Source organism: Triticum urartu, chromosome 1 (assembly GCF_003073215.2).
Source record: "Triticum urartu cultivar G1812 chromosome 1, Tu2.1, whole genome shotgun sequence".
NCBI classification, from domain to species: Eukaryota; Viridiplantae; Streptophyta; class Magnoliopsida; order Poales; family Poaceae; genus Triticum; species Triticum urartu.
The window spans coordinates 156,254,012-156,326,100 of NC_053022.1; the positions used below are offsets into that span (position 1 = coordinate 156,254,012).

Below are 72,089 nucleotides of genomic sequence, written 5' to 3' on the forward strand. Positions count from 1 at the left end.
GGTGCGACAGTCGCTCGCGTCGGGCCTGCGGCCAAAGCCTTCTGCCGCGGGCCCCTTCTTTTTCCTCTTTTAGCCCGGTGACGAGAACGGCGGGGCCCTGCTGACCCGGCCATGACAGCATGCCTTCCCTCGATGGACGGGCTGGCGGCACCGCCGCCGTTGTCGCCGGCCTGGGCCAGGAGGTCGCCGTGTTCGTCCTGTCGGCCCGCCCCGAGCGGCCACAGGCGTGCCAGGCAAACACGTCCATGGCCATGCCATCGGCCCGGCCGCCCGGAGTTGTGTTAGTAAGCCTGCGCTTCCGGCCGCGGCGTCGCGCCCATCCAGGTCCGGAGCCCTGGCCTTGGCCATGCCCATTGCTGGCGCCACCTCAGTCGGGGTCGTCATTGGCCTGGACACCGGGAGGGGGCACCCTGAGCGGGGAATCACGTACGAGCGCGATGGAGATGGGGTACGTGAGCGTCCTGACCTCCGGCGCCTCCGAGGGTAAATGAGCCGGTAGCAGTTCGACGATCTCCAGAATGGCGGCGGCGGATGTCGTCGGGGTCATGCATGCGGTCGGACAGGCGGAAGACGGCCGGGTCCTCATGAGAGCGCGTGCGAGGATGTAGCCTCTCGATCCAGCAACTCTCCTCGAGGATGTGCTCAGCGGTGAAGAGATGCCAGGCTTGGGCGGGGATGCCGCGGAGCTCGATTTCGACGTGGTGTTCGAACCCGACGGTGCCACCATGTGCAAGCTTGCACCATGGCCGCAGCGACAACGCGAAACGTGGCGAGCTGATGAAGTGCTCGGCATTGAGACGATGCATGGTGTCCAGGGAGGAGAAGAGGATGAGGAAGTCCTTGGGGTGGTGCTCGTGGACGGTGAGGTCGCCTGCGGAGAGCTCGAGGGAGCGGTAGAGCAGCTCGGCCACCTCGGCCGTGGCCACCTTCGGCCTGTTGCCGGAGATGGAGGCCACCATAGCGCGACCAAGGACCTGCTCAGCCTCCTTCATCTCCATGGACTGCGCCATGACGACCCTCATGGGCAAGTCAGAGCGCAGCAGGGGAGGAGGGGCCAGCGGGGGGAGCGCACCGGTGGGGTGTCAGCGCGATGACGCGCAGGGGGGGCCGGGGGCGGGCTGTCTCTGCCAGGGGCGTCACGGTGAGGCCGCACGCCGTCGTTGCGCCGGTAGTCGCAGTCGCGGGACTCGTGGCCCGAGGCGAGGCGGTGCCTGCATCGGACGTCATTGGTGCAGTCACGCACCCGATGGTAGTGGTCGAGGCAGCGAAAGCACACCTTGGCAATCTCCTCCGGTGACGGGTTGCGGCGGCATGGTGTCCTGGCTCGGGCGACAGTGGCGGTTCCTGCGCCGCAGTTGCTAGAACCCATCAGCGTCGAGCACAGCTCCGCCAGAGACATGGTGGACTTCCGAGTGGGGGCCCAGGCATTGCCTGGCGGGCACGCGGGCAGCCGGCGAGGTGCGGCCAGGGGCCCTAGCTGCCGGCGACGCAACAATGGCCGGCAGGGTGAGGGCAACGTCCCTGTATGAGCGCATCGAGGACTCGCTCTCTGAGCTGAGCCAACGGTCACCAGAGGACACACGCTCCCCGGAGAGGGTCGCCCGGTGGTCGACAGAGTCGGCACCAGGGGCTTCCATGACGGAGGGGCACATTTTAGGTTATTCATCCTAAATTCTACTTGCAGCTGATGTCAGGATTATCGGTCAATCTAGTCGTTGAAGGATAGATCTCAGCCAGATGCTTTCAGATGCGTAAGATATTTCGTGTTTCACGATTCAATAAAGTAGTGTATATCTTTTAGTGAATAGTATATAACTTATTGTGTATTTCCATTAGGTTGTTGGTCGAGTATGTGACCGGTGGATTGAACGCTGTGAAGCGGTATTGACTTCTATACATCTACAACTATACCGATGTTTCAACTCGCATAAGATGAGTGGTGGAAAGTGGAAAAGCATTGTGAAGTGCATTAGTAAAAAACATTCGTGTCATTATCTCTTTATTTATTTAGTATTTGTATTATATGTTTCTCCAGTTTTGGACGGAGACACGATACCATGAGCACCCCTGCTATAACATTGCCAGACGACCCCTGGAACAGGTTAGTATCCTTTGTATTCCTGAATATCCTTTTTTTTGCTGCAACACTTACACTGCCAAGATATGATAGTGGTTCCTCCTAGTTGAAATTAGAAATATGGCAACTATTTTGATCCATGGACTACCGATATTGAATAATACAATTTACTGTTGGGGCTTGCCCTGCAGTTTTCAGTTCACCAAGAAAATGGACTACCTCTATTGCCTTGTGAGACATTCCATGACAACCCCAAAAATGTCTACCCCGCTACAAATCTGATGTCAGATTTTCTAACATGACAAATCGAATGTTTTTTATGGAAAATTACGTGTCGCAAGCTTGTCAATTCCCTTAAGCAAACATGGCCAACCCTGGCATGTTCAGTTTTTTGTGCCAAGATTTCCATGCTCGCGACACGTAATTTGCCATAAAAAACATTCAATTTGCCATGTGTAAAAAATTGACGTCAGATTTTTAGCATTTCTGAAATGTCTTGTGCTAATTTTGTAATTTCTGTCCTGATAACATTTTTACAAGATAGCAATGATGTGGAACTAGTCACTAATATGGCAATATGTAGCTGAAATACGGATAGCTATGTTATCCATGCTGAATAGTAAGTCCCAATGACTTCTTTTTCAGGAGCAAAAGAAACCACATTGAGAAGTTCCTTCCCCACAAATCTTTTAAGGGCACTTGTCAAAAGGACACTTATCATCGCTGAAGCTGAGAAGGGGAGCCTTGGCACATCGGTATAGTTGTTGCTTGGAAACAACCTCTTGCAGAAATGTAAGGAAAAGCTGTGTACTGAAGAGTGAAGACCCAAAGTAGCCAGACCCATCCCTGGACCCTGCACAAGTGGGAGCTACGTGCACCGGGCTGCCCTTTTTATCACCGTTGAAGCTGAATGAGCTAGCTCAAATTAATAAGCTCCTTGAAGAAAAGGCTAGATAATTTGTTATAATGCCCAAGATGTGGCTATATCTCCCATATGTCGAGGCACGACTTAGAGGCGTAACCGCATTTTGGTTTTGTCGCAAGAAGGGTCATCTTCACACAATCCCATGTACAAGAACAATGATAAATAGTTGGCTTACAATTGCCACGTCACACAATGATCAAATAAATCATACAACATTCAGAGTACACACATAGTCCGACTACAGACGAAACCAAATGAAAATAAGACAACCCCAAATGTTAAATCCCGATCGTCTCAACTGGGCACCACTACTGATCATTCAGAAAAGACACGTAGTAACGACCAAGGCCCTCGTCGAACTCCCACTTGAGTTCAGTGGCATCACCGGCACTGGTATCATCGGCACCTGCAACTGTTTTGGTAGTATCTGTGAGTCATGAGGACTCAGCAACTTTAAAATCCACGAGATCAAGACTATTTAAACTTATGGGTAGGATGTGGTTATGAGATGGAGTTGCAGCAAGCACTAAGCAAATATGGTGGCTAACATACGAGTAAAAGAGTAAGATGAGAAACTACGGAACGGTCGTAAGCTAGAAGCGATCAAGAAATGATCCTGATCTACTTACGTTCATACATAACCCAACCGTGTTCACTTCCCGGACTCCGCCGAAAAGAGACCATCACGGTGTTGGGGAACGTGGTAATTTCAAAAAAATTCCTACGCACACACAAGATCTATCTAGGTGTTGCATAGCAACGAGAGGGGAGAGTGTAGTCCACGTACCCTCGTAAACCATAAGCGGAAGCATTATGATAACGTGGTTGATGTAGTTGTACGTCTTCACGATCCGATCAATCCTAGTATGTACAGCACCTCCACGATCTGCACATGTTCGGCTCGGTGATGTCCCATGAACTCTCGATCTAGCTGAGTGTCGAGGGAGAGCTTCGTCAGCACGACGACGTGATGACGGTGATGATGAAGTTACCGGCGTAGGGCTTCGCCTAAGCACTACGACGATATGACCGAGGTGGATTATGGTGAAGGGGGCACCGCACACGGCTAAACAATGTCAACTTGTGTGTTCTAGGGTGTCCCCTTCCCCCGTATATAAAGGAGCAAGGGGGAGGACGGTCGGCCCTAGGGCGCGCCAAGGAGGGGAGGAATCCTCCTCCTAGTAGGAGTAGGATTCCTCCTTTCCTAGTCCTACTAGGAGGGGGAAAGAAGGAGTGGGAGAGGGAAAGGAAAGGGGCGCACCACCCCCTCCTAGTCCAATTCGGACTCAAGGGGGAGGGGGCGCACGGCCTGCCCTGGCAGCCCCTCTCTTTCTCCACTAAGGCCCATCTAGGCCTACTAGTTCCCCGGGGGGTTCTGGTAACCCTCCGGCACTCCGGTTTTCTCCGAAATCACCTGGAACACTTCTAGTGTCCGAATATAGCCGTCCAATATATCAATCTTTATGTCTCGACCATTTCGAGACTCCTTGTCATTTACATGATCACATTCGAGACTCCGAACTACCGTCGGTACATCAAAACACATAAACTCATAATACCGATCGTCACCGAACGTTAAGCATGCGGACCCTACGGGTTCGAGAACTATGTAGACATAATCGAGACTCATCTCTGATCAATAACCAATAGCGGAACCTGGATGCTCATATTGGTTCCTACGTATTCTACGAAGATCTTTATCGGTCAAACCGCATAACAACATACGTTGTTCCCTTTGTCATCGATATGTTACTTGCCCGAGATTCGATCATCGGTATCATCATACCTAGTTCAATCTTGTTACCGGCAAGTCTCTTTACTCGTTCCGTAATGCAACATCCCGTAACTAACTCATTAGTCACATTGCTTGCAAGGCTTATAGTGATGTGCATTACCAAGAGGGCCCAGAGATACCTCTCCGATACACAGAGTGATCTATGCCAACTCAACAAACACCATCGGAGACACCTGTAGAGCATATTTATAGTCACCTAGTTATGTTGTGACGTTTGATAGCACAATAAGTGTTCCTCCGGTATTCGGGAGTCGCATAATCTCATAGTCATGGGAACATGTATAAGTTATGGAGAAAGCAATAGCAACAAACTAAACGATCATTGTGCTAAGATAATGGATGGGTCAAGTCAATCACATCATTCTCTAATGATGTGATCACGTTTATCAATTGACAACTCTTTATCCATGGCTAGGAAACTTAACCATCTTTGATCAACGAGCTAGTCAAGTAGAGGCATACTAGTGACACTCCGTTTGTCTATGTATTCACACATGTACTAAGTTTCCAGTTAATACAATTCTAGCATGAATAATAAACATTTATCATGATATAAGTAAATATAAATAACAACTTTATTATTGCCTCTATGGCATATTTCCTTCAGCCTCCCACTTGCACTAGAGTCAATAATCTAGATTACATTGTGATGATTCTAACACCCATGGAGTCTTGGTGCTGATCATGTTTTGCTCGTGAGAGAGGCTTAGTCAACGGGTCTGCAACATTCAGATCCGTATGTATCTTGCAAATATCTATGTCTCCCTCCTTGACTTGATCGCGGATGGAATTAGAGCGTCTCTTGATGTGCTTGGTTCTCTTGTGAAATCTGGATTCCTTTGCCAAGGCAATTGCACCAGTATTGTCACAAAAGATTTTCATTGGACCTGATGCACTAGGTATGACACCTAGATCGGATATGAACTCCTTCATCCATACTCCTTCATTTGCTGCTTCCAAAGCAGCTATGTACTCCACTTCACACGTAGATCCCGCCACGACGCTCTACTTGGAACTGCACCAACTGACAGCTCCACCATTCAATAAAAATACGTATCCGATTTGTGACTTAGAGTCATCCGGACCAGTGTCAAAGCTTGCATCGACGTAACCGTTTACGATGAGCTCTTTGTCACCTCCATAAACGAGAAACATATCCTTAGTCCTTTTCAGGTATTTCAGGATGTTCTTGACCGCTGTCCAGTGATCCACTCCTGCATTAATTTGGTACCTCCCTGCTAAACTAATAGCAAGGCACACATCAGGTCTGGTACACAACATTGCATACATGATAGAACCTATGGCTGAAGCATAGGGAATGACTTTCATTTTCTCTCTATCTTCTGCAGTGGTCGGGCATTGAGTCTTACCCAACTTCACACCTTGTAACGCAGGCAAGAACCCTTTCTTTGCTTGATCCATTTTGAACTTCTTCAAAACTTTATCAAGGTATGTGCTTTGTGAAAGTCCAATTAAGCGTCTTGATCTATCTCTATAGATCTTGATGCCCAATATATAAGCAGCTTCACCGAGGTCTTTTATTGAAAAATTCTTATTCAAGTATCCTTTTATGCTATTTAGAAATTCAGTATCATTTTCGATCAACAATATGCCATCCACATATAATATCAGAAATGCTACAGAGCCCCCACTCACTTTCTTGTAAATACAGGCTTCTCCAAAAGTCTGTATAAAACCATATGCTTTGATCACACTATCAAAGCGTATATTCCAACTCCGAGAGGCTTGCACCAGTCCATAAATGGATCGCTGGAGTTTGCACCTTTTGGATCGACAAAACCTTCTGGTTGCATCATATACAACTCTTCTTTAAGATATCCATTAAGAAATGCAGTTTTGACATCCATTTGCCAAATTTCATATTCATAAAATGTGGCAATTGGTAACATGATTCGGACGGACTTAAGCATCGCTACGGGTGAGAAGGTCTCATCGTAGTCAACTCCTTGAACTTGTCGAAAACCTTTTGCAACAAGTCAAGATTTGTAGACAGTAACATTACCGTTAGCGTCAGTCTTCTTCTTGAAGATCCATTTATTCTCTATGGCCTGCCGATGATCGGGCAAGTCAACCAAAGTCCATACTTTGTTCTCATACATGGATCCCATCTCAGATTTCATGGCCCCAAGCCATTTTGCGGAATCTGGGCTCATCATTGCTTCCTCATAGTTCGTAGGTTCGTCATGGTCAAGTAACATGACCTCCAGAACAGGATTACCGTACCACTCTGGTGCAGATCTTACTCTGGTTGACCTACGAGGTTCGGTAGTAACTTGATCAGAAGTTTCATGATCATCATCATTAGTTTCCTCACTTACTGGTGTAGGAATCACTGGAATTGATTTCTGTGATGAACTACTTTCCAATAAGGGAGTAGGTACAATTACCTCGTCAAGTTCTACTTTCCTCCCACTCACTTCTTTCGAGAGAAACTCCTTCTCTAGGAAGGATCCATTCTTAGAAACGAATATCTTGCCTTAGGATCTATGATAGAAGGTGTACCCAACAGTTTACTTTGGGTATCCTATGAACACACATTTCTCCGATTTGGATTCGAGCTTATCAGGTTGAAGCTTTTTCACATAAGCATCGCATCCCCAAACTTTAAGAAACGACAATTTGGGTTTCTTGCCAAACCACAGTTCATAAGGTGTCGTCTCAATGGATTTTGATGGTGCCCTATTTAACGTGAATGCAGCCGTCTCTAAAGCATAACCCCAAAACGATGGAGGTAAATCAGTGAGAGACATCATAGATCGCACCATATCTAATAAAGTGCGCTTACGACGTTCGAACACACCATATACGTTGTGGTGTTCCAGGTGGCGTGAGTTGCGAAACTATTTCACATTGTTTCAAATGAAGACCAAACTCATAACTCAAATATTGACCTCCACGATCAGATCTAGAAACTTAATTTTCTTGTTACGAAATTTTTCCACTTCACTCTCAAATTCTTTGAACTTTTCAAATGTTTTAGACTTATTTTTCATCAAGGAGATATACCCATATCTTCTCAAATCATCTGTGAAGGTAAGAAAATAACGATACCCGCCGTGAGCATCAACACTCATCGGACCGCATACATTAGTATGTATTATTTCCAGCAAGTCTGTTGCTCGCTCCATTGTTCCTGAGAACGGAGTCTTAGTCATCTTGTCCATGAGGCATGGTTCGCAAGCATCAAGTGATTCATAATCAAGTGATTCCAAAAGTCCATCAACATGGAGTTTCTTCATGCGCTTTACACCAATATGACCTAAACGGCAGTGCCACAAATAAGTTGCACTATCATTATTAAACTTATATCTTTTGGCTTTAATACTATGAACATGTGTATCACTACTATCAAGATTTAGTAAAAACAGTCCACTCATCAAGGGTGCATGACCATAAAAGATATTATTCATATAAATAGAACAACCATTATTCTCTGATTTAAATGAATAGCCGTCTCGCGTCAAACAAGATCCAGATATAATGTTCATGCTCAACGCTGGCACCAAATAACAATTATTTAGGTCTAAAACTAATCCCAAAGGTAGATGTAGAGGTAGCATGCCGACGGCGATCACATCGACTTTGGAACCATTTCCCACATGCATCGCCACCTCGTCCTTAGCCAATCTTCGCTTAATCCGTAGCCCCTGTTTCGAGTTGCAAATATTAGCAACAGAACCAGTATCAAATACCCAGGAGCTACTGCGAGCATTAGTAAGGTACACATCAATAACATGTATATCAAATATACCTTTCACTTTGCCATCCTTCTTCTTCGTCAAATACTTGGGGCAGTTCCGCTTACAGTGACCAGTCCCTTTGCAGTAGAAGCACTCAGTCTCAGACTTAGGTCCAGACTTGGGCTTCTTCACTTGAGCAGCAACTTGCTTGCCGTTCTTCTTGAAGTTGCCCTTCTTCCCTTTACCCTTTTTCTTGAAACTGGTGGTCTTGTTGACCATCAACAATTGATGCTCCTTCTTGATTTCTACCTCCGCAGCCTTTAGCATTGCGAAGATCTCGGGAATCGTCTTATCCATCCCTTGCATATTATAGTTCATCACAAAGCTCTTGTAGCTTGGTTGCAGTGATTGAAGAACTTTGTCAATGACACTATCATCAGGAAGATTAACTCCCAATTGATTCAAGTGGTTGTGGTACCCAGACATTCTGAGTATATGTTCACCGACAGAACTATTCTCCTCCATTTTGCAGCTGTAGAACTTATTGGAGACTTCATATATCTCAATCTGGGCATTTGCTTGAAATATTAACTTGAACTCCTGGAACATCTCATATGCTCCATGGCGTTCAAAATGTCGTTGAAGTCCCGGTTCTAAGCCGTAAAGTATGGCACACTGAACTATCGAGTAGTCATCAGCTTTGCTCTGCCAGGTGTTCACAACATCTGGCGTTGCTCCTGCAGCGGGTTTGTCACCTAGCGGTGCTTTCAGGACATAATTCTTCTGTGTAGCAATGAGGATAATCCCCAAGTTACGGACCCAGTCCATGTAGTTGCTACCATCATCTTTGAACTTAGCTTTCTCTAGGAACGCATTAAAATTCAACGGAACAACAACACGGGCCATCTATCTACAACAACATAGACATGCAAAATACTATTAGGTACTAAGTTCATGATAAATTAAAGTTCAATTAATCAAATTACTTAAGAACTCCCACTTAGATAGACATCCCTCTAATAATCTAAGTGATCACGTGATCCATATCAACTAAACCATGTCTGATCATCACGTGAGATGGAGTAGTTTTCAATGGTGAACATCACTATGCTGATCATATCTACTATATGGTTCACGCTCGACCTTTCGGTCTCAGTGTTCCGAGGCCAATATGCATATGTTAGGCTCGTCAAGTTTAACTCGAGTATTCTGCGTGTGCAAAACTGGCTTGCACCCCGTTGTATGTGAACGCAGAGCTTATCACACCTGATCATCACGTGGTGTCTCGGCACGACAAACTGTAGCAACGGTGCATACTCAGGGAGAACACTTATACCTTGAAATTTAGTGAGAGATCATCTTATAATGCTACTGCTGAACTAAGCAAAATAAGATGCATAAAGGATAAACATCATATGCAATCAATATAAGTGATATGATATGGCCATCATCATCTTGTGCCTTTGATCTCCATATCCAAAACACCGTCATGATCACCTCGTCACCGGCTTGACACCTTGATCTCCATCGAAGCATCGTTGTCGTCTCGCCAACTATTTCTTCTACGACTATCGCTACTGCTTAGTGATAAAGTAAAGCAATTACATGGAGATTTCATTTCATACAATAAAGCGACAACCATATGGCTCCTGCGAGTTGCTGATAACTCTGTTACAAAACATGATCATATCATATAATAAAATTTAGCATCATGTCTTGACCATATCACATCACAATATGCCCTGCAAAAACAAGTTATACGTCCTCTACTTTGTTGTTGCAAGTTTGACGTGGCTGCTATGGGCTGAGTAAGAACCGTTCTTACCTACGCATCAAAAACCACAACACGGTACAGTGATTGCTTTTTGATCTGCAGAAAGAACCCTGTTCATTGAATCCAATTCAACTAAAGTTGGAGAAACTGACACCCACTAGCCACCTATGTGCAAAGCACGTCGGTCGAACCAGTCTCGCGTAAGCGTACGCGTAATGTTGGTCTGAGCCGCTTCATCCAACAATACCGCTGGATCAAGAATCAACTAGTGACGGCAAGCAATATGTATATACCCACGCCCACAACTCCTTTGTGTTCTACTCGTGCATATAACATCTACGCATAGACCTGGCCCGGATGCCACTGTTGGGGAACGCAGTAATTTCAAAAAAATTCCTATGCACACGCAAGATCTATCTAGGTGATGCATAGCAACGAGACAGGAGAGTGTAGTCCACGTACCCTCGTAGATCGTAAGCAGAAGCATTATGACAACGCGGTTGATGTAGTCATACGTCTTCACGATTCGACCGATCCTAGTACCAAAAGTATGGCACCTCCGCGATCTGCACACGTTCGGCTCGGTGACGTCCCATGAACTCTCGATCCAGCTGAGTGTCGAGGGAGAGCTTCGTCAGCACGACGGCGTGATGACGGTGATGATGAAGTTTCCGGCGCAGGGCTTCGCCTAAGCACCATGACGATATGACCGAGGTGGATTATGGTGGAGGGGGGCACCACACACGGTTAAACAATGTCAACTTGTGTGTTCTAGGGTGCCCCCTGCCCCCGTATATAAAGGAGCAAGGGGGAGGCCGGCTGGCCCTAGGGCGTGCCAAGGAGGGGAGGATTCGTCCTCCTAGTAGGAGTAGGATTCCTCCTTTCCTAGTCCTACTAGGAGGGGGAAGGAAGGAGTGGGAGAGGGAAAGGAAGGGGGGGGGTGCCACCCCCTCCTAGTCCAATTCAGACTCAAGGGGGAGGGGCGCGCGGCCTGCCCTGGAAGCCCCTCTCTTTCTCCACTAAGGCCCATCTAGGCCCACTAGTTCCCTTGGGGGGGGGTCCGGTAACCCTGCGGCACTCCGGTTTTCTCCGAAATCATCCGGAACACTTCCGGTGTTCGAATATAGCCGTCCAATATATCAATCTTTATGTCTCGACCATTTTGAGACTCCTCTTCATGTCCGTGATCACATCCGGGACTCCCAACTACCTTTGGTACATCAAAACACATAAACTCATAATACCGATCGTCACCGAACGTTAAGCGTGCGGACCCTACGGGTTCGAGAACTATGTAGACATGATCGAGACTCATCTCTGGTCAATAACCAATAGCGGAACCTGGATGCTCATATTGGTTCCTACATATTCTATGAAGATCTTTATCGGTCAAACCGCATAACAACATACGTTGTTCCCTTTGTCATTGGTATGTTACTTGCCCGAGATTCGATCGTCGGTATCATCATACCTAGTTCAATCTTGCTACCGGCAAGTCTCTTTTCTTGTTCCGTAATGCAACATCCCGTAACTAACTCATTAGTCACATTGCTTGCAAGGCTTATAATGATGTGCATTACCGAGAGGGCCAAGAGATACCTCAACGATACACGGAGTGACAAATCCTAATCTCGATCTATGCCAACTCAACAAACACCATCGGAGACACCTTTAGAGCATCTTTATAGTTACCCAGTTACTTGTGACGTTTGATAGCACACTAAGTGTTCCTCCGGTATTCGGGAGTTGCATAATCTCATAGTCATAGGAACATGTATAAGTTATGGAGAAAGCAATAGAAACAAACTAAACTATCATTGTGCTAAGCTAATGGATGGGTCAAGTCAACCACATCATTCTCTAATGATGTGATCCCATTTATCAGATGACAACTCTTTGTCCATGGCTAGGAAACTTAACCATCTTTGATCAACGAGCTAGTCAAGTAGAGGCATACTAGTGACACTCTGTTTGTCTATGTATTCACACATGTACTAAGTTTCCAGTTAATACAATTCTAGCATGAATAATAAACATTTATCATGATATAAGGAAATATAAATAACAACTTTATTATTGCCTCTAGGGCATATTTCCTTCACACGGTTACACACGCGGTTGATGCATTTTAATTAAGTCAAGTGTCAAGTTCTGGTACAACCGGATATTAACAAATTCCCATCTGCCACATAACCGCGGGCACGGCTCTCGAGAGTTTATACCCTGCAGGGGTGTCCCAACTTAGCCAATCACAAGCTCCCACGATCAACAAAGGATATTCCTTCTCCCGGAACAACCGATCAGACTCGGAATCTTGGTTACAAGACATTCCGACATTGGTAAAACAAGACCAGCAAGACTTCCCGAATGTGCCGACAAATCCCGATAGGAGCTGCACATATCTCATTCTCAGGGCACACCGGATGAGACATCCTACGAGTAAAATGAACCCTCAAGTTTCCTCGTGGTGGCCCCGCAGTCTACTCGGTTCAGACCAACACTCAAAGGAGTACTGGCCGGGGGGGGGGGTTGAATTAAGATGATCCTCGGGTTAATTACTCCCTAGGCAAAATTTTAGTTGTTATAAGGCAAATGTTAAAACCAAGGTTGGGCCTTACTGGAGGAGTTTTATTCAAAGCGAACTGTCAAGGGGGTCCCATAACCCCAACCGCGTAAGGAACGCAAAATCAAGGAACATAACACTGGTATGACGGAAACTAGGGCGGCAAGAGTGGAACAAAGCACCGAGGAAAAGGCCAAGCCTTCAACCCTTTGCCAAGTATATAGATGCATTAATTTAAATAAGAGATATTATGATATTCCAACATATCCATGTTCCCAACATGGAACAAACTGCAAGGCACCTGCAACTAGCAACGCTATAAGAGGGGCTGAGCAAAAGCGGTAACATAGCCATGTAGCGGTTTTCTAGGAAGGTGGGTTAGAGGCTTGACATGGAAAAATGGGAGGCATGATAAACAAGTGGTAGGTAGCGCGACATAGCGATAGAACGAACAACTAGCAAGCAAAGATAGAAGTGATATCGAGGGTAATGATCATCTTGCCTGCAAAGTTCTCAGGGTTGTCGAAAGCTTGCTCCTCGTAAACGTATTCAACAGGTTCCTCGTTCACGAACTCGTCTCCTGATTCTACCCAAAGTAAGAACACAAGCAACGGAACAACAATCAATCACGGTGTAATGCACAAGCAACATGATGCAAGACATGGCATGGAATGCAAGATATGATGTGCAATGCATATGGGTACTCCGGAAGGGAAGAGATGATCAACGCATCAACTTGGCAAACCAAGCATGCCACTGGAAAGATTGAGTGATTTCAGTCAAAATCGATATAAGGATCACCGGAAACGGATGCACGGTTTGCAAATGGCGAGCAAAACAAGAACGATGCAAAATTGCGCTTAACAACATCATAGCACTTAAGATGCATCATGAAATTATGCTACAACACTCCGACAAAGCAACAAAGCACATGGCAGTGAAGTACAAGTGAAGCTCTACAAATCATGAACACTGAGCTCCTGCTAGAACTCACTAGAACAAGCCTAAAACAGCATGACAAAAATGCAAATGACAACCAGGTTACAGACTTGGTGAAAATACTAAACATGGCATAAACAACATCAGGTAGAAAACCATGGCATGACAGAAACAAATTCATGGTAGAAACTTTGCAAGCTCATGCCACTCACCACAAAGCATTTCATGGCATCATAAGGTAACCAACAGTAAGAAGACACATTTATGAAGCTAAACAGGCAAGAGCAAGTTCATAGGGTGCATGTATCACTAGCAAAACACATGGCAAAAATGAACTTCATGTTAACAATCTGCCAGTAACAATATTTAGCAAAAGTAGAGCATAGTAAAGACAAGCTGCACTACTCCATAATTACAACCAGAGGCATGAATGGATAGATCATAACCATATATTCAAAACACTCTTACTGAACTTCATCAAAATATGCATGGATCTATTTGTGGCAACAAGACAACATAGCAACATAATGTAACAGGAAAAGACCTAGCAAAAATACTAAGTGTCTGAAATCAGCAACATCATGTGGCCTACTTTGCATGCTTGTGCTAGTCACCACAGAGCTCATAAAAATACAAGGCTTGCACCACTGTAAAGATGGCATGGAGATGCTCCTAAAACATGTAGACATGATGCTCAAAGGATGCATACACAAAATGCAATGAGAATGACAAATCAGCAAGTTATGATGAATTCCAGCAGACAACATCATATATCACTTTTTCAACGAAGATTAGGGCATCAATATGGAAAATAACATGCATGCAAATGACACTAACATGAAGAGCATCACGAGACGAACATTTAGATATATTATATGCGCAAATCGGAGCTATGTGCATGGAGATATGACATGTCAAAGAGGTGCACATGATATGAAAATCCTGGGACTGAAAAATATACCCCTCCGGATCTAGGGTTTGACCCAGTGCGGATTGCGATGCGGCGGCGGATCGGCGATGAGGACGGCGCGCCAGCGACGAGGTGGGGCGTCGGGGACGGCGCAGCACGGGCGGCGGCGCTCGGCGGAGACGGCGGGCGGCGAGGCATGCGGTGGCGGCGGAGCAGCGAGGAGCTCCGGCGCGGGTCGTCGATGGCGGACGGTGGCCGGGGGAGGCGATTCGCGGTGGAGGCGGCGGCGGAGGCGCGGGCGAGGCGACGGGAGGCGACACACGGTGGACGGGCCGGGCGGGCCTGCTGTGGGCCACGGCGGGCCGGCGGCGCGCGATGGTGGCGGCGACACGTGGCGAGTCGTGATTCGTTCGGGCGCGGTGGTGGACGCGTCCGGCACCATTCGGACGTGTCCAACGCGGAGGAGGAGGGTGGATCTAGGGTTTGGATCGAGAATTTTGGGGGAAGAGGCATATTTATAGGTAGGGGATGTTAGGAGAATTCAAATGAGGTACGGTTTTGGTCTACACTATCGTGATCCAATGACGGAGAGTATGGAGGGGGTTTAGATGGGCTAGTGGGCTGTTATGGAGGGGTGTCGGGCTGCAATGAGAGAGGGTTTTTTGCGGTTACCCGGTTAACTGTTGGGGCATCAAATGACCTCCAAATGGAACGAAATTTGACAGACGGCCTGCCAGTGACGTACCAAGGCCACTCAACAAATCTTGGCCCATTCCGAGAATGTTTTCCTCCCGCTCACGAAACGAGATCTGAGAGGTGCAACGCGTGCATGTGTGAGTGTCGGATTCCGAAACGGATAACGAGGAAAATGTCCGGATGCATGAGACGAACACGAATGCAAATGAGATGCACATGATGACATGAGATGAAATGCATGACATGAACAAAATGCAAAAACGAAGACAAAACCCAACCACAGAGGAAATAACATATCACATAGCCGGAAATGGCAAGAGTTGAAGAATTATGGAATGTTACATCCGGGACGTTACATTTCTCTTTAGTTTTTTAATTTTCACAGCCTCCAACAGGTCATAGATATTTTTCTTCCTTCAAGTTAAGGAGGGAACTCCTGGGATTCACATTCTAATGTTATCTTTTGCCATTTTGCCCCTTCCTTATTTTGCATATCTAGGCCCTGTTTGGGAACCCACCCACTCCAGGAATCTCGGGAGCGAGGAAAGTGCAACTCCATGATTTTCAACTACAGCTCCGCCCGCTCCGGGGGCTGAGTTGAGGAGCGGAGCGTTTCCGAACACTGCCCTAGAATGTAATCCCAGCAGACGCCTTTTGAGTTCATACAGCTTTGACTAAGCTAAAAGAGAGATTCCCATTATTCTGGAGTATATGCAGATAAGGGTGCAAAATTTGGATTCAGGCATGATAATTGTCTTTCTTGACCTAATTCTGTTATTCAATTCTCCATCCATTGAGTAGGACGAGAAAAAAAATGTTGTTTTAACCTTTACATGGTCTGTCTCATACCCAACTGTAAATAGGGGATGACGGGGCACCACCAGCATGAGTTAGTGTGAGCCCAAACACTTAGGCCAACTATCTCCCGTATATCTCCCTCTTCTTTTCCACTTCCTATTTTTTACTTGAAACAAGTTCTGTCTGAATTCGGATTCTATACCGATCAATATGTGCGCACATTCATTTTGCTGTTCTGACTACTGTACTCAAATCTCTGGGATACGGCGCACGTGCGTGCCTTGCCCTTTGGCCTTGGCAGTGTAGTAATATACCAGTTGTGCATCTTATACGAGAGTGAATTGGTTCTCTAGCTAGCTTTATGTACTTAGTACCTTCATATAGGAAATAAACACTTTGGTTCTCTAGCTAGAAATAAACACTTTGGCCTTGTTCCCTTGGTTCTCTAGCTAGCTTTAGGCAAAGAAGCAAATAGTTTATTTCTAGCTTGAAGACTATTTGCTTCTTTTCCTAGCGTACCTTAAGAGGACACTTGATTTGAGCAAGTGAACAAAAGCACAAAAAAGAACAGATAAGTAGAGGTGCATCTCCTTGTAAACTAACATTCAAAGCTAACCTTCTATCATGTGTTAATGTTATCATCTAAGAGACATTTGTGTGTAACAAAATAATGGTTAGCTAATCGATTGCACTGAACAAGTTACCCACTACGCAATTCCCCTGTTTCAGATGTACTCCCTCCATTCCAAATTACTTGTCGTGGTTTTAGTTCAAATTTGTTCCAAATTACTTGTCGTGGTTTTAGTTCAAATTTGAACAAATTTGAACTAAAACCACGACAAGTAATTTGGAACGGAGGGAGTACTTCAGTATATCCTGTTTTTGTGAAAGCCGAGCTTTGGTTGTTGATTATGAAGCTGTTCCATGCATCTTATTGCAGGAAATTTGATTAGTAGCTGTGAATTCCAGAACCGTGGGGCCAGATATTGTGTAGATATAGCACATAGCTTTCCTGTTACATGCGCTGTCCATTGGTATTACAAGAAAAGAATAGAAGCATCATTCTCCATTCCAGAAACATAAAATTAACCACTTAGACAAACAAATGATTATGGGGACTGAGTGCAGAAGTATAGCATTGCTGAGGGTTGTCAATGTTACAACTAGATGGAACCCTGCACATTGGTGCAAAAATTGTAGTCGCTATCTGTTGTACACCTCTGAAAATGGGTGCATAAAAGAGAGACAAACATAATAAAATATGTGCTAGTTATGCATGTAACACGTAAGTTAGTTATTTTTCTAATGAATACAAAGAATTGGCTACAAAAAACTTGTCAGTAAGTAAGGGGAAAGGAATAGAAGCAGTACAACAGGATCTGATCGTGAGGATGTACATGTGGCGTCTAATCAGGGTTGTCAATGATGTGGCTGAATGAGATTGTAGGAAAAAATAGGTCGGGAGGTAGCTATTAGTTTTAGAGGGTAGAAGTGTATAGATGTTATAATTAACTTTCTGGTGTTCCAGCCTTTCGGTCCTCTGGAATCTTTTATATCTAATTACGTAGCCTCCACTATCTATTTCTCTCAACATGCAAGCATGTCACCTCATCATTCAACATGCATGAAAGAAAGACTCACCTCAACATGCAACCATGCATAAAAAAAACCACCTCAACATGTAACATGCACGAAGATTTCCGTTCTTTTATAATATTTATATTTAAATAAATATTTTGCAATCATGCCTAATCATTGTGTTAGGAAAATGAGGCAAGTTAATCTAGGGTATTTGTTTGGTTGAACTTGTTGTTCTGTTGATGTCTATAGGTATTGTAGCTTATATGCAAATAAACTATCTGACTGCAGTATCGCGTTTGAAATTAAGTTGCATGGTTTGGCACTGACATTGCACCTTTTGCTGGCCGTTTATTCATCTCATATCTGTGCAGGTCTTTGGAATTGGAAGAAAGTCAGAGCCCTTAGAAGATACTGTGGTGATCTAATCCCTTCTTGACAGCTACATCGTTCATGTTGGCTGAACTTTAGGGCAATAAATTGGTTAGGTACTCTCCAACATTGACCATTGACTTTTACTCTTTTTTCATCATTCTCTGCCTTGGATTTGTATGTGCCACAAAATATAGAAGATGGAGTTTGCAGTATACCATTGGTGTCAATTTGACTCCTGAATTGTCTTTTTATTGCAATTTTGAGAAGTTTATCAACAACAGCCAATAATTTAGAACAATTTCCTTCTTGTTTTCAGTGACCTACAATTAATGGTGTTCATAAAAGCGCTATTATTAACAGATAATAACGATTTCTAAATACTTGTATGCTAAAACACAATGCATTATTGACGGTGCAACAAAATTTTGAGAATATCCTTGCACTAAATTTGTATATGGTGCAGTCAAAAGATGATTTCAGATCTGCAAGTCAAGCTTCAGAAAAATGTGAAGCTGTAGCTGATCTCAAGAAATTTATTAATGCAAGGCACTCATGGATGAACAAGATACCATGGTGGATTACTGAGACAAGTGGCTACCAATCAAAGCCCAAAGATACAGGTCGAAGTTTCGTGGATTGTTTGCGAGATAGAGTTGAGCACGAGCTCTCTTTTATTCATAAACAGGTGTATATTCTCGATTGAATACTACTCCCTCCGATCCAAAATAATGTCACAGTTTTGAACTAAGGTTGAACTAACCTTGGTTCAAAGCCGCGATACTTAATTTAGATTGGAGGGAGTAACTTCTAAATACAATTTGTGTAATTGTGCTTAACTCTCTGCTATTGTAGGATCAGCAGAAGTCTATAGGATTTAGTCAAAAATATGTTGTAGGATCAGCAGATCTGGCGTTAAGTGATGTAGCTTGCACTTGTTCAGTTCTGCTCACTCTAATCCTGCTGTCTTGATCTGTATATGGCCTAATGTAAAACAGTCTGCTGTATTTTCTTAGCATTCCTTTTTTTTTCTGCTTATGCATCACATGTGATGGCAAACGACCTCTTCATCTTTGTTCTTGACACCATTGTTGCTGATTTGTTTATCTTGCTGCTCCAACTGTGTTTTGCCATTTTGATGTTCACATAGTTTCAGAGCATTCTAAAACAAAATTTGGTTTTCATTAACGTTAGAGAATTCGAAACCTATACCTTGTTTGTGTGCCCTATCACCCTTACCCCCTCCATGGAAAATACACAGGAGCTCCTGAGTGCTCCACCCCCTATATGAATATTAAGTTCAAAAAATATCAGGAAAAATTTAAAAACCTGAAATCTCGGGATATAAAATTTGGGTGCCTAATCTACTCCCGTTTGAAGTTTCGTGAAAAAATATCAAGAAATGTATTCGTGACGAAGAAAATACAATCCGGCCTCCTATCCATCAAAACATTTTTTTTCTATACATTGGAAATTTTTGACTTTTTGGTTTGATATTCACAAATCGTAGTTTTTTCTTAATTTAATGTTCACATTCCCTCCCTCTGTTCACTATTATACGATGACTTTTTTCTGAATTGGATGTATATAGATGCATTTTATCGAAAAGACTTTTTTATATACTATAAAGCAATGATCAACCACAACCCAAGTACAAACGCACCCACCACAACACACACACACACCCGAGTCAGGATACATAGGCGCTGAGCGCAGCGACACCACCCCTAGCACTACAAGAGTAATTGGGGTCCTCCATTGTGAACACGCCACCACAAAGAGATGAAGCCGCGTATGACGAACCATGTACTCCAAGGCGGCGCCTTCAAAAAAGTTATGACACCAACGTGCCGCCATTGCCCGACCCGACGATCAGAGTTTCCCATGGAGTGACACGATAGCCGATGAGAGCCGCGACAATGCCTTCAAGAAGGAAATGAGCTACATTGCCGCCGGTCCATCCGAGGATAGAGCAGGTTTTCACCCCGACCAACACTCACCGTCACCCACACGGCCATGGCCACTGAGCAGCACTAAGCACCGTGGAGCGAACCACCAGAGCCCCCGCCCCGGCCACCAGGACCTTGATACCACCTCACCCGAGACCCGTCGCTACCCCAACAAAAGAAACGAGCGGAAAGGACACGCCTTTCGCACCCCTGGGTGGCCCCCAGCAGTGAGACCCAATAGGACGGCCAAAACTGGCCTCCATCGACTCGTCCAACGACACCAAACGTGAGACGAGGTCGGTCCTGCTGTCGGACGCAAGACGGAGTCGGTCTTGCTGCCGGGCGCGAGACGAGCCTCGTCCTGCCGCCGAGCGCGAGAGGAGGGATGGATTGCAGCTGGGGGAGGGCCTGCCCTTCGACGAAGGCAACGACCGGACGATGAGGAAGAGGGATCGAAGGTCGAAACAGACCGCCTACAAATGAGTCGACGCTGGAAAACCAGCCGGCCCGCCGAGCTGCCATGACGTCGACGCAACGAATGGAGGCCGCCATATCTAGAGGGCAGATCCACCTCGCTGTCGCCGCCCACAGCCGGAGCAGCAGCCATGCCGGGCTGGTGCCTCAACCCGTGCCTCCCACCGGAAACAAAGCGTCAAATTCGGTTTGCATCTAGATTATCTGTTGAAGAATGGATTTTGGGCCTCGAAGATGCAAAAATTAGTTCATTTTGCATCTACATCTTCTAGTGGAGAATCTCTTAAGGAGAATATTCCACTAGGAATATCAAGTGGAGAAGAAGAGTTCATATAAGCATCAAGCCCTCCACATCCTTGGGGATGAACTGCCCTTGCATCTTTATTTCCCCTTTTGTAAAAAAAACTACCCTAGTCTCGTTATTTTCCTTGTCGTTTGTGGATCTTGATGCACCTTTTGTATTGCTTGTGATTCGAGGGATGCTTGGTGCGGATTTTGTCCAATAGAGTGATTCTTATGGATTTCGTCCGGTGTTCATCCTGCAAAGCCACCTCCAATTCATGAAGATCGGGTACCATTCTTTGCTTTGTTTTATGCATGTGTAGGTTCGAAGTGCATGGTGAGCGTCAAGTAACAAAACATCATTTGATAATAGTATTACATATCTTGGGTACTTGTTTTCTCATCGTATGGTTGATGGTTGTGGGGGAATATAGTGGTCTGCTTTCTTTATTTACCAAAATGCCTGTTTCGTTCTCCATGATAATGAAGAGTGCCTCTTGATGTGGATGTGATTTTTGCAATTGGAGCTCTATGGTCATATATCCATTTGCAGCGAGTACGCTTCATGCTAGAAAGACATCTACTCCCTTCGTTCCATAATATAAAAGCGTTTTGTACATTAGTGTAGTGTCAAAAATGCTCTTATTATATTAATGGGACAGAGGGAGTAATAACCACCTGCACGATTGATTAGCAATGTCAAAAACAATAAACACCAGTACTACTAAATCACTCAAGAGTTACCTCGAAAAAAAAAGCACTCAATTTTTTTGAGAGAAAAAAAATCACTCAAGAGTTAATGAATATCGTTGAGAAAAACAAACTGAAAACTCCGCAAGTGGTTTAGGGCCTCGAAGGGCTTTCAGGTGGACCGGCCCAGCAGATTTTGACAAATCCCGCCTCTGTCCTTCACGCAACCAACAGAAAAAAAAAACCCAACCAACAGAAGAATTGGTGCACGAGCTCCCGCTCCGGCGTGCGCTCTCCGGCTTTCACCCAACACAAACACAATCCTCCGTCGCCCAATTCCACCTCCGCTCTCAGGCTACTTGTAGGCGCGCTCTCCCGCATTCACCCAACAACCAAATCCTCCACCTCCACCTCCGCCCCGCCCGCTTCCTCAATTCGACCATCCATCCCCCTCCGCCGTCTCCGGCGCCCTCGCCCATCCCCATGGCCTCTCCGCCTCTTCTGCCGCCCTCGCCCCTCCCCATGGACCCGCCTCCGGTATGGGGTCTCCCTCGGGAGCTCAGCATGGAGATCGCGCAGTACGTCCGCTGCAGCGGCGACCTCGCCGCCATGGTGGAGGCATTGGGGGTGAACTTCCTCCCGCCCAGGCGTCGTCGAGCCACGCAGCCCCCCCTCCTCGTACTCCCCGACAGGTCCGTGCCAGATGCTGCTCCGAGTGCTCCCCGCGATCCCACTTTCGTCTGCTTCTGCTGCGGAGGGCGCCAAGGGCGCGAGCACCATCCCCGCGTGAGGGCCGATGCCTCCCACGGCCGCATGTTCGGCGCGTACGGGGGCTGGATGATGATGGCCTGCGGGCAGGCGTCGGGGCACGCCATCGTCAACCTCTACACGAGGACGCGTCTCCTCCTCCCTGATTCCCTCGTCCTCGACTCCGACGCCAGCACCAGCAGGGAGCCTCACCACATCGTCATGCTTGCGGCGACGCTGTCAGCGGGACCTCTCTCTGCTGATGTGGACTGCTTCGCTGCGGCGATCGTTCACGTGGACGGATGCGGCTCCCTCGGCTCCGGGAACACGGCTGTGTTCGCTCTCTGGGTGCTGGACGAGGCAGCGCGCCACCAGCGCCCCGTGGCCCAAGGTTTCCGGGTCAATCTCCCCGCAATGGAGGGCGGAGTCGTTCTAGAAGATGTCAGCTACACCAATGGAGCATTCCATTTCCTCACCAGCAACGAGGATGTGCTGGTGGTGCGGGTTGAGAAGGATGGACAGCTGCTGCTACCTCGTCAGGAACTAATCCAGCACACCAGGAAACAGGAGGCTCAAGTTCTGAAACAGCTTCACTGGGATGATGATGAGGAGGAGGAGGTGTCGCGGTACCTGCTGGTATCCCGCGGGGGGCTGCTGATGGTGCTCCGCCGCCGTGTTGTGCACGCTCGCGGCCGTTCTTTTCAGTTCAGCCTCTACTGTGAAGTGGAGGAAGTTGGCCCCGATGCACATGATCCTGCTAGGAGGTGGCTTGAGATACCTGATGAGATTCTGCCTGAGAGGGTCGTGTACCTTGCCAGAGGTTGCTCCAAGGTGGTGGAGATCAAGGACCTCCCTTCCGGCCTCAACCTCAAGGCAGCAATGTACTACATCGACGACAGTGACGCAGGTAACCCCGGTATCATCACTGCCGAGGCTGATGCCCGACGGTACCGTTGCCATGACAATGGCAAGGTCAGGCCAGGAGGATATATGCCACTATGCATGGACCTTGCGCCGTCCAACAGCTCGCCACCGATGTGTTTCTTTCCGTGAAGCGAGTGCTTGTCTCAGAACTTGTTACTGAAGCTGCTCAGATCATTCCAGTCTGTACACCGCAAGACATGCTACTCTCCAAGGTGAATTGATGACTTCTCCTCGTACAGCTGCTGCTCAAGGATGAATCAATGACTCCAGTTCTTCCACAAAGGCTCCTCCTACAAGGAGTTCCTCACCCCCTGCATTAGTTCTCTTTTATTGCTATTCTGTCTGTAGTACCAAGTCTCGTGCTACTGGTAGCTTTGGTAACTTGAGTCTTCGATTGGTTCAGCTGGTCTGGTTTCGACCATGTTGCTGTTTCAGGCCTTAGGCAGCCCGCTGTGGAGGGAGGGTGGATAGCCCTTCCTTTCCCAGTAGGAGCAAACAATTTTTGTAGCATCCTCAATTTCCTCATAAGAAACAGTTTCTCATGCCTAGCTGAAGACCTTGGGAGGTTGTTCACTTTCTTATTTTTCCTCTTCATATGTCTGTTGCTCAAGTGTGCTATCCTGCCAGCCATCGTCAATTCATCAGACATGGGCATGCTGTGCAACATGTTGGAGTCTGCTTGGGCCTTAAATGTGACTTTCATCTCAAATCTGAATTGACCAAATAGTTTCTTTAAATTCGAGCAGAAGTGCTATTCTGTCCAATCAGTTGTGACCCCTTCGCAGCCTCGTCCGGCCAGGAACTTGGTCTGTAGGCTGACCAACTACTGTCGCCGGGTAGATCTATGCACATCTCACCAATCGCGTGGAGCATCTCCTTCGCAAACTTAGTAATTTGAGAGATAACCATTGTCAATCTCGGAATTTCATTGTATTATCTCTTGTTTGGCTGATGGTTTATGGCTATTGGGCGGTCACGTTGCTTGTAGAACTATCATCTGCACAAAGATAAAAAACCTATGAGATGTTTAGAACACATGGACAGGCACAACCCATGATTAGTGACAAAGAGTAACAACCTTCGCCCGCAGACATGTCAAGTCTAACACCTGTGATTTTAGGGCCTGCTGGTGCCTTCTATATATCTGCAACGTAATTAGATTCCCATGGGTCAGAACATTTTGCCATGATTATGAATTGATGGTATAGATCACAGGGGTCTGTGCTTGTCGTACCAATGAAGTAGTTGCTTGCTCTGGCTGGACAATCAGCATACCCAGCTCGATGATTGGAGCACGCCCAGCTGCCAATACTGTCAACACTGTCGTCCAGACTTGGCTATTAGAACGAGCTCACAGAAAAATGTCTACAGATCCATCAAAGACAGGTTTACTTTGGAGCCTCCCTTGCCGAGGAAAGTCACCAGCATCAGGGAGTGTCGGCACAGCAGGACCAGATGCCACCTATGGCAGGGAACGGCAGCGGCAAGGCGAGGATTTGGCTCGCCAAGATTGGGGCCAAGGTGTCGGCCAGCTTTCTCACCTCGGTACGAGTACCTGGGCCGATCGAACCAAGACCAAACAGTCAACACGGGAAGGAGATTAGAGCAACTCCAAGAGACGGGGGACCAATCTTTAGTTGATTGTTAGAGCATATCCACTCGCGCCCCTAAGAGCAACTCCAACGTGAGGTCTGATCCGAGTAGACCATGGCAAGGACTAAACCTGATCGTGGATGAACAAGCACGTGAGGTCTTCAACGGCTTTGTTAATATATTAAGGTAGGAGAGGGATCTAAAGTTCTCTTTTGGAGAGATCGCTGGATCAACGGCGTGACGGTCGCTGACATAGCTCCATTAATCTACGCGATGGTCAGTACAAGAAACAGGAACAGAAGAACGGTGAGAGATGCGCTCAACGACAATGCCTGAATGGTTGATGTGCAAGGGGAGCTATCTTTTTTGGGCCACATGCAAGTTTACTCTCTGTGCCAGGCCATCAGTGCGGTGGAGAGAAATCTCGATGAGCAGGACCACTTCCTTTGGCCTTGCCATGCGTCTGGCAAATACAATGCTAGTTCCACTTATAGATGGCTTTGCATGGGGCGAATCAAAACCCCCATCGTAGGCTGCATCTGGCGAAATTGGGCGCTGTTAAAGTGCAAAATCTTCATGTGGCTCGCCAGCCAACGCCGCCTATGGACTTCTGACCGGCGAGCTCGTCATGGCCTCCAAGATACGACGTCCACCTGTTACACTTGCTTGCAAGATGAGGACAACCCCGATCACATCCTCGCTCATTGTGGTTATGCTAAAGAAGTGTGGCACTCCCGTTTCAGCGAATGGAGACTCAACGTGCAAATCCCATCCACCGATGCAACCTTCTTACAATAGTGGCTCGACCAAAGGAGACAATTCAATGGCAAGCTCAGAAGAGGATTCGATTCCATCACCATCCTAATTGCATGGGCCCTCTGTAAGCAACGCAATGCGCGTGTGTTCAACAATGTCTCGAGACAAAGATCGGCTGCACAACTCAAAACAGAGATCCTAGATGAGATTGATGATTGGAGGAAGGCCGAGTTAGGCGGAGCGGGTGCTTTAGACCCTTTCGCGAGAGAATAGTCATAGGTTTTAGGAAGTTGGCGTCGAGTGGGTTCCCCCTACGAGCTGTTCGCACCTCGTTAGGGTTCTTGTATATAATCTTCTGCCTTCTATAAAAATATGGTATGCCATTGGCATACTCTAAAAAAAAGAGCAACTCCAATGGGTCGATCCAAACGAACGACATATTTGTCCGCTTTTTGTTCATTTGGGTCGGCCGCCCGCCCGGCGTCCGCCCAGTTTTGTATTTGAGGCGGCAGTATGCCCAACACGTCGACCTATTGTTGGCGCCCTTCCCGCTCATTATTTGGGGAGAGGCCCAGGGCCTCTATAAATAGAGCTAGCCACCACAGAGTAGAGGGGACACACACCCAGGGAGCCGGACATCCAGGCAGAGATCGATCGATCCACCGGTAGAGAGAGAGGCGACTGAACTCACCCTAGCAGTTCATCGCGCCAACTCAAGAACACCTCTCGCGAGGCTGTTCTCCCTTTGTACTGTTCATCATTAGCCCCTGAGGCAATCCACCACACCACACACTGGAGTAGGGTATTACACCACAATGGTGGCCCGAACCAGTATAAATCTCGCGTCCCTTGTGTTGTTCGTTGTTTCCAGCTTAGATCACGCGAGGAGATTGGACGTAGATCGGTAGGGGAGAGATCTCCGCGCGCACCCCAGTGTTCGAACCTCAAGGGTCTGCCGGAACCCGAAATCCGACATTTGGCGCGCCAGGTAGGGGTGTGCCGAAATCTTTCTTCCGCTGTTCGCGTGTGATCTTCCATCGTGTCCATGGCTGACGCTCGTTGGGCTCGCGCCGAGCGCCGGGCTGCTCTCGCCACCCGCGTCGCCCAGACGGCGCCCGTCGGCGGTCGCCCTCGTCGTTCCCCGTCGCCTGCCGCCAACGCCGCCACCGGTCCGGCGGGGAACGAGCAGCAGGCCTTGTCCCAGCATCCATCGGTGCGGCGGGAGGGCCGCATCGCCACACCGTCGCTAACTCCAGCCGCTTCGTCGTCCCACGCCCGTCGTGCCCCCGCGGACGCGCACGCCGCGCTGCTCCTGGCAAGAGAGCTCCTCCACTACCGCCCCATCGACGACCTCTACGAGGACTGGCTCGCCCGCATCACCGAGCTCGTCAGTGCAGCAGGGGGCTCCCCCTTGCCGTCCTTCTCACTGCCTCGCCCTCCATTCCGCGTGGGAGGCGAAGACCAGGAGGTGCCTCCGCCACCTCCTCCCCAAGAAGGCGCCCTGGCTCCAAGGCGCGCAGCCCCAGGGCGAGACCCTCCGCGTCCGGCGCCTGCGCAGCAAGAAAGAAGCTGCCAAGAGATCCCTCATCCCCGAGAAGGTGCTCGCGCGCTCCCAGCACCGGCGCGCCAAGATCGCGTCCCTGCACCTCCACGCCAAGACCCCGCCCTGCTTCAAGCGGCGGCGCACGACAATCCCCAAGAGCAAGCTCAGTACCAGCAAAGGGCACCAGTGGCCACAGCCGGCTGCTGCGCCCTCACCCCCGAGCTACGCGGCGTCGCATGGCCAGGAAAGTTCAAGCCTGACCTGCCCCCTCGCTACGATGGCACGGCGGACCCCGCGGAGTTCCTGCAGCTCTACGAGCTGTGCATCGAAGCCGCCAACGGAGATGAAAGGGTCATGGCGAACTGGTTTCCCATGGCGCTGAAAGCACAAGTGCTCCCTAGGTGGTTTTGGTAATTAATGACAACATATCTCTTGTTGGACTAACGTTTCTATCTAGTATGTTTCAGATAAGTTCAACAATGGAGTGGCATGGACTAAAGGTTGTGGGAAATTCTCCAAGATGCTAAGGACAAAGGATTGGCTAAAGCTTAAAGCTCAAGACTCTTCATTTTACATTTTAGTGATCCAAGATCACATTGAGTCCATAGGAAAAGCCAATACTATCAAGGAGGGATGAGGTGTTGCTTAATGAGCCTCTTGCTTCAAGTGCTTAATGATATGCTCCAAAATCCTCAGCTACTTTCCCACTTCCAGATATGACCTAAACCTAAGCCAAACTCGGACCTACCGATTATTTCTATCCGGCGCCACCGAGTTTCACTTGTCATAGCCATTGCCAAACCCTAGCAAATCGGTTCTACCGATAGGGATCTCGGTCTCACCGAGATGGGATTGTAAGCTCACTGTGTATGTCCATTGCCAAAATCGGTCTCACTGATCTTGTGCAATCGGTACTACCGAGGTTACAATGCAAACTCACTGTGTATGCTCATTACCAAAATTGGTCTCACCGAGTTTGTGTAATCGGTCCCACCGAGTTTGCCTGACCAACCCTCTGGTTAGCTTATTACCAAATCGGTCTCACCGAGTTTGTGTAATCGGTCTCACCGAGATTACGTTATGCCCTAACCCTAACCATATCGGTCCTACCGAGTTGCATGTCAGTCCCACCGAAAATCTCTAACGGTCACTAAGTTTACTATTTCGGTCCGACCGAGTTTGTTGATTCGGTCCCACCGAGATTGGTAAATTGTGTGTAACGGTTGGATTTTGTGTGGAGGCTATATATACCCCTCCACCTCCTCTTCACTCGTAGAGAGAGCCATCAGAACACATCTACACTTCCAACTCATATGTTCTGAGAGAGAACCACCTACTCATGTGTTGAGGCCAAGATATTCCATTCCTACCACATGAATCTTGATCTCTAGCCTTCCCCAAGTTGCTTTCCACTCAAATCTTCTTTCCACCAAATCCAAATCCTGTGAGAGAGAGTTGAGTGTTGGGGAGACTATCATTTGAAGCACAAGAGCAAGGAGTTCATCATCAACACACCATTTGTTACTTTTTGGAGAGTGGTGTCTCCTAGATTGGCTAGGTGTCACTTGGGAGCCTCCGACAAGATTGTGGAGTTGAACCAAGGAGTTTGTAAGGGCAAGGAGATCGCCTACTTCGTGAAGATCTACCGCTAGTGAGGCAAGTCCTTCATGGGCGATGGCCATGGTGGGATAGACAAGGTTGCTTCTTCGTGGACCCTTCGTGGGTGGAGCCCTCCGTGGACTCGCGCAACCGTTACCCTTCGTGGGTTGAAGTCTCCATCAACGTGGATGTAGGATAGCACCACCTATCCGAACCACGGGAAAAACATCCGTGTCTCCAATTGCGTTTGAATTCTCCAAACCCTTCCCTTTACATTCTTACAAGTTGCATGCTTACTTTCCGCTGCCTATATACTCTTTGCATGCTTGCTTGATATGTATTGTGAATGTTGAAATTGTGCCTAAACTCCACTTAAACCGAAAAAGCTTAAAAATTGCAACTTTAGCATTAAGTGTCTAATCACCCCCCCTCTAGACACATCTACTTCAAGGTCCTACAAGTGGTATCAGAGCTTTGGTCTCCATTGCCTTGGTTTAATCACCATTGGAGGAAGATGGATGTGTCTACTTTAGGGAGTCTTAGACATAGAGTGCCTATTCTTGATGGAGAGTATTTTCATGAGTGGAAAAATGAGATGCTTGTAATTTTCAATCAATATCATTTGAACAAGTATATTTCTAGCCCTTGTGCACCTCATATTGATCCTTTGCATCCTACCCTAGATGAAGATATTGACATAATTTGCAATCTTAGAACTGTTGAGCTCATCATTAGAGGATTGCCCAAAAATTTGATTGCTAGTTTGCCTACTCTTAATTGTGCCTATACTATATGGAAATTTCTTGAGGGACGATTTCCCGATTATTTCTTGAAAAATTTGGATGAAATTCTCCATAAATCTATTGCCTTGAGTAAGATGAACTCTAGTGATCCTAGTTTTGGTGATTGTCTATTTGAGCTTACCAATCTCAAGCGTGCTAAAGGAGATGTTGGAATCATTAGTGATATTATATCCGAAGCTATAAGAATTCATAAAGGTGACCACTTTGATGATCATTTATCTAATGAATTACCCTCTCTAGGAAATGATGAGTCACAAGATCATGGGGAACATGGATACTATGATGATGATGATGATAGTGACTTCGATCTTGATGATGCAATGAGACATTTTGGTCTTATGGCAAATCTTCGGGGATATGTGTCAGGAGGAAAGGAATGGGTTCTTGATAGTGGATGTACTGATCATATGACCGGAGATGAAGAGATGTTTCGTGAGCTTGCTGAAAATGACGGCCCTCGAAAATATGTCACCTTTGGTGATAATTCAGATGGTAAAGTGGTTGGCCTTGGTAAGGTGGCCATCTCACATGATAGTTCCATTCAAAATGTCATGCTCATTGAATCTCTCGGCTACAACTTACTTTCAGTATCTAGACTTGCTGATTTCGGTTTGAATGTCCTATTTACTGAGGTAGATTGCCAAGTGTTTCGTCGAGACAATCATAAAATGGTCTTTACCGGTATACGTAGAGGTGATCTTTACATTGTCGATTTCTCTAAAAAGGCACAACCTAAAACTTGCTTTATTGCTAAATAATCAAAAGGTTGGTTGTGGCATAGACGACTAGGTTACGTTGGCATGAGAAACCTTGACAAGCTTATTAAAGGAAATCATATCCTTGGAGTTAACGATGTCATATTTGATAAGGATAGACTTTGCAGTGCTTGTCAAGCAGGTAAACAGGTTGGAGGAAGGCATCCCGTGAAGAACATCATGACCACAAGGAGGCCACTCGAGCTACTTCATATGGATCTTTTTGGTCCCAATGCTTACAAGAGTCTCGGTGGAAATTCTTTTGGTCTAGTTATAGTTGATGATTTTTCAAGATTTACGTGGGTGTTCTTTCTTGATGACAAGTCGCAGGTCCAGAAGATCTTCAAAAACTTCGCTAGAAAGGCCCAAAATCAGTTTGACGTGAAGATCAAGAAGGTTCGGAGTGACAACGGAACGGAGTTCAAAAACGCAAATGTGGACACCTTTCTTGACGAAGAAGGGATTTCACACGAGTTCTCGGCTACGTACACACCTCAACAAAATGGAGTTGTTGAGAGGAAGAACCGGACGCTCATCGAAATGGCGAGAACGATGCTTGATGAGTACAAGGCGCCGAAGCACTTTTGGGCAGAAGCAGTTGAGATAGCTTGTCATGCAACAAATCGCTTGTATCTTCACAAGCTACTCGGCAAGACGGCATACGAGCTCCTCACCGGTAACAAACCCCAAGTTGGATACTTTCGAGTATTCGGCTCAAAGTGCTACATTCTTGACAAGCATCGTCGTTCAAAGTTTGCTCCTAAATCTCATGAAGGTTTTCTACTTGGTTATGGATCAAACTCTCACACTTACCGTGTCTACAACAATTTCACCCGAAAGGTTGAAGAGACGGTAGATGTGAAGTTTGATGAATCTAATGGCTCGCAAGTAGAGCAATTGCCAATCGATGTAGGAGACAAAGACCCTTCAGAAGCAATCCAAGACTTGTCTATTGGCAAAATTCGTCCAACGAAGGTGAAGGAGAGTACCTCGTCCGTCCAAGTGGAAGCTTCTACTTCACGACAAGGTGAACCAAGAATTGATACGGAAGCATCCACAAGTGGGACACACCAAGATGAAGAAGACGAGGAAATGCATCAAGATGAACATCAACAACCTCCTTCTCCACCACGACAAGAGAACGACAACGTCAACAATGAAGAAGGCCAAGAAGAAGAACAAGATGAAGAAGATGTTCAACGAAGACCCAAGCAAAAGCTCTCACGAGTTCGAGCAAGAATTGCCAAAGATCATCCCGTCGAGCAAATCTACAATGATATACAAACCAAGAGAATCACTCGCTCAAAAACTCATTTAGCTAACTTTTGTGAAAACTATTCATTCATCTCTAGCATTGAACCTATGAAGGTTGAAGAAGCATTGGAAGATCCGGATTGGATAAACGCTATGCATGAAGAGCTACACAACTTTGAGAGAAGCCAAGTTTGGACATTGGTTGAGAAGCCCGACAACAACCACAACATCATTGGTACCAAATGGGTGTTTTGCAACAAGCAAGATGAAGATGGACAAGTGGTTCTCAACAAAGCACGTCTCGTCGCCCAAGGGTACACACAAGTCGAAGGTATGGACTATGGTGAGACATATGCTCCCGTTGCTAGACTTGAGTCCATTCGCATCTTACTTGCCTATGCTAATCACCATAATATCACCTTGTACCAAATGGACATTAAAAGTGCTTTTCTAAATGGTGAAATAGAGGAGGAAGTTTATGTCAAACAACCTCCCGGCTTTATCAATCCTAAGAAACCAAATCATGTTTACAAACTTCACAAAGCTCTTTATGATCTTAAACAAGCTCCTAGAGCATGGTATAAATGCTTGACCAAGTTCCTTATTGCAAGTGGTTTTGAAATTGGTAAAATTGATTCTACTCTTTTTACTAAAAGGTTTAATGGAGAACTATTTGTATGCCAAATTTATGTTGATGATATCATATTTGGTTCAACTAACCCTCTCTTTAGTGAAAAGTTTGGAAAGCTAATGTCAGAGAAGTTTGAGATGTCTATGATGAGTGAACTCAAATTCTTTCTCGGTTTGCAAATCAAGCAAACTAAGGAAGGTACATTTGTCTCTCAAACAAAGTACACCAAGGACTTATTCAAGAAGTTCAATATGCAAGAATGCAAAGGTATGCCTACACCCATGCCTACTAGTGGACATCTTGATTTGACCAAAGATGGTGAACGGTTGATCAAAAGGTTTATCGCTCTATGATTGGTTCTTTGTTATACCTATGTGCTTCACGTCCCGACATTATGCTAAGTGTGTGCATGTGTGCATGTTATCAAGCTGCTCCTAAAGAATGTCATCTTAAGGCCGTGAAAAGGATAGTGAGATACTTAATTCATACACCAAACTTTGGCATTTGGTATCCTAAGAGGTCTTCTTTTGATCTTGTTGGCTATTCCGACTCAGATTATGCCGGAGACAAGGTTGATAGAAAGTCCACTTCGGGTACTTGTCAATTTCTTGGTAGATCTCTTTTGTCTTGGTCTTCCAAGAAACAAAACTCGGTATCCTTATCCACCGCCGAAGCGGAATACATTGTCGCTGGTTCATGTTGTGCTCAATTACTTTGGATGACCCAAACTCTTAAAGTTTATGGGATCTATGTGAAACATGTTCCACTGCTTTGTGACAATGAAAGTGCTATCAAAATTGGTCATAATCCTGTACAATATTCTCGAACTAAGCATATTGAAGTTCGTCATCATTTCATTCGAGACCATGTTGCTAAGGGTGACATTGATCTTAAGCATGTTCGCACCGATAAGCAATTAGCGGATATATTTACTAAACCTCTTGATGAGAAAGTATTTTGCAGGTTGAGAGGTGAATTGAACATTATTGATGCTTCGAACTTGGAGTAGGAACTCCATTGGATTCATGCAAGACATGAACTTATGACCAATCCATGATATATCTCTTATGATGACTATCTTATGTCTTGGATATATTTGTACCTTGCATGTTATCTAACTCATGTAGGTACTTGGCTGAATCTAATTCTATGAGATTGCAACTCACTCACATCTTGAGCAATCTCTACATCACCAAGTCTCTACACAATGGTGGTTGAAGACAAGGAAGCACAAAACCATTCAAACATATCCTTTGATAAATTCTATGTTTAGCTTCACGATTGTCATTTTTGGATACACAAGTGCTCTTCCTTGCAAGAACTAACCCATGTAGGTAGATGAACTCAAACTCCAAGTGGTGCTCCCAACTCTTGATGAGCTACATCAACCTTGAGCACCCACACAAGTTCAACTACATGAGCAAGACCCACACCACCACCCAAGGTATGTTATTCCATCTTAGAGAAGCTTTACTCCAAGTCATGAGTCAAAGCAACTCAACAAGATGTGAATACATCAAGTTGCTTAAACGAAAAATGTTAACCCCATTTTGAGCTTAAATGATGAGTATGACCTATGATCAAGTGTTCTCACTTGACTCCTAAGTCAATATACTCTAACATAGGTGACTATGTCACCGCCCAACTCTAGATGAAGTTCTCTTGTGTTCTTTTCTGTGTTATTGCATTTGTCTCATGCATATTTATTTTCTTTCTCTTTTTCAAAAAAAAAACTTCATCTAGATCTTTCAGTTTCTTCTCTTTTCTTTTTGTTTTTGTTCTGCATTTTCTGCATTCAATTCATTGCAAATCTTTGTGAGATCCTACATGTTTAGTGAGCTGAGGTGACAACTGTTTTTCTCTGTGTTGAACTCGGTTTCACCGACTTGTAGTTTTCGGTCCAACCGAATCTTTTCGGCCCCACCGAAACATGCCACTCGGTGCCACCGACTTCACAACAGGAAAAACAGTTTGCCACTTGTTCTATATTTCTTCTGATCCAGCTCTACTCAATGAATCTTGTCCTCTACAAGCATCACAGTTTTATCCATTGCTTTGTGCTGAGTCTCAAGGACCAAACCTATACGACGGATTCCAGAAAGCCCTTTTTGGAAATTGATGTCAAAGGGGGAGAGAGAGATCACATCAAAGCTTATCACCTAGAAGGGAGAAAGTATTAAGGGGGAGAAAGAGATTTCCAGGGGGAGAGAATACTCAAGGATCCCCAGATGCTTGATGTTCAAGAGGAGAGATGTCACATGTCTTTTTGGGGGAAAGACATGTTCATATGTGCTTATTTGCATTAAGTTCTATCCATTTGTATCTTTCAGCTCTGATTTTCTGTTCCCTATCTTCTCCCAATATCCCATGTAAGATTCAGGGGGAGCAAGACACCTAAGGGAAAGAAATCAGTCAAATTCATTGCATATCTTTACTCTTGGGGACATGTTGAATCCAATGTGGTACCTTGTACTCACTCTCTACATGTCATCCCAGTCTTGGTTCTCTTGTGGCTTCTTTGGTTTGCTCTGGCTAGTGGATGTACCTGTGTTATCTAACCTTGTTTGTGCAGGTTCATTCCATCCTAAGACAGCTAAAGACTACAAGGTAAGTGTATGCATCAAAATCATGAGTATGAGGAATTCTTGCTTATGTACATACTGTTTGCAAGAAGGACTCATGAGCATGAAGGTATTTTCCTTGATAATCTTTTGCTCTGATGCATATGGCCAAGATACATGTAACACATTGCCTACTTTGTCATGGTTATGCTCTCACATGCCTCTATATTTCACATTTACATGAGTGCATACATGTAGGGGGAGCCTATGCTTGTTACATGTCTTTCCAAAGCTTAGGCTCTTTCCACTCCTTTTTCCATGATCCATCAAAAGAATTCACCCAAAACTTGAAAACTTCACAACACAAAACTCAAAATAGAAAACTCGTGAGCTCCGTTAGCGAAAGAAAACAAAAGACCACTTCAAGGTACTGTAATGAACTCATTATGTATTTATATTGGTGTTAAACCTACTGTATTCGAACTTCTCTATGGATTATAAACTATTTTACTAGCCATAGATTCATCAAAATAAGCAAACAACAAACGGAAAACAGAATCTGTCAAAAACAGAACAGTCTGTAGTAATCTGTAGCTAGCACAAGATCTGGAACCCCAAAAATTATAAAATAAACTGATGGACGTGAGGAATTTATCTATTAATCATATGCAAAAATAATTAACTAAATATCACTCTTAAAATAAAAATGACAGCAGTTCTCGTGAGCGCTAAAGTTTCTGTTTTTTACAGCAAGTTCAACAAGACTTTCCCCAAGTCTTCCCAACGGTTCTACTTGGCACAAACACTAATTAAACACAAAAAACACAACCAAAACAGAGGCTAAATAATTTATTTATTACTAACCAGGAGCAAAAAGCAAAGAATAAAAATAAAATTTGGTTGCCTCCCAACAAGCGCTATCGTTTAACGCCCCTAGCTAGGCATAAAAGCGAGGATAGATCTAGGTATTGCCATCTTTGGTAGGCAATCCATAAGTGGCTCTCATGATAGTTTCATATGGTAATTTTATTTTATTTCTAGTAAAGTGTTCCATGCCCTTTTTTAATGGAAATTGAAATCTAATATTCCCTTCCTTCATATCAATAATCGCACCAACCATTCTAAGGAAAGGTCTACCAAGAATAATAGGGCAAGAAGGATTGCAATCTATATCAAGAACAATGAAATCTACGGGCACATAATTCCTATTTGAAACAATAAGAACATCATTAATCCTTCCCATATGTTTCTTAATAGTGGAATCCGCAAGATGCAAGTTTAGAGAGCAATCTTCAAAATTACAGAAATCTAGTAAATCACACAAAGTCTTGGGAATAGTAGAGACACTAGCACCCAAATCACACAAAGCATAAAACTAATAATCTTTAGTTTTAATTTTAATAGTTGGCTCCCACTCATCATAGAGTTTTCTAGGGATAGAAACTTTCAACTCAAGTTTTTCTTCAGAAGATTGCATCAAGGCATCAACAATATGTTCGGTGAAGGCTTTATTTTGACTATAAGCATGTGGAGAATTTAGCACGGATCGCAACAAGGAAATACAATCAATTAAAGAGAAAATTTCATAATTAAATTCCTTGAAATCCAATATAGTGGGTTTAGCAACATCTAGATTTTTATTTCTTTCAATCCCACTTTCATCAATTTCATCATTAAGATCTAAATACTCCAAATTTTTAGAACGCCTTCTAGGTAAAGGAAGATCATATTCAGTTTCATCAAGATTCATATTGCAAAATAAATATTTAATAGGAGACACATCAATAACTTTTAGATCTTCATCTTGATTTTCATAGGTATTGGAAGAACACGCTTTAATAAAGGCATCTTTGGAAGCACGCATCCTAGCGGTTCTTTCCTTGCACTCATCAATGGAAATTATCATGGATTTGAGAGACTCATTGATATCATGCTTAGGAGGAATATATCTAAGCTTTAAAGAATCAACCTCAAGACAAATTCTATCAACGTTTCTAGCCAAATCATCAACTTTAAGCAATTTCTCCTCAAGCAAAGCATTAAAATTCTTTTGTGAATTCATAAACTCTTTAACACTAGTCTCAAATTCAGAGGGCATCTTATTATAATTTCCATAAGAGTTGTTGTAGGAATTCCCATAATTATTAGAAGGATTACTAGGATATGGCCTAGGATTAAAATTCCCTCTATAAGCGTTGTTACCAAAATTATTCCTACCAACAAAATTCACATCCATAGATTCATTGTTATTCTCAATCAAAGTAGACAAAGGCATATCATTAGGATCAGAAGAAACACTCTTAGTAGCAAATAATTTCATAAGTTCATCCATCTTTCCACTCAACACATCAATTTCTTCTATCGCATGCACTTTTTTATTAGAAGATCTTTCAGTATGCCATTGAGAATAATTAACCATAATATTATCTAGGAGTTTAGTTGCATCTCCTAAAGTGATTTCCATAAAAGTGCCTCCCGCGGCCGAATCTAAAAGATTTCTAGAAGCAAAATTCAATCCTGCATAAATTTTTTGTATAATCATCCACAAATTCAAACCATGAGTAGGGCAATTACGTATCATTAATTTCATTCTCTCCCAAGCTTGTGCAACATGTTCATGATCAAGTTGTTTAAAGTTCATAATATCGTTTCTAAGAGAGATGATCTTAGCGGGAGGAAAATACTTAGAGATAAAAGCATCTTTACCCTTGTTCCATGAATCAATACTATTCTTAGGCAAATACGAAAACCAAGCTTTAGCACGATCTCTAAGAGAAAAAGGAAATAGCTTCAATGTAACAACATCGTTATTGACATCTTTTTTCTTTTGCATATCACATAAATCAACGAAGCTATTCAGATGAGTAGCGGCATCTTCACTAGGAAGGCCGATGAATTGATCTTTCATAACAAGATTCAACATCGGTAAGAGGAGCAATCGGAGTGCTAAGGAAATCATTATTATTGGTATTGGTGAAGTCACACAATTTGGTAGTATCTTGAGCCATCGCGACAAACAAGCAATCTAACACATGAGCAAACAAAAAGCAAACGGGCAAAAAGAGGCAAATAGAGAGGAAGGATAGAGAGAGAGAGGGCGAATAAAACGGCAAGGCTGATTTGGGGGGAGAGGAAAACGAGAGGCAAATGGCAAATAATGTAATGCGAGAGATAGGGATTGTGATGGGTACTTGGTATGCTGACTTTTTGCGTAGACTCCCCAGCAACGGCGCCAGAAATCCTTCTTGCTACGTCTTGAGCTTGAGTTGGTTTTCCCCGAAGAGGAAGGGATGATGCAGCTGAGTAGCGTAAGTATTTCCCTCAGTTTTTGAGAACCAAGGTATCAATCCAGTAGGAGCCCACGCTCAAGTCCCTTGCACAAAGCGCTACTCACAACCAACGCGATTAGGGGTTGTCAATCCCTTCAAGGTCACTTACGAGAGTGATATCTGATAGATACAATATTTTTGGTATTTTTGGTATAAAGATGCAAAGTAAAAAGTAAAATCAAAATAAAAAGCAAAGCAAGATTAAAGTGATGGAGATTGATATGATGAGAATAGACCCGGGGGCCATAGGTTTCACTAGTGGCTTCTCTCAAGAGCATAAGTATTCTACGGTGGGTGAACAAATTACTGTTGAGCAATTGACAGAATTGAGCATAGTTATGAGAATATCTAGGCATGATCATGTATATAGGCATCATGTCCGTGACAAGTAGATCGAAACGATTCTGCATCTACTACTATTACTCCACTCATCAACCGCTATCCAGCATGCATCTAGAGTATTAAGTTAAAAACAGAGTAACGCCTTAAGCAAGATGACATGATGTAGAGAGATAAATTCATGCAATATGAAATAAACCCCATCTTGTTATCCTCGATGGCAACGATAAAATACGTGCCTTGCTGCCCCTTCTGTCACTGGGTAAGGACACCGCAAGATCGAACCCAAAGCTAAGCACTTCTCCCATGGCAAGAACTACCAATCTAGTTGGCCAAACCAAATGGATAATTCGAAGAGACTTGCAAAGATAACCAATCATACATAAAAGAATTCAGAGAAGATTCAAATATTATTCATAGATAGACTTGATCATAAACCCACAATTCATCGGTCTCAACAAACACACCGCAAAAAGAAGATTACATCGAATAGATCTCCACAAGAGAGGGGGAGAACTTTGTATTGAGATTCAAAGAGAGAGAAGAAGCCATCTAGCTACTAACTATGGACCCGAAGGTCTGAGGTAAACTACTCACACTTCATCGGAGGGGCTAGGATGATGTAGAAGCCCTCCGTGATGACGGCCCTCTTTCGGCGGAGCTCCGGAACAGGACCCAAGCTGGGATCTCGTGGATACAGAAATTTGCAGCGGTGGAATTAGGGTTTTGGCTCCTCTTATGATCGTTTGGGGGTACGTGTGTATATATAGGAGGAAGAAGTACGCCGGAGGAGCAACGAGGGGCACACGAGGCAGGGGGCGCGCCCCCCACCCTCGTGACCGCCTCTTTTGTTCCTTGGAGCAGGGTCCAAGTCTCCTGGATCACGTTCGGTGAGAAAATCACGTTCCCGAAGATTTTATTCCGTTTGGACTCCGTTTGATATTCCGTTTATCCGAAACACTAAAATAGGCAAAAAACAACAATTCTGGGCTGGGCCTCCGGTTAATAGGTTAGTCCCAAAAATAATATAAAAGTGGAAAATAAAGCCCAATATAGTCCAAAACAGTAGATAATATAGCATGGAGCAATCAAAAATTATAGAACGTTGGAGACGTATCAAGCACCTCCCTCGAAGGACCCAACAATGGGAACAAGAGTGCTCAGGTTTATCCCGAACACCCCAGCACTCGTGGCATGGGGGCAGAAGCCGACGACTAGCCATCTCTCAGATTTGATAAACGGCCGAACAGAAGGTATTATTTTAAATTCAGACAAGCGTCGCATAGTGCATATGAACAAGTTTTCATAATACAGGATCACACGAGCAAGTTTACTCAAATATTACATCTTTTGCACACTCGTCCGCTACAAGACGGGCACCCTTCAGGACACCCTCATAGTACATCTCGGGGTGGCGATGCTCCTTGCCCTCCGGCGGCCCTTCCTTCACCAGCTTCACGGCGTCCATCTTGGCCCATTACACCTTCACACGGGCGAATGCCCGGCGTGCACCTTTGATGCAGACGGATCGCTTGATGACTTCCAGCCGTGGGCAGGCATCCATAAGCCGCCTCACCAGGCCGAAGTAGCTGTGGGGAAGGGTGTCACCAGGTCACATCTGGACTATAAAGCCCTTCATGGCCTGTTCGGCCGCCTTGTGCAGCTCGACCAGTTGCTTCAGCTGGTCGGTCAGAGGCATCGGGTGTTCGGTCCCAGTATACTGAGACCAGAACAGCTTCTCCATTGAGCTTCCCTCCTCGGCCTGGTAAAACTGTGTGGCATCCAACACGCTGCGGGGCAAATCTGCGAATGCTCCTGGACAGCTCCGAATTCGGGTAAGTAACAAATAATTTACTTTCACATGCTTGCTTTGCATATAGAATGCCTTACCCACCGCTATCTTCTTCATCGCATCAATCTCCTGGAGGGCCTTTTGGGCTTCGGCCTTGGCATTCTTTGCGCTCTCGAGGGCCGCGGCAAGCTCGGACTCTCGCAGCTTCAAGTCAAGCTCCAACGCCTCGTGCTTTGTCACGAGAGCATGGCGCTCTTGCTGCACCTCGCCCACCCGAGCCTCCTGCCTTTCCCGCTCGGTGCGCTCCTTGGCCGCTTTGTTTTCGGCCTCGGATAGCGCTTGCTTCAGGGTCGCCACCTCGGTCGTGGCCCCTGGCAAATGTACGATGATCCTGTCATTTTGCAATCGCATTCTTTTTATATATATCCATAGACTAGGTACTACTTACCTTTGTTCTCCTCAAGCCGCCTCTTGGCAAGGACGAGCTCTTACTTGGACCCTTTGAGGTCCTGCTTCAGTGCGGCGACCTCCGCAGTCAGTGCGGCAGAGGCCAGCAGCGAAGCCTGCATACGCATATAGACATACTTATATTAGACTCCTGCGATATTGTTTGATCCTCTGTTCGGCTTTTCTTTGTGAACACCGAACAGAGCATCATGGGCTACTGTCTATGCGGTAATATTTTTCTTATATTTCAAAAGCTTACCTCAAAGCCTGTTAGAAGGCTGGCACAGGCTTCAGTCAGTCTGCTCTTGGTGGACTGAACCTTCTGGACCACCGCACTCATAATAGTGCGGTGCTCTTCGTCGATGGAAGCGCTGCGAAGCGCTCCCAGTAGATTTTCTGGTGCCTCTGGATGGATAGAGGTCACCGGCACAGGCGTCTTTCCCCTTTTGGAAGGAGGCCGCCTGCCCGAGTCCGGAACCACTGGGGGTTCTGGCGCGGTGTTCGGCTGAGGGCCGAACTCGGAGCCCTCGGGAGCCTTGCTCCGTCTGCTCCCGGAGTCTGGAAGGTCGCCTTGAGGCACCTCCGGGACTGTCTCCCCTCGACCCGGTGCCTCTTGAGACAATACCTCGGCGTTGTCTGTAGGGCAAGGGGAGGTGGCGGTCGAAAGTGGATCGCTATCCATATCCGACGAGCCCAGGGAGCCATCTGACAAGGATACGTCGATACGGGCTCGTGGCGGTCTGCATAATCGTAATTCGGCGTTAGGAGAAGCAGTGCGACAAAGGTATGCTATGAGTTACTCTAGTAATCGAATACTTACGACTTCGCCAGGGGCTTGGCCCTGAGAAGCCACTCGTCTTCGCCTTCAGCGGCGGTGGTGGAGTAGTCCGGAAGGAGGGTCCTCCCCTTCTTGGACCCTTCGGCCCCCCCGGTCGGGGCGGCCTTCCTTTTCTTGTCTCCCCCGACTGAAGGGGGAGCATCTTCATCTTCCTCCTCGTCTTCGGGGGAGGAGTGCGTCACGGAGTTATCGGACGATGAGTCCGACAACACCTGGTGTCGGGAACTCTTTCGGGTTCCCTTGGCCTTCTTGGTCTTCTCCAACACCTTGTAAGGAGCCGGAGTCAACATCTCCGCCAGGAGAGCGTCCGTAGTGTCTTCGGGCAGAGGGGCCGGACAGTTAATCTGCCCGAACGTCTCCACCCAGTCATGTCAAAGGCATGGAGCTCAGACCCCGCACATGGTTAAGATAGGGGAAATAAATATCCTATCAGATGTATAGAACTCACCGAATGCGCTCGGCGCTTCGCGCTTAGCCCGCGGTCCTCGGTGAGAGAGGGAGGGACCTCGACGCCCTTGAACAGCACCCTCCAGACGTCCTTGTGCATCGTGTCGAAGAGCTCGCTCAGAGTCTGGTGTTGGGCCGGGTCGAACTCCCATAAGTTGAAATCCCGTTGTTGACACGGGAGGATCCAGCGGATGAGCATAACCTGGACTATGTTGACAAGCTTGAGCTTCTTGCCTGCCATATTCCGGATACATTTCTGGAGTCCGTCCAGCTCCACCAATGAACCCCAGGACAGGCCCTTCTCTTTCCAGGAGGTGAGCCACGTGGGGATTCCGGATCGGAACTCGGGGGCAGCCACCCAGTTGGTGTTGCCCGGCTCGGTGATGTAGAACCACGCCGATTGCCACCCCTTTATGGTCTCCACGAAGGAGCCTTCAAGCCATATAACATTCGGCATCTTGCCCACCATGGCTCCGCCGCATTCTGCTTGTTGGCCTCCCACCACCTTTGGCTTGATATTGAAGGTCTTTAACCGCATGATGAAGTGGGGCCGGATGCGGAGGAAAGCCTCACACATGATGATGAACGCCGAAATGTTGAGGATGAAGTTTGGGGCCAGACTGTGGAAGTCCAGCCCGTAGTAGAACATGAGACCACGGACGAATGGATGGAGGGGAAACCCCAGTCCGCGGAGGAAGTGGTGGAGGAAAACTACCCTCTCATGAGGTTCAGGGGTAGGAACGATCTGCCCCGCAACGAGCAGCCGATGCGCGATATTCGCGGCTAAGTATTCGGCTCCCCGCAGCTTCTTGATGTGTCCCTCCATAACAGAGGAAGCCATCCATTTACCTCCCGCTCCGGACATGATTGGAGAAGGTTGAGGGGAAGGATGTGGACTTGGGCGTTGGAGCTCGAGTGCGCAAGAATGGATGAGCAAGGAGGAAGAAGGCGTGGGTAGAAAAAGGTTAAACCTTGTCCCTTTATAAGGGCGGCCGAAACTATGCGCCCCCACTAACCTGGTAAAACTCGCTTATCCCCCAAGCGCCGTAATCGATGGCACGGTTGGGTTACCCACGCCCGTATTGATGAGAATCCCGTGATAAGGGGGACATGATCTTTGCTTTGACAAGACGTGTCAAGAAACTGCCTCGCGTTATGTGCAGGGCTAGTTAAAGGAAACGGTTCGAATAATCACCGGGCCATGGCATAATGTCATGTTGCCAAAACGTGTCAGCAAATTAGATTTGTGGAAATATTATTCTCTCTACGGTGGTATGTGGAACTTATTTTGCAGGTCGGACACTATCCTTGTATTCAAATTCTTCCGTGGTGTATTCGGAGGAGGAACCCGCCTTGCAATGCTGAAGACAATACTGCGCGCCAGACTCACCGTCATTGAAGCTTGGTTCAGGGGCTACTGAGGGAGTCCTGATTAGGGGGTCTCCGGACAGCCGGACTATATCCTTTGGCCGGACTGTTGGACTATGAACATACAAGATTGAAGACTCCGTCTCATGTCCGGATGGGACTCTACTTGGCGTGGAAGGCAAGCTAGGTAATACGGATATGTATATCTCCTCCTTTGTAACCGACCTTGTGTAACCCTAGCCCCCTCCGGTGTCTATATAAACCGGAGGATTTTAGTCCGTAGGACAACATACAATCATACCATAGGCTAGCTTCTAGGGTTTAGCCTCTCCGATCTCATGGTAGATCAACTCTTGTAATATTCATATCATCAAGAATAAATCAAGAAGGACGTAGGGTCTTACCTCCATCAAGGGGGCCCGAACCTGGGTAAAACATCGTGTCCCCTGCCTCCTGTTACCATCCGCCTTAGACGCACAGTTCGGGGCCCCCTATCCGAGATCCACCGGTTTTGACACTGACAATCACCTTTATATATAAATTCTCCAGAGATCGAAAGCATCGCAGCAGGCCAATAATTATGTTTAGATCAAAACTAAACATTCCAATATATAAGATCTTGAAAGAATCCAGCCGCATTGATAGGCTATCCATGGACGAACTCTTGATTGAGCATATACCATAATATTAGTACCAAAAGTGTACTCCAAGATGATATAGAACTTATGCGCACAAATGAAAAATGCAGCTTATGATTACGAATTTGTAGATGATAATATACGGTACCTGAAAAATGAGGAACCAAACACCAACTTGTTGTGATCATCAAACGGATCACTAATTAGACCCAGGGTTTCCAGTTTGGGTGCAGAGATGACAATTATTTGCGAAGGTTTATAACAATCATCAAGGAGCAACCTTTGAAGTGAAGGGGCATCATAGATGATGAGCTGTTGTCCTTCAAAACAAATTCCAATGTTTTTAAGTTGAGGCGACTTTATTTGGAGACAACTGATAGGGATTTCTATTCCCAAAATAATCAGCAAGTGCTCTAGGGCAGGGCAACTGGAGAGAACGATGTTGTGCAGTGAGGCCTCTGACAGATAAACCACCACAAGCGAAAGTTTTTTTAGCAGTGGGAGTCGAAGCATTTGTACCAGATCACCTGGTAGATGGCACCGGGCGAAGGTGGCGGTGTGGAGAGAGGAGGAAAACCGCGAGATGTACAACGGTGGTGTGGGCATGAATTCTTCGTGTGTTCTCGGTATGAAACTTTCGTGGTAATTGTAGAACTCAAACTGCTGGAGTTTTCCGAATTCAGGGGATGTCAGCCAAGCGTCCACCGTGTAGGGTATAGACAGCAGGTAGTGTTGGGAATATGACTACCAGGTATGACCCGCCAAAGAGGGGCCGGGTCAATCATCCTGGCGGGTTATTAAAAGAAGCCCAACAGATATACAAGGCGATGGGCTATTATAAAACTTGTAGTAGGCCCAAGCCCAGAGGCGGCTTAAGGCCTGTAATTGTAAACCTCCATGTATAGTTAAGACTTGTAAAGAAAGGCATGTAAAAGAAGTCACCGAGCCGAACACATTGTATGAGCTGGTCGAGACTCTGCAGGCCGCCAGGCGTCTACCCGTGTATATAAGGGGATGACCCGGCGGCGGCTTAGGGCAAGTAACATCAAATCCAGAGCCAGGCATAGCGTATTCACTCCCTGGTCATCGAAACCTAGCAATACCACATCAACTGGACTAGGCTTTACCTTCACCGTAAGGGGCCGAACCAGTATAAACCTCTCATGTCCTTTGTCACAATCAACCCCTTTAAGCTTCCTAGTTGCGATGGCTCCATGAATAAGTCCTTTCACTAGGACATCTGCCGTGGCAATTCCACGACAGTTGGCGCCCACGGTGGGGCCAGCGCACGGTGGATTTGAGTTCTTGAAGGGCAACTTCGAAGGGCTCAAGGGATACATTGTGGGCCGGATGACCAAGAGTCGTCGCAGTAAGCTCTACATCAACGACGAAGGCTGGGGCCTCGACGCCGGCTCAATTGAGTATGGATACCAGGTCCCCTTCAGTGGAATCCACGTTTTCATCGGCCGGATCGGCAAGCCGGGCCCTGAGCCGGACATCTGCACCAACCTCGTCGAGACGGCTCAGCGCGCTAGATCCGCTCGGGCTCAACCCGCGATGAGGCGTGCCTTTGTGGGTTGCATCCATGGAGGGGAATTTTCTGAAGGATTGGTGGACGGTGGTGAGACAGCCGTTTGTTCTGACGGTGAGTCGTCCACAGGTGAAATAGATTCTTTGTATCAGTTACAAGATGGCGGGCTTGGGGGCTGTTCCGATGGCAGCAGTATTCCGGACCCCACTGAGCCGCCGAATCGAGCCGGAGTCTTCATGGCTGCACTCAACCTGGTCAGAATTCTACGGCTGCGGCAACCATAACCACCGGTCAGCAGCGGCCGGGTCAGGAGACCCCGTGCGCCCACCGTCTCTGGTATTAATGGACCTCATGGATAGGATGACGGCCCTGTTGACTAGTGTGGTTGAGCCGGCGGATAAGGCTCAACATGACGCGGAAGTAGCATGGCTATGCGGAGAGGTAGCACAGGCCAACGAAAATTTAGCGGCGGAAGATGTCAGGATGGCTGCAGAACGGGCGGCTCTGGATGCACGTGCTCAGCAGCTTCAAGCGGAGACTTTCTGGCTCTCGGTGGACCTGAATGCGTCAAACGAGGTCATGAGGAGAAGGCACCAGAAGGCTCAATCACGTATGCCTCTGACTTATGATCCTAGGAACCTTTTTCACACACCTGGGGCTGGTCCCAGTAACCTGCCGAAGGCAAACCGGATCACAACACCTGGGGCTGGGGCGCCGGTTCAACCGCGGGCCATGGAGCCACCACGTGTGAATACTGCTCCGCCTCACTACACACCAATACACGGGTCACTTCTCCAACCCTTTGGAGAATTTAATTGCTGCATCGGCTCGTTTGGCGGCTCTCCCAATGGAGGGTGACTCTCCGACGGTAATCGAAACACGAAGGGTCAGAGAACTTCTTCAGACAGCTCTAGCACAGCAGGATGCGTATTCTTACAGTTGGGATAGAATCCATTCAACCCCTTGACCAAGCCGGAGCCCAAGCTATAGCAGGCATATGGACTCAGCGGCCATGTCGAGCAACGCCCAGCGCCGTAACTAGCCACGCGGGCGTGACCCAGCCCCGGGCGCAGCCCTTAACTTGGCGGACCAAGAGAGGATCCGTCAAGAGGCTGAATGGGTGATTCAGCAGGCGGCTGAGCAGGCGGCTCAACAAGCTTTCCCGGTTTATCCAACGACCTCTATTGAGGCTGGGGTGGCCACCAGGACAGGAGGTGTCCCTTGTCTTGTGCCGGCTCTGCGTAATGAGCGTTTGCCAAAGGATTTTAAGGGGCCTCATAAGGTGCCCAATTACACAGCCGACCTGCAACCTGGAGCGTGGATTGAAAGTTACGAGATGGCCATGGAGTTATTAGAGGTCAGTGACGCAACAATGGCCAAATGCTTCACCATGATGTTGGATGGAACATCTTGTACTTGGTTAAAGGGACTGCCGCCCAACTCCATCGGCTCATGGGCGGAGTTAAAGGCCTGATTCATTCAGAACTTTAAAGATACCTGTAAACAATCCATGTCGATCGTGGACCTGACTAACTGCAAGCAAGAGGAAGGTGAATCCACGACCCATTGGGTGCGCCGGGTCAAGGAAATAATACATTCATTTGATAAGATGGATGCCGGCTCCGTGGTCTTAATGTTGGAGAAAAATTGCCGTTTTGAACCTCTGGAATAGAAACTGGGGTGGCTCAAGCGTGACTGTAATGACATGGGCCAGCTGATGGCAGCTCTCGTCAAGTACGCCGATTCTGATAGTACCAAGGATCCCGCGTCTGATGAAGAGAAGACAGGGAAGGGGAAGAAGAACGGCAATGGCAAAGGTCACCAGCACAACCCGACGAATCAAGGAGGTAATAAATGTAAGGCTGATGGTAGTCTGGAGTTTGTGGCTAACGCTAGCGCACAGGGCAACAATCAACGACGCAAGGGGAGGCCACCTCCTTGGTCTGGCGGGTCAGGTCCCACCCTTGAGCAGCTGCTAAACAAACCTTGTCCAAGGCACGGCACCCGTGAGAAGCTAACTACCCATCTGTGGAAAGGCTGTATGATCATGAAGGCTTTTAAGAATTCTAACATATTCGATGGTAACCACGGACCTGGCGGCGGCTCAGGTGGTGGCAGTTTTCATGGCCTGGGCGCCAGTTCAAGCGGTGGCGGTCTTCATGGCCAAGGCCATCCAGGTAGTCAAGGCGGCTATAATCAGCAACCCGGCCAGGGCAATCAGCAACAACAACAACAGTCCGGGTATCAGAGTAACCCAAAACATCTGAACAGTGGGCAGTACCACGTGTTTACCACCAGTTTGTGCAAGAGGGATCAGAAGCTTCATCAGAGGGCTGTAAATGCTGTTGAGCCGGCGGTTCCGTGTTATTTGAGATGGTCTGAACAACCTATCGTGTGGAGTAGGGAGGATCACCCGCCCTGGGTTGATAATCCGGGTCATCTGGCTTTGGTGGTGGCGCCTCAAGTTGGTGGATATAAGTTCACTAAAGTGCTCATGGACGGAGGCAGTCGCATCAACATCCTCTATTATGAGATATTCCGTCGCATGGGGTTAATTGATAAGAGTCTTAAAACATCCAACACTGTTTTTCATGGGGTAATGCTTGGTAAGTCAGCATACCCGGTTGGTAAGATCGAACGGGAAGTAGCCTTTGGGGATGAGTATGATTCTAGGGCTGAGAAGTTAACTTTCGAGGTGGTTAAGATCAAAAGCCCTTATCACGCTCTGTTTGGACGGCCGGCTTATGCTAAGTTCATGGCTCGGCCATGTTATGTGTATCTACAGCTCAAAATGCCAGGTCATAAAGTCACTATCACGGTACATGGAAGCCGGAAAATAGCCTTGGAATGTGAAGAAGGTGATGCCACTTATGCCGGGTCTGTTTGTGAAACAGAGGAATTGAAGTTTTATAAGGATAATGTTGACCCGACAGACATGACATCTTTGAAGAAGCCAACTACAGAGCATGAGCTAGTGTTGAAATTCAAGTCAGCTGATGACACCAAGATGATTGATTCCGTGCCTGGCGACTCATCCAAACAGTTCATTATCAGTGCTAATTTGGACCCAAATAGGAAAACACACTCATCGAGTTCATCCGTGAGAACTGGGACATCTTTGCTGGAAGCCTTCTGACATGCCGGGCGTACCGAGAGAACTCGCTGAGCACACTCTCAATATTAATCCAAAGTTTAAGCCGGTTCGGCAATTTCTTCGGCGGTTTAACGAGGAAAGGCGCAAGCCTATCGGAGAAGAGGTGGCCCGACTCTTGGCGGCCGGGTTCATTGTCAAAGTTTTTCACCCAGAGTGGTTGGCTAACCCGATGCTTGTGCTTAAAAAGAACGACACCTGGCGCATGTGTGTGGATTATACAGATTTAAACAAGGCTTGTCGAGATGACCCTTTTGCTCTCCCTCGTATCGATCAAATCATTGATGCTACGGCGGGTTGTGAGCGTTTGAGTTTTCTGGATGCTTACTCTGGTTATCATCAGATCAAGATGGCGGTTAAGGACCAGGAGAAGACAACTTTCATCACTCCGTTTGGAGCCTTCTGCTATGTGTCTATGCCTTTTGGGCTTAAGATTGCCCAGGCGACTTATCAGCAGTGTGTACAGAATTGCCTTCATAAATAGATTGGGCGTAATGTTCATGCTTATGTGGATGATATAGTGGTGAAATCCAGAGAAAATGAAACCTTGGTAGCCGATCTGAAGGAAACCTTTGATAACCTCTGGGTCTACAAGATGATGCTTAACCTGGCCAAGTGTGTTTTTTGAGTCCCAGCTGGCAAGCTATTGGGTTTTTTGGTGTCCAACAGAGGCATTGAGGCTAACCCGGAGAAAATAAAAGCAATTACATCTTTGGCTAAACCGGTGTGCATCAATGACGTTCAGCGGCTGGTGGGCCTTGTTGCAGCTTTAAGCCGGTTTATAAGCCGGCTGGGCGAGAAGGCTATGCCATTGTATCAAATGATGAAAAAGACAGATGATTTTGTCTGGAGTGACGCTACTAACTCTACTTTTGAAGATCTGAAGAGACAGCTCGCTGAGCCGCCGATTCTTGCTGCTCCCGTTGAGAAGGAACCATTGTTGTTATATGTGGCTACTAACTCACATGCCGTCAGTGTGGCCATTGTTGTGGAACGCAAGGAGGTTGGCAAGGAACATCCGGTTCAACGGCCGGTTTACTACGTTAGTGAGGTGCTCATTTAATCTAAGCAAAGGTATCCACATTGGCAGAAGCTTGTTTATGGGGTGTTCATGGCAAGCCGGAAGCTCAAGCATTACTTTCAGGGCCACCCTATCACTGTGGTTAGCTCTGCTCCGTTAGGAGATATTATTCGAAATAGAGAAGCCACAGGACGAGTTGCCAAGTGGGCTATTGAACTTGGGTCTCATGGCTTAAAGTATGTGCCACATACTGCGATCAAATCTCAAGCGCTGGTCGATTTCATTAATGATTGGACGGAGTTGCAGACACCTGAAGAAAAGACAGACAACACATATTGGACGATTCATTTTGATGGGTCCAGGCAGTTGGAAGGCTCGGGGGTTGGAGTTGTTTTAACTTCCTCGAGGTGACAAGTTTTGTTATGTGTTGCGATTGATGTTTCCTTGTACTAACAACGCAGAAGAATATGAGGCCTTGCTCCATGGTCTTTGAATGGCTAAAGAGATGAGTTTAAGCCGGGTACGGTGCCTTGGTGACTCAGATTTGGTGGCTCAGCAGGTGTCAGGCAAGTGGGGTTCCAAGGACCCTCTCATGGCAGCTTATCGTCGAGTGGTGGACGCTGTGGCTGGACACTTCAAGGGGTATCAGGTGGAACACATTGATCACCGAAAGAATGAAGCGGTGGATGCCTTAAGCCGGTTGGGATCGCAGCATAAGCCAGTGCCACCTAACACCTTTTTAGATGTTTTACATAACCCTTCTGTCAAGTTGCCTACAGAGGAAGACTTGGTCGTTCCTGACCCGGAAGCCCAGTTGGTGGCGGCTCTTCATGTCATACCAGATTGGACAGTGCCATATTTGGCTTACATGACCCGGGGCGAGTTGCCAGAGGATGAGACCTTGGCAAGACAGATAACCCGGCGGTCTAAGTCAATGACAATTTCCAATGGTGAATTATATCATCATAGTGTCACTGGGCGTTTCAGCGATGTGTCTCTCCTGAAGAAGGCCAAGAGATTCTTCGTGAGATCCATGAGGGAGATTGTGGCCATCATGCCGGCTCAAAATCTCTAGTGGCCAAAGCTTTTTGTCATGGCTTTTACTGGTTAACGGCTCATGCTGATGCAGAGTATCTGGTCAGTAGGTGCGATGGATGTCAAAAGTTTGCACGACGAGCACACGTACCGGCTCAAGAACTGCAGATGATTCCAATCACTTGGACGTTTGCTGTTTGGGGGCTTGATATGGTTGGACCTTTCAAAATATCCAAGGATAAAAAGACACATCTTTTGGTGGCAGTTGACAAATTCACGAAATGGGTTGAGGCAGAGCTAGTGAGCAAGTGTGATGCAGCCACGACGGTTCAGTTCATGAAAACGGTGATCTTTCGCTTTGGTTTTCCGCACAGCATTATAACTGACAATGGCACTAATCTATCCAAAGGTGCTACGGAGGAGTTTTGTCAACATGAGCATATCCGGCTTGATGTTTCGTCAGTAGCTCAACCCCAATCCAATGGTCAAGCTGAGAGAGCAAATCAGGAAATCCTAAAAGGTCTGAAGCCCCGGCTTATGGTTCCCTTACAACGGGCGCTGGGTTGTTGGGTAGAGGAATTACCCTCGGTGCTGTGGAGTATCAATACCACTCCTAACAGGTCTACGGGTTAAACACCTTTCTTCATGGTTTATGGAGCAGAAGCAGTTCTGCCTAGTGACATCCGTCATGACTCGCCTCGCGTGGCGGCTTACGTTGAAGCTGATAATGAACAAGCCCGACATGATGCACTTGACTTGTTAGATGAGGAGAGAGATTTGGCAGCGGCTCGATCAGCAATTTATCAATAGGACCTGCGGCGTTATCACAGCCGCCGGGTTAAGTCCAGAACCTTTCAAGAAGGTGACCTGGTGCTCCGGCTCATCCAGGATCTGTCTGATGCACATAAGCTATCCCCGCCTTGGGAAGGACCCTTTGTGGTCAGCAAGGACTTAAACAACGGGTCATATTACCTCATTGACGTTCGAGAGCACAAAGACTCATGTAAGTCGGAGGAGGAGACCCGCCGGCCGTGGGACATTGCTCAGCTTCGGCCGTACTATACTTAAGCCACTGGCTCCCATAATGTACATACTTTCACGATGTATATATTATGATAAGTAATAAAGCAGGACCTCTGTCCTTTTCCCTTTCAATGATCATATACCTTTATTATTTTCATTATTATTTAAAATGACCAAAAGGGGGCTGATCGTATCCGAATCTAGCTTAACCCTTTTGGTCCGGCTCATGATCGTATTCGAATCTAGCCGTAAACCTCATGGTCACTTGGGGGCTTCCAGTTCAAACATAGGTCGTATTCGAACCAAAGAGAACATCGCTGTCGTAACCCTCTTGATCGACTCAAAGCCAAACTCACTAGGGGGCTTCTTGATCGTATCCGAATCATAGCTTAACCCCTTTTGGGTCCGACTTGGATCGTATTTGAATCAGTGTCATTAAAAACCTCTCAAGGTCATTTGGGGGCTTCCTGTTCAAACATAGGTCGTATTCGAACCAAAGAGAACATAGCTGTCGGTACCCTCTTGATCGGGGCAACGCCAAAGCCACTGGGGGCTATATGATCATATTCGAATCTTAGCTTAACCCCTTTGGTCCGGTTTACTGATCATATTCGAATCAGAAGCCTCCAGTTTTTATTTAAATGTTTTGATTTACATTGTCTGAAGCCTAGTGTTTTGTCTTACTATTTTTTATCATCTCAAATCTAACTGTCAGTATGGTTTCAAATTAAACCGGCTCGGTTATTTGACAATGAGTTGCCAAGGCATAACAGTCATCAGACATATGGAAGTATTGACTTCTACAAAAGATTGGGTTATCAACCTCATCATCCGGGTCATGTAAACCAGCAGTCCAGATTCAAAGAACACAACCTTGTTTATCTTACATCTGTTTCTGTTTTTTCCACTATGATAATTTCATAGTCATATACCGAGTGTTTTGACCCGTCCGGTGCTAAACCGTCAGGACAATTTTTTTTCATTTTTTACAGGAATAGAGTTAAAACATTGCAGATGTAATCACGGATGTGCTGCATATATATATATATTGACATCATTGGCAAAGAGTCATATGCAACATTTTATGCACGATGGCATAGGCAAAGCATGCAGTTTTCAAACTAACCTATTACAAGGCTTTGAGAGCCCAAAAGATGGTTATGACTCTCCCCTCGCCGGTTCACCTCCCTCTACTGGTTGGAAACTAGGATTGGACCAGTCAAAGCCATTCAGAGCAATGAACTCCACTTCATCGTCAATCAGGCCGACTGGATCGACTTTCGGGGCAAAAGTGTGTTGGCGAACCGGCGGGATAAGATCTGTCACTTTATAAGAGGGAGTCGCCATCTTCTTATTATCCATATCAAAACCCGGCTGATATTTATCGATGTTGGTCTCCTCTCCAAGAATGGTAGCTTGAGGACGAACTCCCCTCACACAGGCAATAAAGTCATCTTGCTCAAATGGAGTCCCATCTTCCTTCATAGTAGGGTACCCCTTAGCCACATCCACCGGGTCTAAATCCGGCACCCAGGCTTTGGAGCGGCTCAGGGCAGTCAGGGCAGTCAGGGCTCTGGCTCTGACAGAGGATCGTTTGACCTCTTGAAACCTGGCGGGTAAGATCGATAACTTCTTCAAGACATCACTCAAATGGCTGGGTCCTTGGTTGGCAGGGGAAATAGTAGCAAGTGCTCGTTGAGCGCCAGTATACAATTGCTCCACCAAGGTATAAACCGCCTTCAGTTTTTTCACACTGTCTTGGCTCAGATGTTTACTTCGTGGACTTGCGAGTGTTTTTTAACAAAGGCTCAGCAGGCGGTTTATATTCCTGGTCAAAATAAAGTATAAGTGATTAATACAAATGACTTACCAAAGATGGCAGAGACCATTTGAGACACACGGTTTTTTAAGCCGGTGAGCTCTGTGGTAACTGTCGTGGTTCTAAGTCTGACAGTAATGTAGGGGGATAGGTATGGAGAGGCAAGATCTTAGCTATGGAGTAGTTGTAAGCACACGAGGTTTACGAGTTCAGGCCCTTCTCGGAGGAAGTAATAGCCCTACGTCTCGGAGCCTGAAGGCGGTCAACTGGATTACGTGTATATGAATCACAAGGGTGCGAACCCTTTACACTGAGGAGGGGGTGGCTTATATAGAGTTCGCCAGACCCCTCCGGCCCTCAGTTATGCAGGGTTTTAAGTACATTAAGGTCGGGTGTTACTGGTAACGCCCCTAATAAAGTGCTGTGATGACCATAAAAGCTACTTAATGACCAACCGTTAGCGTGCGGAGTGACTTTAGCTCTCCTGGCCGTCGAGTGGTTGCTTCTCGGTCGAGTTTCTTCAAGTCTGTCGAGTGGAACACCTCCAAGTCGATTGAAAGGTGATTTCTTCTAGAGATGTCCTTGGGTAGGGCAGTTAGGACAGGTCCATGACCCTACCCTAGGTACATAGCTTCATCATTAGCCCCCGAATGGATCGAGGTTTGAGTGAGGAAGGAGTTGATAACTTCTCCGACTCATTTTTCATGCCATGAGCATATCTTGTTTCGGATCAATGAACCTGAGTGACGACAGCAACTTCCTTTTCAGTCGCCTTGATCCATTCTTAGTTTTTTGTCGAGTGAGCTTCTTTACTTGAAAAGCTCCGAGTGACGGTGTGGAGGAGATCTTCTGTCTGGCAAGTTGTTCTGCTATCCACGGATTTCGCGGGTTCCGAATTTTGGGAAGCGCGCGGGACGGGGGAGGCCGCAGTAATCGGATGGGATAGGGCGGAGCCGCCTCGATCTACGCACCGCCTTTTTCGCCACGTATCACGCGCGCGACTGTTGCGGGATTTGACAGGATCGTCCGGGCCTACCAGTCAGCCTCTCGGAAGTAACCTCGTATAAGGCATCAGACCGGGGTTTCTTGAACAGTGCGTTCTCATTTCCTCTTCTCCTCTTCAGGCTTCTTCGTCGCGCTCGCTCTCGCCCCAGCGCCGCTGCTCCGTACGTGTCTCGCCGGCGACGATGGGGAAGGAGAAGACAGTGGCTCTGGAGCTGGCGAAGAAGGCGACGGCAAAGGCGAAGGGGAAGGCGACCAGTCGGGGTGGATCTTCCTCACGAGCCGGCCTGCCCAAGGGCTGGATCCAGGGCGACTGGATCTGCTTGACGATCCGCCAAGAAGACCTCGACGACCTAGCCGACGGAGGACTGATCCCCCATGGATCGGCGCGGCTTCCGGGGAAGGAATCCGAGCCGCAACCTCGGGAGGGTGAGCGCGTTCTTCTTGCCACCCACGTCGACCGTGGGTTTTCCTTGCCTCCTCACCCTTTCTTTCTGGGATTTCTGAATTTCTTTGGGGCACAACTCCACCACTTCACTCCCAACACAATCGTGTATCTCGCTGCTTTCGTGTCTTTGTGTGAGAATTTCTTGGGTTGTCGGCCTCACTGGGGTCTTTTCAAGCACATTTTCACCTGTCATTCTCAGACGGTGAAAAAGGCCAATCCGAGTGATGAGAGAACACAAGTGATTCAGATGTGTGGGGGTCTTGGTGTTCAGATGAGAGGGAAAAGTTCCTTTCCGGCCATGATTCTTCCTGACTCGGTCCGCGGATGGCAGTCGACCTGGTTTTACCGCGAAGACCAGCTGACGCTAGGGCAGTCGACTGGTCTCCCTCCTTTTACCATGGACCGAGTGAGGAAACCCTCCTCTTTGAAGGTGATCCTGGAAGAGAAGGCGCAAGTTAGGGTGCTGGTCAAACGGGTGGTCCAGCTCATCCGTGACGGGGTCACTGGTATGGATCTCTTGGAGGTTTTCCTTCGGCGGCGCATCCAGCCTCTTCAAGCTCGAGACCATCCGATGTGGATGTATTCGGGTCTTGACGACACCACTCGGATTCACCCGGAGGAGGTCGATGACGACACACTGGAGGGATGGCTGTCGGGCATCACCGGAAACAAGGACAACCCCAGGGGAGCCAGGAGAGTTCCTCCATTCAACCAGTCCCATGAACCAGAAAAGGTCCGATTCTGAGCTTTTGATTATAATCTGAATTCACTCGCGCAGCTGTCTATACTGCGTCGACTGACTTTATTATTCCTGCTTTCTTTCAGGCCCTTATCGAAATGTACTCAGTGCCTAACGGAGATCAAGAGCAAGACCCGGAAGGATAGGCAAGCGGCGGCGACAGTGGCGAATGGCATTCTGACGGGGAAGGGGACGAAGAAAGCGACGACTCAAGTGAAGAAGAAGAAGTCGAGTCTCCTCCTCGCGGGGAGAGGCGATCCAAGCTTGACCTAGAACGACCGAGCGCCCGTGAAAAGGCGATTGCTCAGATTGGTCAGTCTTCAAAGCGTCCTCGTACATCTTCACCAACCCCAACTGAAAAAGTGTCAAAGCATCCCAAAGTTGCAGAGCAGAAGCCTCGGAAGGCGTTGCCGAGGATTAAGATTGACATCCCCGTCGCTTCTGTGTGAGTGTCTCCCTTTGTATTCACTCGATGCTCCGTGGTGTTTATTTTTTCTTGATTTAACCAGACGAACTTTGGAACTGGCAGCGCCGCTACTTCCAGGACCTCAGCTTACAGGGACGAGGATGAGGTAATGGAGGATGCAGTCACTTCCAATCTGGGTATGATTTCTGTCATTCTGTCTTTATTTGGTCGACTCAACTGCAATGTGTACCATTGGGTGATGTGATTTTGACGATTGATCTTTGAACAGCTCCTAACGTTATTGACCTCCCCGATGATGATGATGAAGAGCCTGAGAGGCCTTTGACAAGGAAAAATAGGAAAGCTCCTGCAAGCAGGGTGCCACAGTCGACGCCGATGGCGGAACCAGTCATTCAGGACGCTGGTGATGCCAATCAGGGTCGACTGCTCAAGCTCCTGCCGACCCACCTTCAGTTTTTGCGATCCATCATGTCCCAGAGGACGAAGTGAATGCTGCCAAGGAAGCCATATGCCAGGCGGGCATTATGATGGAGAAGGTGAAGATGGTGCGGGACGCCAGTCAGGCCGCCTATGACGCCAGCTCGGCTCTCCAAAGCAATGTTCAGGTTAGTTGGTCACTGCTTGTTCTATTAGGATATGCTATCTGAAGACTCTCTTTCCGAAAATCTTTGCATCTGTACACCCACTGGGTGCGTCGATTGAATTTTTGGACTAGTGGGGGCACGCTGAGTGCACCCACTGGGTGTAGTCCTCGAGACTACGGTGGACTGCTGGCAGTCGACTGTAGTCTTTGTATTTTGATTCTTTCGCTCGATCTGGTCTGGCCATGTCGAGTGTAAACCGAACCGGTGGGGGCACGGTGAGTGCACCCACTGGGTGTAGTCCCCGAGACTACGGTGGACTGCTGGCAGTCGACTGTAGTCTTTGTATTTTGATTCTTTCGCTCGATCTGGTCTGGCCGTGTCGAGTGTAAACCGAACCGGTGGGGGCACGTTGAGTGCACCCACTGGGTGTAGTCCCTGAGACTACGGTGGACTGCTGGCAGTCGACTGTAGTCTTTGTATTTTGATTCTTTCGCTCGATCTGGTCTGGCCGTGTCGAGTGTAAACCGAACCGGTGGGGGCACGTTGAGTGCACCCACTGGGTGTAGTCCCTGAGACTACGGTGGACTGCTGGCAGTCGACTGTAGTCTTTGTATTTTGATTCTTTCGCTCGATCTGGTCTGGCCGTGTCGAGTGTAAACCGAACCGGTGGGGGCACGTTGAGTGCACCCACTGGGTGTAGTCCCTGAGACTACGGTGGACTGCTGGCAGTCGACTGTAGTCTTTGTATTTTGATTCTTTCGCTCGATCTGGTCTGGCCGTGTCGAGTGTAAACCGAACCGGTGGGGGCACGCAAAGTGCACCCACTGGGTGTAGTCCCCGAGACTATGGTGGACTGCGGGCAGTCGACCGTAGTCTTAGTATTTATTTTCTTTGTTGGTTTTTGCTGTAAAATAACTTCCCCTCCCTGATTGCAGAAATCTTGTGATCTTGGAGCTCGCTTTGCTGACTTAGAGAAACAGCAGATCCAGCTAAACCTTGACTTGGAATTGGCCAAGACAGAGCTGCAAAAGGCCAAGGACGACGCCAATGGTAAGACGAGCTTGTCGACTGGTTTGTCTTAGGCTTGAGTATTCTTCTGCTCTTTCTGAATCAAGCACCATTTCTTTGCAAAAAAACTGAACGAAGCTCCGGCGAAGAAGGATCAGGATTTGGCTGCTGCTCAAAAGAAAGCTGACGACAGAACCGCTCTGGCTGAACAGAAACTGGCTTCAGTCGGCCAATTGGAAGAAGAGAACGCCAAGATGAAATCTGCCCTAGACGAAGCCAACAAGGAGGTCACGCGCTTGAAGAAGGACAAGGTCAACCTGAACGAGAAGATGGAAGGCATCGCTCGCAGGAGGGACGATCTGGGGAGCTATCTGAGGAGCCTTGCCAAGAAGTTGTTCATCAAGCTTGAAGGTGTACATTTTGTTCCGACTGATGTTTTTTGTCGACTCAGCATACAAAAATTGACTTATCCTCGGATCGTGAATGCAGAGTTTTGCCAGAACTTCGAGGAGGAGACTGGACGGATCAAGCCAGGTTTGGACCCCATCAACTCTCCCGTGAAAGATGAAACTGCCATGAATCTGCTCCGACTGGAATCCCGCATCGACGATGTTGTGGACTACTTGGCTCGATTGAAGGTCGCCACGTCACGGATCGACACGGCACTTTGGCCAGGGGCCACGCTCCAGAATGATCTCGAGTCTCTGATGACTCGACTTAACGAGATCCCTGGTCGAGTGCAGGAGTGGAAGAAATCTTCTGCCCGGTGTGGTGCTGATGTGGCTCTGTCTTTGGTTCGTGTCCACTGTAAGGAGGCGCGAGAAGATAAGATGGCAACAATCAAGGTCGCCAACACCCAGAGGCATGACTTCCGATCTTTTATGGAGACTTTTATTGCTGCAGCCACTTGGATCACCGACGGCGTCGACCTGGACGAGTTCGTCGAGCCTGCCAGTCCTCCTCCTGCGGAGTGAACAAACTTTTATGCCCCACCTTAAATTTGCCTCGGAATGCTGAGTGGTTTTTGTAACCGTTAAACTCTCTCGGGCTGAATGCCCGAGCACTTCGATCTGCGGTCTGGAACCTTTAGGATTTATCTGAACTTGGTTTATCGTTGAATATCTTCATGAATTCTCCGTCGAGTGGAACTCATTCTTCACTCGAGACAACTTTTGTATTTGTGGCACAGCTCCGAAGGAGAAGGTAGCAGTCGACCTGCACCTCGTCGTCCTTGCGGGTCGGGATGGAGCGCACGTTGCATTTGTGGCGAAGCTCCGAAGGAGAAGGTGGCAGTCGACCTACACCTCGTCGTCCTTGAGGATTAGGATGGAGCGCACGTTGTATTTGTGGCGAAGCTCCGAAGGAGAAGGTGGAAGTCGACCTGCACCTCGTCGTCCTTGCGGATTGGGATGGAGCGCATGTTGTATTTGTGGCAAAGCTCCAAAGGAGAAGGTGGCAGTCGACCTGCACCTCGTCGTCCTTGTGGATTGGGATGGAGCGCACATTGTATTTGTGGCGAAGCTCCAAAGGAGAAGGTGGCAGTCGACCTGCACCTCGTCGTCCTTGCGGATTGGGATGTGTTTCGTACTTAGGCGAGTACTGGATTGCAGCTAAGCCTCCGAGTGGGAGGGTTGCTCTCGACTCGGTAGGATTTTTCAAACTTAAACGAGTACTGGACTGCAGCTAAGCCCCCGAGTGGGAGGGTCGCTCTCCACTCGGTAGGATTTTTTAAACTTAGGCGAGTACTGGACTGCAGCTAAGCCCCCGAGTGGGAGGGTCGCTCTCCACTCGGTAGGATTTTCAAACTTAGGCGAGTACTGGACTGCAGCTAAGCCCCCGAGTGGGAGTGTCACTCTCCACTCGGTAGGATTTTTTAAACTTAGGCGAGTACTGGACTGCAGCTAAGCCCCCGTGTGGGAGGGTCGCTCTCCACTCGGTAGGATTTTCAAACTTAGGCGAGTACTGGACTGCAGCTAAGCCCCCGAGTGGGAGGGTCGCTCTCCACTCGGTAGGATTTTCAAACATAGGCGAGTACTGGACTGCAGCTAAGCCCCCGAGTGGGAGGGTCGCTCTCCACTCGGTAGGATTTTCAAACACTTAGGCGAGTACTGGACTGCAGCTAAGCCCCCGAGTGGGAGGCTGGCTCACTACTTGGTAGGATTTTCAAACACTTAGGCGAAACGGGTTCGCGGCTAAGCCCCCGAGTGGGAGGCTGGCTCACCACTCGGTAGGAAATTATTTTTACAAACATAGGCAAAATAGATTCGTAGCTAAGCCACCCACTCGGAGATTTCTCACGCAAACAAAACCAATAACAATCACTGGGAAAATTATAACGCTCTTGTCTTTGATAAATAAACTACAGAAGTTTTTCTTATTACATCTCATCCGAGTGAGAATTCAAGTATAAAAGGGGCGGAGCAGCTCCGCATTCCAGGCTCATGGCTCATCAATCTGGCAATCGACATTATAGAGGTGGTACGCTCCATTGTGGAGGACTCTGGTGATTATGAAGGGACCTTCCCAAGTAGGAGCGAGTTTGTGTGGTTTCTGTTGATCCACTCGGAGGACCAAGTCTCCTTCTTGGAAGGCTCGACTCTTCACATTTCTGGCGTGGAATCGACGCAAGTCTTGCTGATAGATGGTCGATCGGATCATGGCCATTTCTCTTTCTTCTTCCAAGAGGTCGACTGCGTCCTGCCGGGCTTGTTCTGCTTCATCTTCAGAGTAGAGCTCGACTCGGGGTGCGTTGTGAAGCAGGTCACTCGGCAAAACTGCTTCGGCTCCGTAGACCAAAAAGAATGGGGTTCTTCCAGTCGATCGGTTCGGGGTTGTTCTCAATCCCCAAAGAACTGATGGAAGCTCGTCGACCCATGCACCTGCTGCGTGCTTGAGATCGCGCATCAGTCGGGGTTTCAGTCCTTTGAGAATTAAGCCGTTTGCTCTTTCCGCTTGTCCATTCGACTGGGGGTGAGCGACTGAAGCATAGTCGACTCGTGTGCCTTGAGAGGCGCAAAAGGCTCTGAATTTGTTAGAATCGAAGTTTGACCCATTGTCAGTGATGATGTTGTGCAGAAATCCATATCTGAATATCAACTCTCTGATGAAACTGATAGCAGTGCAAGCATCAAGATTCTTGATATGCTTAGCTTCAATCCATTTGGTGAACTTGTCGACTGCTACTAGCACATGAGTGAAGCCGCTCCTGCCCGTTCTCAGTGGTCCAACCATGTCCAGTCCCCAAACAGCGAAGGGCCAGACGAGTGGAATGGTTTTCAGGGCTGACGCGGGTTTGTGCGACATGTTGGAGTAAAACTGACATCCTTCACATTTGTCGACTATCTCTTTCGCCATTTCATTCGCCCTTGGCCAGTAGAATCCCGCTCGGTATGCTTTAGCCACAATGGTCCGAGAGGATGCATGACGACCACAGGTCCCCGAGTGGATATCATCAAGGATTATCTGACCTTCTTCTGGTGTTATACACTTCTGACTGACTCCAGTCACGCTTTCTCTATACAACTGTCCCTTTATGACCGTAAAGGCCTTGGATCGACGGACGATCTGTCGAGCCTCTTCTTCATCCTACGGGAGTTCTTTCCTTAGGATGTACGCGATGTACGGTACCTTCCAGTCGGGAGTGATGACCAGAACTTCCATGATCAGGTCGACCACAGCTGGAACTTCAACTTCAATCGGATCCGTGGCACTTTTTGGCTGCGGGGCTTCTTTAGTGAAGGGATCCTCCTGAACTGATGGTGTGTGGATGTGTTCCAAAAACACATTGCTGGGAATGGCTTCTCTTTTGGAACCTATTTTCGCCAAATCATCAGCTGCTTGATTTTTCAGTCGGGGTATGTGATGAAATTCTAACCCCTCGAATTTCTTCTCCAGCTTTCTTACTACATTGCAATAACCAGTAATGGCCGGACTTCTGACATCCCACTCCTTCATCACTTGATTAACCACCAAATCTGAGTCGCCATAGACCATGAGGCAACAGACGCCGAGTGAAATGGCCATGCGCAACCCATATAAAACTGCTTCATATTCTGCTTCGTTATTGGAGGAATCAAAGTGGATTTTAAGAACATATCTGAGCTTATCTCCTCGGGGGGAGACCAATACTACCCCGGCACCGGAACCATTCAGCATTTTGGAACCGTCAAAGAACGTGGTCCAATGCTCCGAGTGAACCTGAGTCAACAGTTGTTGTTCAATCCACTCGGCGACGAAATCTGCAATTGCTTGGGACTTGATAGCTTTCTTTGCCTCAAACTTGATATCTAGAGGAAGGAGTTCAATGGCCCATTTTTCCACTCGACCAGTTGCATCTCTGTTGTGCAGGATCTCTGACAATGGAGCGTCGCTGACGATTGTAATGGAATGATCAGAGAAGTAGTGAGCAACCTTCTTTGTGGTCATATAAATCCCATATACAAGCTTCTGATAATGAGGATATCTTTGCTTTGACGGGGCCAAAACTTCAGAAACATAATATACTGGGCACTGAACTTTGAAGGCTTTTCCTTCTTCTTCCCGCTCGACTGTAAGTACCGTACCGACGACTTGTCCCATGGCTGCGATGTAAAGTAGCAAAGGCTCTTTGCTGATTGGGGCAGCAAGCACCGACTGGGTGGAGAGCAGAGCTTTGAGCTCTGCAAACGCTGCATCAGCTTTAGGAGTCCACTCGAACTTGTCTGACTTCTTCATCAATCCGTAAAGAGGCAATGCCTTTTCACCGAGACAAGAGATGAATCGACTTAAAGCGGCCAAGCAACCAGTAAGCTTCTGGACGTCGTGCACTCGCACAGGACGTTTCATCCGGAGTATGGTACCAACTTTTTCTGGATTGGCGTTGATTCTCCGTTCAGAAACGAGAAAACTGAGTAACTTTCTGCCAGGAACTCCGAATGTGCACTTTGATGGATTAGGCTTGATATCATACCTCCTGAGGTTGGCCGAGGTTTCAGTAAGGTCAGTCAGCAGGTCGGAACCCTTCCGTGACTTGACCACAATATCATCCATGTATGCTTCCACATTCCGACTGATTTGAGTGAGCAAACACTTCTGAATCATCCTCATGAATGTGGCTCCGGCGTTCTTGAGGCCGAATGGCATGGTAACATAACAGAAGCAACCGAATGGAGTGATGAAAGCTGTTTTGATCTCGTCAGGTCCATACAGACGGATCTGATGGTACCCGGAATAGGTGTCTAAAAAAGACATCGCTCACATCCCGTAGTTGAGTCGACTATCTGGTCGATGCGGGGGAGAGGAAAATGATCTTTCGGGCAGGCCCGATTGATATGTTTAAAGTCAATGCACATGCGAAGTGACTTGTCCTTCTTGGGGACCATGACAACGTTGGCGAGCCACTCGGAGTGGTAAATCTCTCGGACGAACTCCGCTGCTAAGAGCCGAGCCACCTCCTCACCAATAGCCTTTCTCTTCTGGACGGTGGACCGTCGGAGATGTTCTTTGACGGGTTTCACTTTAGAGTCGACTCGTAGGCGGTGCTCAGCCAGCCCCCTGGGAACACCCGGCATGTCAGAAGGCTTCCATGCGAAGATGTCCCAGTTCTCACGGAGGAACTAGATGAGCGCTTCTTCCTATTTGGAGTCGAGTGTTGTTGAGATATGAGTCGGAGCAGCACTGGGATCGGTCAGGTGAATGTGAACCGGCTTCATTTCACCAGACGACTGAAAAGCTGATTCTGTAGCGGGCTTCTTGGCTCGCAACAAATCACTCGGGTCTGCAGTCTTCTGGTACTCCTGAAGCTCCACCACTGCCATCTGAGCATCAGCGATCTTTGAGCCCTTCTGAAAACACTCTTCTGCTTTCTTCCGATTGCACGTAACAGTGATCACACCTTTGGGACCAGGCATCTTCAATTTGATATACACATAACATGGTCGAGCCATGAAGCGTGCGTAAGCTGGCCTGCCCAAAATAGCGTGATAAGCACTCTGGAAATCCACAACTTCGAACGTCAACTTTTCTTTGCGGTAATTCTTGGAATCACCGAAAACCACATCAAGAGCAATTTGGCCGAGTGACTCAGCCTTTTTCCCAGGAATGACTCCATGGAAACTCATGTTGCTGGTACTGAGTCTGGACATCGGAATGCCCATCCCTTTCAACGTCTCAGCATACAGTATGTTCAAACCACTGCCACCATCCATCAAGACTTTGGTCAGCCGAGTGCCTTCAACAACTGGGTCGACCACTAAAGCTTGCCTCCCAGGGGTGGCAATGGGCGTTGGGTGGTCGGACTGGTCGAATGTGATGGCAGTCTGAGACCACTTCAGATAACTAGGTGTTCCCGGAGCAACCATATTCACCTCACGGTTGATAACTTTCAGTCGACTTTTGCTTTCAACATCAGCAAAAATCATCAAGGTGGAATTGACCTGGGGGTATCCATCATCACTGTCTTCCTTGTCCTCAACTTTGTCTGACTCCTTTTCCTTATCTTTGGGCTGTTTGCCCTGGAACTGCTGGATCAAGAGCCGACACTGTTGAGTGGTATGTTTCGGGTAAATGAGCTTACCCTCTTCATCTTTCTTGGTGTGGATGTGACATGGCAAATCCAACACATCATTTCCGTCTTGGTCTTTAACTTTCTTGGGGTTCCAAGGCCCTTTGGGTTTCCCCTTAAACTTCCCTTGAGTTACAGCCAAGGCTTCCCCAGGAGCATCTGGCTCGGCTTTCCGCTTCTGTTTCCGATTGGAATTTCCTCCTCCAGTTTCTTGGGCGACTGACTTGTGCTTGCCACTCTGGAGTCGATCCTCATCTTCACCATTAGCGTACTTGGTGGCAATCTCCATCATTTGATTCAGAGACATGTCTCTGGTTCGATCGAATTTTAGATTCAGTTCTCTGTACTTGACGCCTTCTTTGAAGGCACAGACTGCTTGGTGATCAAGCACATTCTCTACCGTGTGATGTAACATGATCCATCTCTGGATGTAATCCCTCAAAGTTTCATTCGGCTTCTGCACGCAAGACCGCAGTTCCGTCAGCCCTGCCGGTCGCTTGCATGTTCCTTCAAATGTGGTGACAAACACTCGGGCGAGATCTTCCCAAGTGTAAATGCTGCTGGGCGCTAACTGATTCAGCCACGCTCTGGCCGAGCCCTCCAACATGAGAGGCAGGTGCTTCATGGCCACTTCATCATTGCCACCGCCAATCTGGACAGCCACTCGGTAGTCTTCAAGCCAAGTATCGGGCTTGGACTCTCCAGTGAACTTACTGACTCTAGTCGCCAACCTGAAGTTTGGAGGAATCACAGCGGCCCTGCTGGCTCTACTAAAGCACTCTGGCCCCGAAACATGTACTCTGCTGCTGGTAGGTGCATCTCTGTTGTGACCTTCTCGGTGAGCTCTGTTCCTGTCAACCAAACCTTGAATGAGAATGGATCTCACATCAAAGCCTGGTTCCCTGGGGTCGACTGGAATCCTTCGCCCAACACTATGAGGGCGCCTGTCATCCTGCTGTCGAGGCACATAAGATCCACTCCTCGGGGGAGGGGTGGGCACTCGATGTCGATCGACACGATCGAATTGGTGATCATACTGCTCACGGTTTCCATACTGATCACATCGGTCCCCATGTCTCTCATGCCTCGGGGGCGATCTTGGGCTATGAGCCGACTGGACTGTGTCTGCCGCAATGGATCTGCTATGAATCCTGTTCCGGGACTGAGAAACAGCGGAATTCTGGTCTCCTGCTGCCCGGAGTAACGCTCTGATCTGCAGCAAGCCTCTGCCAGCCTCTGACTGGGAAGGCTGAATCGACTCTGCTATACGGGCTGCAGCTGCTAAATTTTGAATCGGAGTTCGATATACCTGCGGGGGCGGAAAGATCTGACGTCGACTGGATTCTGGAACCCGTTGTCGCGCACGCTCGTCGAGTGCTCGCTGGAGGTTCTCTAGTCGAGTGCGCTCAGCCAAGTTTGCCAGGCGCGCGTCCTCCAAGGCACGAGCCTCGGGGGTTTCTCCAACGATAGGAGTGTGTAGTGCAACCATGTTCCGGTGACGAAGTTCTTCTCTCTACAGCGACGTGAGAGGCTCGGGGAGATATTCCTCATGGGGATGCGACGGGTCGCCTCCACCTGCGCCTCCATCGGTGCGGGGAAAACCGGGAGGACTGCGCGGTCCATCGACCATCAGAACCTTCGCCGCTGGATCACTGCTGTCGCACTCGGATGCGGTCTCTATGGAGCCAGTCGACAGGTCGAACAGGCCGTAGAGGGATTCGTCGGGCTCGATCACCACGACTTGAGGAGTGGCCGACTGGCGTGCCACCGCGTGTCTCACCCACCGCTGAAGTCTCAACCGACCGGAGCGCTTGCGCCGGCGGGAAACAGGGAGGGAGGACAACACAGGGGCCGACCGATAATGGGTGGACGGTTGCCGCAAGAGGACGCCGCGAACGCACACGCGAAAGTGCGTTGCCCCGCGGACAGGGAGTGCGTCGACATCGAGCGGAGCCTCCTGAAGCCAAGCGGAGTCGTCGGCGATGAACGTGAGCGCGCCGAGACGGATCTCGCGGCCCTCCACCAAAACTCCGCCAGAAACCATGATGATTTGGATCGGAAAAGATCGCAACTCCTCCAACAAATGCTAAGACACCGCCCCACGGTGGGCGCCAACTGTCGTGGTTCTAAGTCTGACAGTAATGTAGGGGGGTAGGTATGGAGAGGCAAGATTTTAGCTATGGAGTAGTTGTAAGCACACGAGGTTTACGAGTTCAGGCCCTTCTCGGAGGAAGTAATAGCCCTACGTCTCGGAGCCCGGAGGCGGTCGACTGGATTATGTGTATATGAATCACAGGGGTGCGAACCCTTTACACCGAGGAGGGGGTGGCTTATATAGAGTTCGCCAGACCCCTCCGGCCCTCAGTTATGCAGGGTTTTAAGTACATTAAGGTCGGGCGTTACTGGTAATGCCCCTAATAAAGTGTTGTGATGACCATAAAAGCTACTTAATGACCGACCATTAGCGTGCGGAGTGACTTTAGGTCTCCTGGCCGTCGAGTGGTTGCTTCTCGGTCGAGTGTCTTCAAGTCTGTCGAGTGGAACACCTCCAAGTCGATTGAAAGGTGATTTCTTCTAGAGATGTCCTTGGGTAGGGCAGTTAGGATAGGTCCATGACCCTACCCTAGGTACATAGCTTCATCAGTAACCTCCTCAAGAGCCGCCTCTGCTATCTCGGCACATTGTATCAGCAAGGTCTTCTCATCGGCCCATGATTTCTTCTTCTCAGTCAAACTGGTCTTCAATTTTTCAGTTTCAGAGATTCTCAATTTGAGTTTGGAGTTAGCAGTCTTTATCTCTGCCTCTTGATCCACCAGCCGGGTCTTTGCATCTGTCGATTGAGAGCCCAATTCAGTTAGGGCGGTCTACAACCATGCACATGTGTGTCAAAATTTCACTAAAGGTTATAATGATTGAAGTCCCACGTGCTTTGCAAATGCAATACCACTTGGCACTTGGGGGCTAATGTCTGCCAAAGCAATTTTTATGCAAAATGACTCTTCTATGCTTCAAGTCCCATGTGTTTTACAAAGTAACAATGCTTGGCACTTGGGGGCTAATGCATGACATTCAGAAAGTTTTTAAGTTGAGCCGGATCACACTACTTATTTGGACTGATTTAAGACAGTTATGAAGTTAAGTACCGGCTTATTTATGATAAATTAAGCCGGCCCTTGGAGACTACTGGTGCAAATTTATACTAATCTGTTGGACTTAGGAAAAATCTAAAGACAAGGTATCAACCTATATCATAAGTCTACAGATCATTCAGGTTCATCATAATCTGAAGACTTGGGGGCTGGCAGAGTATATATAAACCGGAGTACATACCTCATATTTCAGTTGCAATTGCTTGACCATCTCAATTTTCGAGTCACGACTAGAATGCACATGACTGAGATAGCCGGACAACACGTCACTAACATTCAGGTGAGCATAGTGAGAGATATCAAACTATACTTTCTGCCTTTCCAAGGCCTCCTGTTTGGCAGAATTCCTGGCTAGCACAGTCGGATTACCCGGCGTAACAAATCTGTTGCCAGTGATCTGAACATCATGGTTAGAAGATGCTGGCAGGTTAGCTAAACCGGACGGTCTGACGATGGATGGGTTGACAATGGTGTCGTCAGCTGACGGTTCAGGAGGGTCCAATTGAGCATGGACAGCCGGATCTTCTGGCGCTTCAGATTGAGTGGGAGGAGTTGATGTTACTGGTTCAGGTGCAGGATTTTTTGGGTCTTCTGCCAGTTTAATCACCTTGGCTTTCTTGGACTTCGCTTGACCACTAAGAAAGATTTTTATGAGACAGTTAGTATAATGATGTAGTTTTAAAGATGCAGAGGAAAGATGATCTTCCTTACCCAGGGGCAGTCTTGAAAGCCAGAAATTGAGTCTGGTCTGAGTCGCCAGAAGAGCGAGAAACCTCCTGCAAGGGTAAAATGAAGTTAAAGAATACAAGGAAATAGATTCATGGATAAAAAAGGACAAAGGTGAAAGAAACCTCATTCTGGCGTTTTTGAGGAGTTTTTTGTAAGTCGGAAGGTGGTTCATCATCATCATTAGTCTGGGCCTGACGGCGGCTCTCATGTTGCTACTTTTTCAAAAGAAAATGAGGGTCCAAATAAGCCAAAGGGTGCGAAAACCTTACTTTCCGGGTTACCAGTCAAAGTTTCTATCTCGGCAAAGGGGTTGAGTCGGAGGAAATAGTTACCTCTTCTTCCACGGCCTGGCTGGCCCCCGTGTCATCCTGGCAATAGTCAGTGTCAATAAGATAGTTGAAAAAATGGCCAAGGGAGTCAAGGGCTACCTCCGACTCAGAAACATCATCCAGCTGGAGCATGTCAGATGCAGTCTTCTTCTTCTTGGGCTTCCGGGTCGTTCTTCTGGCGGCTATGGCAGCGGCTCTAGCCTTCTTGGCAGCTTCATGATCATACTTGGCCTTCCAGAAGTTAGATTTGGCCTGTAAACAAATACAGGTTAAAAGGTCATGCAAGTATTTAAACTACTGAGGAAAACACAAAAAAAGGTCAGGGGTTTTCACCTCTTGTGCCAGGTTAAGTTTGCAGAAGGGGTTTAACCCAACCTTACTGCAGTCCTGGTATTTGTCGTTCACAAGGATGGTTGACATTGCAACAATGTCTTCTTCAATCAATTGAATAGAGCTATAACACAGAGAGTCATCTGGGCCTCCGCCATACTCATACATTAACTTGGATCGGCGGCTTAGAGGGATGACCCGCCATGCGACCCAGCAACGGATCAGGCCAACTCCACTTAAGCCATTCCCCAATAAAGCTTGAATCCTTTTAATAGATGGAATAAGCTTTTTGCGTTCAATAGCAGTAAGCTTATCAGGGAGCACAAACTTGGAATCCAGACGCTCTGCGCGATAACCCGGCAGTGGTTTTTCATTGGCTGGTGACGTGTCATTGCAGTAGAACCAGGTCTGTTTCCAATCTTTGGGATGGCTCGGTAAGACTATTAAGGGAAAGACGGCGCCCTGTCAGTGCTGAATTGCGATTCCACCAAGCTCCAAACTAAGGCCGTTAGTGCATTCGTTCTGGTGGTTCAGATAAAGTATTCTCTGAAGAGTTCCACGGTCGGTTCTTCTTGAAGATATACCTCACAAAGAACTTGAAAATTGCAGATATTGGATATGGAGTTGGGTCCAATGTCTTGTGGACGAAGCTTGAAAAAATGCAGAACGTCTCGGAAGAACTTTGAGCCGGGTGGTGAGAAGCCCCAATTCATGTGGTCAGTGAAAATAATAACTTCACCGTCTTTGGGCTGAGGCCGTTCTTCGTCCGGGTCAGGAGCACAATAAGACATAACGTTTTTCTCTGGCAAAAATCCAATGGTGACAAATTCTTTCAAGGTATCCTCGGTAACTGTGGAAGGCACCCAGTTGCAGACAGTTGGCGCTTTTGATGGCATGATGAAGAAAGGGCAAGCTGAAAAGAAAGTAATTTGCTGGTTCAATTTATTGGAGTTACAGGTTCATGATTATAGTACAGACGAGTAATGGCAGCTTAAGCAAGGGCTAATGACATATAAAGGAAAAGTGAGCCGGCGTTATAAGCTGCCATGACTAAAGATATTTGAAGGATGCCAGAAACAGAATTGGCTAAAGTGTTGAGACAAACAAGTTTCCCATGCTGTTGCTATTATTCTGGATCAAAATGGTTCTGAAAAGAAAAATAAATCTAGACCTAAAAAACGAGCGCAGAGGAGTTTGTCGGCTCTAAAGAGGCATTTCTATAAGAGAAAGGGATCTGCTAACATCTAAAATGGATGTAAGACCACTACCGCATATGTTCTATATTTCTTTTAGATCAAAGGAGGGTACGGAGAAGAAATTACAAGAAGGTCTATGATGAACAGTGAAGAACACCGATGAACTCGCAACCCTAATACAGATCTAAGTGCGTAGAAAGGTAGGAACTTACGAATACAGATCTATTGCGAAGATTCACCGTGGTTCTCTGGACGAGCTCAAGGTGATGCAGCGGCCGACGTTGAGGGTAATGGTGAGCGCTACGGTGGCGGCGGAGCTCGAGAGGCAGAGAGGTGGCGAGAAGAAGGAAGGAAGAAGAAGAAAGAGGAAGAGCTGGCCGTGCCTATTTATAAGGGGATAAGTGAACGGGCAGGCTCGAAAATCGAGGAAGACCGAAGTAATGATTATCCAGCTAAATGGATGCCTTGATTTTCGGAAGCCATTTAAGATAAAGATCCGTTGAAGATGACGTCATGGTGGTTTTCTAAATTTTCTGAAGATGATGTCATGGCGGGTTACAAGGCTTTTAACGAAACAGCAGAAGATGGATTTCGTCTAAGTGTTGGAGATTGACAAGAACAAAGTTCAAATCAACCTGGGGCCTAATGTTGGGAGTATGACTACCAGGTATGACCCGCCCAAGAGGGGCCAGGTCAATCTTCCTGGCGGGTTATTAAAAGAAGCCCAGCGGATATACAAGGCGATGGGCTATTATAAAACTTGTAGTAGGCCCAAGCCCAGAGGCGGCTTAAGGCCTGTAATTGTAAACCGCCATGTATAGTTAAGACTTGTAAAGAAAGGCATGTAAAAGAAGTCACCGAGTCGGACACATTGTATGAGCCGGCCGGGACTCTGCAGGCCGCCAGGCGTCTACCTGTGTATATAAGGGGATGACCCGGCGGCGGCTTAGGGCAAGTAACATTAAATCGATAGCCAGGTATAGCATATTCGCTCCCTGGTCATCGAAACCTAGCAATACCACATCAACTGGACTAGGCTTTACCTTCACCGTAAGGGGCCGAACTAGTATAAACCTCTCGTGTCCTTTGTCCCGATCAACCCCTTTAAGCTTCCTAGTTGCGATGGCTCCACGAATAAGTCTTTTCACTAGGACATCTGCCGTGACAATTCCACGACAGGTAGCATGTCGGGATGCAGAGGCGTTGAACAGGGCCCTGCTGGTGAGAGGAGACGATGGCTCTGAGGAGATCAAATTCAGGAAGGATAGAAATCTGACGACAGTCGAGATTGAGGGGCGCGGTGCGCCATATCGGGCTCCACCGAGTTGAGAGGACTTGTGTGCGGAAGCAATCCTTGGTGGGGAGAAGCGACATGATCTCCCCAAGGATGTCGTCCGGGAGACCGCTGATGTGGTTCACCGGAGATTTTAACGGTTCCTCAGATCCAGGTGGGGGGGCTCGCCGCTTGCTCCTGCGCTGCTGGGTGCGGGATCTACAATATGCGTCGCCGCTGGCGGGAGCCTCATCTTCTTGGCACTGGGGCCAGCCGACTCCATTTTCCTTGTGGGCGTTGTGCTGAGCTCAATGGTTTGAGCAGAGTAGCCAGAGACGAGCCTAGTGGCAGTGCGAGTGGGGAAGAAGGAGGGCTGGGGTGGAATAAGAGGAGCATGCGTTTTCTGTACGAGTGGGGAAGAAGGTGAGCGGGGTTTCCTGTATGAGTGAGGAAGATGGGGAGCGGGGGGAATTGGGGGGCGACGGAAGCGGGAGAGTTCAGCGAGCCGCAGTATAAGTGGAAGCGAGGAGGAAGTTTTTTTTTCTGGGATTGCCCCCTCTTCATGAAATATGGGCTTCTCCTCGCAAAATACAAAAAACAAATGGGCTTTAAGATGGATAGGCTTTTTTATTGGCCCAGTTGGCTGCCCGTGTTTCGTACTGGAGGGCCTTAACACTAGACGTAGCCCATTAGAGACAATTTCTAGCTCTCCAGCTTATTGCCCATTCGAATGAAAATAAGAGACGCCTCCAGCTTAAATATGGCTCCTCATCGGTAACATTTTTGAACTTGAAAAAAAGTTATAGCTCCTTTTAGGGCCGGCTTGGCATCCACCAAATTAGAGGATGGTGTACTGCATGCAGACAC

General features: G+C 47.4%; 1 long non-coding RNA gene across 3 annotated transcripts; it reads left to right on the top strand.

Moving 5' to 3' along the window:
• The first annotated feature begins 1,830 nt into the window (after positions 1-1,830).
• On the top strand, positions 1,831-19,080 carry LOC125520544. 3 transcript variants are annotated; one of them, XR_007288776.1, is made up of 4 exons: positions 1,831-2,101; positions 18,131-18,244; positions 18,595-18,816; positions 18,984-19,080. It is a non-coding gene; the product is annotated as an uncharacterized LOC125520544 (long non-coding RNA). The 3 variants fall into 3 exon arrangements; XR_007288749.1 differs by having other exon boundaries at positions 1,837-1,881; positions 2,036-2,101; positions 18,595-19,080; XR_007288730.1 differs by having other exon boundaries at positions 1,833-2,101; positions 18,595-19,080.
• The last annotated feature ends 53,009 nt before the right edge of the window (positions 19,081-72,089 follow it).